Source organism: Psammomys obesus, unplaced genomic scaffold, assembly GCF_907164565.1.
Source record: "Psammomys obesus unplaced genomic scaffold, mPsaObe1.curated_primary_1811, whole genome shotgun sequence".
In the NCBI taxonomy this organism is placed as follows: Eukaryota; Metazoa; Chordata; class Mammalia; order Rodentia; family Muridae; genus Psammomys; species Psammomys obesus.
Window position 1 is genome coordinate 1747240 of NW_026596225.1, and position 68423 is coordinate 1815662.

The 68423-nt window shown below is 38.8% G+C and overlaps 1 protein-coding gene across 1 annotated transcript; it reads right to left on the reverse strand.

Moving 5' to 3' along the window:
* Positions 1–6780: 6780 nt before the first annotated feature.
* On the reverse strand, positions 6781–58336 carry Cwf19l2 (CWF19 like cell cycle control factor 2). The gene is made up of 18 exons (XM_055595868.1): positions 58244–58336; positions 56841–56951; positions 55519–55632; positions 51014–51127; positions 50184–50303; positions 48740–48830; positions 45227–45342; positions 43227–43867; positions 36607–36697; positions 35727–35819; positions 30179–30295; positions 28145–28282; positions 24812–25024; positions 21835–21951; positions 16537–16692; positions 15366–15446; positions 11948–12049; positions 6781–8089 (listed from the first exon to the last, which is right to left on the reverse strand). Exons 1-18 carry the CDS (start codon positions 58334–58336, stop codon positions 7946–7948), a joined length of 2652 nt encoding a protein of 883 aa, XP_055451843.1. The 3' UTR covers positions 6781–7945.
* Positions 58337–68423: the final 10087 nt, after the last annotated feature.

A 68423-nucleotide genomic window follows, 5' to 3' on the forward strand; every position in this document is an offset into this window, starting at 1 on the left:
TTGGAGAATCAGTCGCAGAAAAGACCCGAGCCCAGATTTTTTGATTCTGTTGTTCTCCTTGTGAAGCTCCCATCCTCTCCAGGTCTTTCTATAAGAATGCTGTGACATAAAGGCTTTTAAACATTCCAATCCACTTTTCTCTTTGGTTGGTATTTAGCAGGACAGAAAACTTCAAGTTTCTAGTTACACAGGGAAAGACAAGGAAAATACAGGTCTGATTCTGAAGTTTACATTTGTAGGGAAGTACTCTATATTTGAATGTTCCATGTACGCAGGGCTTTTGTGCTTCATTCAGTTTCCACTATAATTGTGTAGTGCAAAGAAGCATGTGGACTTCTGAGCCTTGGAACTCTACAGAGTGTGGGCACTTATGCAGTCAGGACTTGGAGATGATGGGAAAGTGAGGGGTTGGGAAAAGACTTGAGCTGGAACTACACAACAGCTGCTTATTTTGAGGAGGGAGCTTAGATGTGCACCTCTACTTCACTATTGAGGGGTTTCAGTTAGGAACAGCTGTTATTACATAAATGCCAAAACATCCCAATGTCCTTTATGGAGCAGACCTTGATGATTATTATGGTTGCCACTGGATGCTGATACTGATACCCTCTGTATTTCCTCTTTACTACTGTCTCCTCTCATTTTTCGATTACACTATTGATCTGCGTGGAAAGTCAGCTTTCCTTTTTTTCTCCCACTATGCTTGTGTAGATTCTTAAACAGATCCCTGAGCCATACGAGATCCTTCTGGTATCTACGGTGGTTATGATATACCCCACAGGCTCATGTATTTAACACTTGGCTCTCAGTTGGTAGTTCTATTTGAGGTGGTTATGGTGCCTTAGTGGAAGACACACATGGCCAAGAACAGGCTTTGAGGGCTTCTAAGTTGGTCCCTACTTCCTGCATTCATTCATATTCATCCCTCACCCCTGTATGTGGACAGGAACCACCAGCCTGCTTTCCGCTCTTGTGTTTCTGCTGTGCATTCCTTGCCATGATGTATTCTGCTGGAACCTAAATCAAAATATACTTTCTTTTCCTTAAGTTGCTTCTGAACGTGGCATTTTACCACAGCACCACAAAAGTAACTATACGGTGCCTATATTTGTTATTTCTGGCAGTGATCATGGATATTTCAGACCCCAACACCACTTCCAGGTATTTCTGAAAATACTGATACGCAGACTTAATGCAATCTCCATTATGTACTGATCCTGCTCTTTCTATCATTTTCAGATCCTATTCTTTTTTACAGGAAGTCCTAGGGAGACCACAAATGTTAAACACCCTGGGATGTCTCTTCAAAGAAAAAGATGTACAACCTGTTTTCTGCCCAGAAGTCGGGGAACAGAGGTGGTTAACACTGATAACTACACTATCTTCATGGCCAGGCCATACAGGCTCCCCAGACTCTTACATTAATCTCCAACAATCTACAGTATATCCTCCCTGAGATCCTCATCACAAGCATTGTTTACCTGGAGCCTGTTTTCCCAGTTAATCTACGGAACACATATTTACGGAAATGTATTTTACAGAAATTTCAATACAATGTCTTTAAGTTTTGTTGTACCCATTGTTTACCTAGAGCCTGTTTTCCCAGTTAATCTACAGAACATACATTTATGGAAATGTCACTTGTATTTTAAATGTCTTAAGCTTTGTTGTACACATGGGATTAATTATCACCAGACCCCCCCCCCCATTGTGTTATGCTTAAATATGTTTAAAATAAACTGCTCAGTGTCAGGCTCTCAACATTTGAACCAAAATAAACTACTGAGTCATACTGAACTTGAATTTGTCTTGCTTCCAACCAATAACACATAGTAGTGGTGACAGGATATATATGTGATCTTGCTCAAGTCTTGTTATTACCTTACTATATACATAAACCTTTGGTGACCATCTTAACAGATTCCTCTGATACCTTATTGGCTATGAAGAAGCAAGCAGCCACATTGGGAAACATGACATGGAGAACTTTCAATGTCATATAAAAGCTGGCCAACAGCCTGGAAAAGTAGATCTTTTCCCAGTGCAGCACAGTTGAAGAGCCTGTTCTGGCTGGCAATGACCACAACCTTCCCTAAGCATGCCTGACATCCTGGCACGGACGCTGTGAGATCAAAAAGCCACGTTGCTGCAAGCAGCTAGCTTTGTGGAAATTTGCTACCCAGCAACAGAAAGTTATTGCTGTATGAGGGTTAGATTTTTTTTTTTTCTATCTCTCCCATTTGTACTTTGCTTTTCTATTCTCCTTTCTATTTTTATCTCATCTTTTTGGCTATTTTTATTAATTTATTCTTTCATATATCACATCCAGACCACAGTCTCACTCCTGAATCAACTCCTGCTCCATTTCCCATCAGAAAAGCGCAGGCCTCGTGGGGATGTCAACCAAACACGGCATATCAAGCTGCAGTTAAGACCAGGCACCATCCTTCACATTAAGGTTGGACAAAGCAAACCAGCTGGACAAGGGTCCCCAAAGCAGGCAAAAGCACTGCTCCTTCTGTCAGGAGTCCCACAAAATCACCAGGCTCCACAACTATATACACAGAGGGCCTACGTTAGATCCACGAAGGCCTGATTGCTGGCTCGGTCTAAGTGAGCCTCACTGGGTCCAGGTTTGTTGATTCTGTGGGTTTTCCTGTGGTGTCCTTGACCCTTCTGGTGCCTACAATCCTTCTTCCCCTTCTTCCATAGGATTCACTGCACTCCATCTAATGTTTGGCTGTGGGCCTCTGCATCTGTTTCCATCAGTTGCTAGATGGAGCCTCTCTGATGGTGATTATGTCAGGCTCCTGGCTACATAGCAAAATATCATCAGGAATCATCTATTATTATTATTATTTTTGGTACATGCTGGTTCTACTCTAAGTCTCTGGCCCTCTAGGCAATGAGAGAGGTGGGCTCCCTCTCCTGGCAGGAGTCTCAACAGGGCCAGTCATCGGTTGGCCGCTCCCACCATTTCTGTACAACCTTTACCCCAGCACATCATGGAAAGACAAACTGTAGGTTGAAGGTTTTGTAGCTGGGTTATACCATCTTCTTTATTGGCTTTTTCAACTATCCTTTCCTTTTAATCTTAAGAACGTCTTTTGAAATTATATTTACGTATTTTTAACTTATCAAAGTCTACATTTAAGTTATTAACACCTCAAGAATAGAGCAGCAATCTTCTAACAGTACATACTTCCATTCCTCCCCTTTACACACCTTCACTTCTTTTTGTGATTGTACCTTTGGATGCTATAAACTCCTTGTTGTTGTTTAATCATTACAGTATCTTCTAAGAAAAGACATTTCTCTCTCTCTTTTTTTCCCAAGCAGTTGCAAGTAGGGTGCTAAGTATAGCTGTTTTTCATTTCATTGGATTTTAGACATTTCAATGTGTTCTAATAAAAATATTTTTTATGTTAATATTTTGAGCTTTGTTCTAGGCAGCAAAAAAGTTGCTTGGAAACAGTTTGACACCAATGACTCTTACTTCTAAGATCTGCTTCTCAAAACTAGATCAGTACTTAGACTGGAAGTAATAATTCTAAACTTCCAAACCTATTATTTTATGCTATGTGCTAACCCTGTCTCCACAATTCCCAGGAAATTATGACATTTTACATTCTAGCAAATAAGAAATGTTACTGGTAACTCTCTCAAGCATGTTAATCTTTAGCCAAAGAAAGCCTCATACATAGCCTGAAGGATGGCTCCCTGCAGATCTCTGTTCAGCAAACTCTCCTTAAGTAACTGCCTTATGGTCTAGGGCTGTGCTCAGACCTGCTTTTCTTCAGTGGAATAATGCAATAGGCTTTTCCTGTGTCCCCCACCTTGAACCAAAGCATGGATATACTCAAAGTGGAAGGACAGGGATTTCAAGAAATCATCTCACTTGTTTCCTGTTTCTCGGCAATCACTGAACTTTGTTCTATGATTCCGATTCTCTTTACCTGGAAATCATGGTTTGATTTACGTCATCTGGTGGTGGTTTTAGGCAGGTGGGAAATACAATCACAGTATCTTTCCTCAAAGCATAATTCTCTTTTCCCCCCGTTTATCTTATTCACTTTACATCCTTCTAGCCCCTTCCCTCATCCGCTCCCAGTCCCACCCTCTCTCCCTTCCTCTCTCCTCTTCCCATCCACCCCAGCTCATCAAGTTGCATCAGGACTAAACATGTCCTCTTCCCCTGTGGCTTGCCAAGGCAGTCCTGCCAGGGGAAAGTGATAAAAAAGCTGGTGAGTCCATGTCCAATGCAGTCCCTACTTCCCTTACTAAAATGCCCACTTGAAGCCTAAACTGCCAATCTGCTACATCTTTGTAAGGGTAGACATAATTCTTGAACAATTTCTTATGCATAAGGAAAGTCAACTCAGCTAATTAATTTAAGAGTAGAAAGAATAGAGGAAAGAGCTAGACTTTTCTTAAGAACAGACTGAGGCTCTAATACAGAAGACAGTAACATATGCCCAACTTAATTTTAGACTCACTTGAGAATATGGACTGACACATTTCTCCCAACTGCCTTCCTTCCTCTTCAAAGACTGTGCATACTGCACTGACATATGCTTCTCTCACTGCTGTAGGTTTAATGGCATATGTGCATGAGGAGATTTGCTTCTTCAAGTATACAGGTGTTCAGGTTGAATGGAAAAACACCTCAGTAGCTCTTTACCTCCGTCTTGCTTTAGGAGAGACCCTGAACCATAAGCATAAGCCTAAAACCTCCCTACAATGATGCTTTCTTAGGAGAATTTGAACACAGGAGGTTTTTGTTGTTTGTTTTTTAAACAGGAGAGAAATGTAAATTTGTACACAGAGAATTGCAAAAAACTAAAGAGTTTACATGATTACATATTTCTCCTACTATGACCCCCTCCTTTGTTTTTAATTAATTTATTCACCTTATATTCTAATCATAGTCCCCTCCCTCCTCTCCTTCCAGTCCCACCCTCATTTCCTCTCCTCCTCCCCATTTCTCAGAAAAAGGGATCCCCCCCCCCCAAACACACAGCTCATCAAGTTGCACAGGACTGAGCTCATTTTCTTCCCCTTGGCCTGGGGAGGCAGCTCTGCCAGGGGGAAGTAATCAAAAAGCAGGCAAAAGAGTCCACTATGGAGACAGCCCTGGCTCTCCTTACTAGGGCACCCATACGAAGCCGGTACTGCCCACTGACTACAGTTGTGTAGAATAGGAACAGTCTATGCACAGGTCCTTGGTTGGGTCTTCAGTCTCTGCAAGCCTCTATGGGCCCTTGGTTAGCTGTTTTTGTTGGTCTTCTTATGGAGCTCCTTTCACCTCCAAGTCTTTCTATTCTTCCCTTTTCCACAAAACTCCTTTTGCTTCCCCCAGTGTCTGGCTGTGAATCTCAGCAACTGTTTTGATCCACTGCTGGGTGGAGCCTCTCAGAGAACAGTTATGCTAAATCTTCTACCTGCAAGCATAGCAGAGGAACCTTAGTAGTGTCAGGGGTTGGCTCTCTCCCATGACGTGGGTCTCAAGTTGGGCCAGGAATTGGTTGGATATTCCTTCAATCTCTGCCTTACCTTTTTCTCTGCACATCTTGTAGGCAGGGTAAATTTTGAGTTGAAATTTTTGTGGGTGGGTTTGCGTTCTTCTCCCCCTCTGAATAGGAGTCTTGTCTAGTTAGAGGGTGTCCTCTTCAGTCTCCATGACCCCTGCTGGTCTCAGCTAGAACCTGCACCCCTCCCCAATATCCTCCCAGAAGCATTTTGTTTTGTTTGAGATTAGATCTCTATGTAGTCCTGGCTGACCTGGAATTGACTATGTAAACCAGCCTGGCCTTGAACTCACAGAGACCTGCCTGCCTCCCAAGTGTGGGAATTAAAGGCTTTGCAGCCATCCTTGAAGATACCTGATAAAACAGGGTCAAATGAAAGGGGAGGAGGTCCTCCCCTATCAGTGGACTTGGAAAGGGGCAAGGAGGAGACCAGGGAGGGAGCTGGGAAGGGGGAGGGAATGAGGGAGCGGGCTACAGCTGGGACACAGAGTTAACAAATTGTAACTAAAAAGAAAAAGAAAAATAAAAATAAATAAATAAATAAATAAATAAAACAAAAAGAAAAGAAAAAAAAACAAAAATATTTTTCACGTCTTCTTATAATTTTTATCCATTATATTTTATAATCCAAATATTTCATTGTGTAAGAAACTTTTTAAATAAAGACCAAATGTTAAAGAAGCAAAAAAAAAAAAAAAAAAAAAAAAAAAGGCTTGTACTAGCATACTCAACCCTCCCATCTTCTTAGATGTAGGCAGGCTTTAAGTTAAGTTTGGCAAACATGACACAGAAATATCAAGCTGTATCAGAATCTGGGCTCTGCCCTGGGGGGCTGGCACGTCCCACTTCTTAGAGCTTTCCTTTGGAATAGTTACTCTGGGGAGTTTAAGGAAGAGAGGAATTCCAACTATCTGAACATATGAGACCAGAAGATACCCAGCTGGTCCTCAGCCCAGACACTAGACAGGTAAGAGACAAAGCCACAGAGAATATTCCAGAACCAACATTTGCAGTATAAAGAACAGACGTCCTTCCACACACGAGTCCCGTCATCTCCAGATATTTTTGAACCACTTTAGCCAAGGGCCTAGACATCATAATGTAAAGGCAAATCATTAAAATCCCTAACTATAAGTTATAAGATAATAGCTACTATTATAAGCCATTGAGGTTTTGAGGAATTGATTGTACATCAAGAAGCAACTGGAACCAAGAGTTCAGTTGGGATAGACATGCTACAGATTCAGTAGAATTTGGGGCAGGAGTATTTATATTTTTTGAACTATCAACCTTAAATAGTACTCTATAATTAAATGTTTTAACTCACTGATTAAAAAATGAACATAAGACTCAATGCAAAGCTAACAGTGAAAAGACTCTGATACCAAATGTCTAGATATGTACATATACACACTTAGATGTAACTTATAATTATTGAAGATTAAAACCATTAAGCTTCAACATATTTGTAAAATTTGAAAAGAACAAAAATCAGTTGCCTTTGTGGTATACAAAGAACAAACATGGAAACAGTGACAAGCTGCCATTAAACATGAGGTACCCTGGAGCACACTTCCTACTGATTCTAAGTATTAGCATTTTATAACAAATGTCACATTTTAAAAACATGTTAAAGACTTACTACAATTCATAGTTTTCAAATACAAGGCTTTCTCAAAACCAAATGTTTAAAACAAGAAAACGTAAGTGCATTTAATCAAGTAGAAACACGAGAACAACCCGATACTTAACACCTTTAACATTTGAGACATTAATACCCGATGCAGTGATCTGGCTACAGACTTTAGCTTTACATGAACCCCAAACAACTGAGAATTACTTAAAATAATCACTTTTAAGATTACCAAAATTCAGACTATTTAAAAGTCCAAAAATGAAAAACGCATATTTTCATTATCATTTAATCCTTTAATCCTTTTTAGTGAAGATACTATAGTGATATATTATCACTATATGATATATGCTACTAGTAAAAAATAAAAAGAAACTTCTATAAAACCATGAAAATAAATTTCAATTAGTACTGCACACACCCAGTATTATTTTAAAGAGACCAGGTGACATACTCTACCTGGAAGCAGACCCAATTTCCCCTGAAGCCATGCTAGACCTCCAGAAACAACTCCTTCTCTAGAGTAAGCGAGTAATTTGGAACAGTCAGAAGTAGACACAGAAAGGAATGTGAGCCGATAATCTTGATATACTTGCTGTTACTCCACAATCACCCAAATCAAGTCCCTAGGAGTCAAGTTAAAAAACAACTTGACCCATGTGGATGTCATAATGAGAGTGCGCCACTGCTGTTGCTTTCCCTGGGGCCCAAGGCACAGTTATTTGTAGAAGTAACTGGCATAACGTGAATGGGCTCAGCAGAGGAAATGATGCATGACATACATTTAACAGCTTTTACTTTTGGTGACATCATACGGTTTCCACCACTGAGCAAACTGCAACGCTTTCTTCCTCTGGTCCTCAAAGCTTTCCTGAATCCCCTTCCTCCAGAGCCTGGGCTCTAGATCCAGCATACCACCAATGATTTCCTTTTAAAGAGTAAGAAAAATATGAACATTTACATTATAAAATACAATGCAATCAAGAATGGAACTATTCACATATTATCTAGTAAATACAATATTAAGTCGTTCTTTGTGACAATGTACAAATATTTCGTATTAGTTTCAAGTAAAATAAACCTTATTTCCAATCTTAACTGCAAACTCTGTGAGTCCCTGTAGTGTCTCCTATGAAGTAATTTGTTGGCTTGTTTGCTCATTAGCATATCTATCTAATGGTAGCAAAAGGAAGAAAGCAAACTTTCAATTCTTTGGTCATAAAGATAATATGTCAGTAAAGATGCAGTGAGAACCAAAATAATACATTGTCAGCTGTACAATGGGAAAGGGTACTGGTAAAGCAGACCATTAAGACACATAAGACAAACAAATAAACAAACATATGTCCTACTTGTGGATAAACAAAAAAGGGAACCACCTATCATTAAGAAAGTACACTGTAAATGGCCCCAGGAGAAACTGACAATTCAGATTTCATGAAAGTTTCCAGGCATCACTCCATCTAAACAGTATAGTATGAGAAAGTCTGTATCTGTTGAAAACTGTCTCTAGACCCTTGCATGTGTTATGGGACAGTACAAAATGGGTTCTCTTTCCTTTACTGCAAAGAGTCCATTTCTGAAACTTCCTCTTGTTCTCCAAGCACTTGCTTAGGCCACAAGACAAAGAAGGATCTAAACTTCTGAGACACATGGAAACCACATGTTCAATCTTAAAAATGCATGCCATAAACAATACATGAGTAATATTTCAAGGGGAGGCAATTCTCCCAGTGAAAATTTAAAAACTAAAACGATGGGTTAGTGATGTCCTTTTCTCTAGAAAAAAAAATTTAAAACTATGAATCCAGATCTAAAGAATGGTTAAAAGCCAGGTATGATGGTGCATGCCTGTAATACCAGTACTTGGAAGACACAGGCAGGTGGATCTCTGTTAGTTCAAGGCCAGTCTGGTTTACAAAGCAAGTCCAGGACAGCCAGGGATACACAGAGAAACCCTGCCTCGAAAAACAAAATAAACAACAACAATACAACAGTTAGAAATCATAGCGCTTCCTCAAGATCTAGCCATACCATTCCTAGGCATATATCCAAAAGAGGCTCAAGTACACAACAAGGACATTTGCTCAACCATGTTTGTAGCAGATTTATTTATAATAGCCAGAAGCTGGAAATAACCCAGATGCCCCTCAACTGAAGAATGGATACAGAAATTGTGGTACATCTACACAATGGAATTCTACTCAGCAATGAAAAATAAGGAAATCATGAAATTTGCAAATAAATGGTGGGAACTGGAAAGGATCATCCTGAGTGAGCTGTCCCAGAAGCAGAAAGACACACATGGTATATACTCACTCACATAGACATGTAATATAGGATAAACCTACTAAAATCTGCACATCTAAAGAAACTAATCAAGAGGGAGGACTCTGACTAAAATGCTCAATCCCGATCCTGAAAGGCAAAGAGGATGGACATCAGAAGTAGAAACCTCTAAGGAAATAATAATAGGTTTTTTCACAGGAGTGAAAACAAAGTTATTTTTTGTTTTGTTTTTGTTAACAAAGCAGGGAAAAAAAAAGTCTGTAAACATCTCAAACAGGGCTGGGGACACATCTCAGTGGAGTGCCAGAGTGTGAGCTTGATGTGCATGAAAGTGTGGATCTGATCCCCAAGGCTACATACAGATAGGTGTGATGGTACACTCCTAGAAACTCAGCAATCAGAAAGACATCTTCAGCAATGTGGTGAGTTCAAGGCCAGCCTGGGCTATGGGATAATTCAAAGATGTCTGTGATTTTGGAATCTGACTACCCATTAAAGACCATAGTAAGTTCTGGATCCAAATAAGAGCTCTCCTTCCTATCGGCACATCCTATTTATTGTAGACCATGACCTCAGGCAGATGAGAGCTACATCTAGAGGGAAGAAGGGTGGGCAATTGTGAACTCTCAGAAAAGTTCACTAAGGCACAGCAGAAAAGGTAGTACAAGAAGGCCTGAGCTAGACCCAGATTCATTTTGCCAATTTCAAATGTTGCATTAATTTCATTCTAGTTTATCAACATGAATCTATAGACATTTAGTAAGTAGACCTCTAATTTAAGGAATCTACTCTTAGGAAGCCATTTTATTTTCCTTCCCTGAAAGAAACTACTGACAATCAAATGACTGAGACTTTCCTTTTTATTTTTTCTTTTTTTAAAAATTTTTTGAAAAAATTTATTACAGTGTATTCACTTTGTATTCCAGATGTAGCCCCTTTCTTAATTCCCTCCCAATTCTGCCCTCCCTCATTCTTGTCTTCCCATGCCCCTTTCCTGGTCCACTGATAGGAAGGTCTTCCTGCCCTTCCCTCTGACCCTAGTCTATCAGGTCTCATCAGGACTGGCTGCATTGTCTTCCTCTGTGGCCTGGTAAGGCTGCTCCCCCATCAAGGGAAGGTGATCAAAGAGCCAGCCACTGACCCCCTTACTAGGAAGCCCATTTGGAGACTGAGCTGCCACAGGCTCTATCTGTGTAGGGGTTCTAGGTTATCTCCACGGTCCTTGGATGGAGTATAAGCAAAGGACACTGTAGTGAGAACAAAACAACAGCCTACAAATTGGGAAAGGATCTTCACCAACCTTATATCTAACAGAGGGCTAATATCCAAAATATATAAAGAACTCAAGAAGTTAAACAGCAACAAATCAAGTAATCCAATTAAAAAGTGGGGTACAGAGCTAAACAAAGAATTCTCAATAGAGGAATAACGAGTGGCAGAGAAACACTTAAAGAAATGCTCAATGTCCTTAGCCATCAGAGAGATGCAAATCAAAATGACCATGAGATATCACCTTACACTCATCAGAACAGTTAAGATCAAAAACTTAAGTGACAACACATGCTGGAGAGGATGTGGAGAAAGGGGAACCCTCCTCCATTGCTGGTGGGAATGTAAACTTATACAACCACTTTGGCGCTTTCTGGCAAAAGAAATCTGGCACTTTCTCAGACAGTTAGGAATAGTGCTACCCCAAGATCCAGCTATGCCACTCTTAGGCATATATCCAAAATATGCTCAAGTACACCAGGACATTTGCTCAACCATGTTCATAGCAGCTTTATTCATAATAGCCAGAACCTGGAAACAACCCAGATGTCCCTCAGTTGAGGAATGGATACAGAAATTGTACATTTACACAATGGAATACTACTCAGCAATGAAAAACAAGACTGAGACTTTCATATGTGCCCAGAACCTAACTGTGAAATTAGTCATTTATTTTTCCTGGTTTGTACCTTAAGTGTAAAGGAAGAGCTGAAGCCATTATGAAGCCATTACCCTCTGCACTCACCATAGGTTGTGGTGCCAGGCTCTCTCACTTAGCATATAACTCTAGGCAAGTTACACAGCCTGTCTGCAGTTTAGATTTTTTCTACCTGCATAACAAATGTTACACCAAAATCTAAACAACAGAGCTGCTGTGAGCACCGGATGACTGATTAGAACAGTAGAGAGGCACACTGTAAAGCCCTGAATAAATTTTAGCAACTGTCAGCACTTTTCAGGACAAAGTTGCCTGACTCCAAAGGAAAACAGTTACTAAATGCCCACTACCAAAAATGTCCGGTTACACAATGATATCTCTAACTCTGTCATGAATATTCTGATATTTTTATTGTTACTTCCTAACTTCTCTCTCTCTCTCTTTAAAGCTTATATAGAGAAGAACTCATCAATTTCTTGTACACTGTACCCGAACTTTTAATTTTCTTTCACAAGGGAAGTATTAACCAAACCACTAAAATTCAAGGTTTTATAAAATTTGTGAATATACCTTTCCAAAGTAATGAGGAAATTTGTGTTGATCTTCAATGACATGGGCAAATCCTCCTTGAAGGCCAAAGTCTACAGCAAAGTAAGGCAAGCCTCTGGGCACCTAGGTAAACAAACAAATCACACGTGAAATGGAAAAGCTGTGTGTACTTGTTGCTCTGATTCTCTGTCATCAGTGAACTAATCATGCATCCGAATAATCTACATGGCAAAATTCTGATGACCTAACTTTCCACAGAGTTCACTCTGATAGCCTTTCAGCAAGACAGATCTTCAAGTCTAGTCATTCACAATCAAAGCAAATACTTTCCTGTTCTTGGAGATAATAGAAAAAAAAGCATTAAAATATTCTTATGTAGCGAAGGGATATTTTTTCTATGATTACACAAATAAAGATATGGTTTCATATTTTACTTAGGAAGAGGAAGCTTGGTCATATATCTATGGATATGCTGGTAGGTGCATAAAATCTTTACTATGATAATACTTATCAAACATAAATAAGTTTATATTTTTATTTATCTCACTAACTGGTGAAGTAGATATAGCAATATTTAGTTTATCAAGTTAGTTTCACAGTATCTTTGGGATCAGCTCTCTATTATCCTTCTCTTTCTCCCTTTCTACAAACACACACATACAGTTTTAATCTCCATACTGATTGAAAGAGCTATAATTTCTTACTTCCCTATCATTAAATAGATTTTGTATCTCTGTAAGTTTTTCTTCTACGTTCCAACGTTTATCACTAGAAATTCTCCAGGTTGGTCACTATACAGTAAGCTTTCCCTCTAACACGACCACACAATCAGCATGACTCTTCTGCACACTGACCCAGTGTTCCTACTTAACTGCACACATTTGGTTTTGAGTACTTGGGAAGGCACAACTTTATAGAGTGTGTAGTGCTGTTTGGTAGGAACACAGAAGTCTTCTTGAAGCATTATAAATCAAATACAATTAAGGCCAACAGAAAGCACAAATTTAAAAAACAGTTTACAAATAGTATAAGCATAAAAATGGTACTTTATGTATTCATATTTTCTATAGTTCTCTATTTTTAAGGTAATAGTTATGCATGACCTTAACAATCAAAAAAAAAAAAAAAAAACAAAAAACAAAAAACACAGGACAACTAGATAAGGCTATAAGCACATCTCTGATTCTCGTGAGTATATAAAGCCAGACAGCTCTGCAACACTTGAGTCTCAGGACAAACATGCAACATTCTGAGATTTGCTGGGAACATCCAAGAGAATGAGGTATATGCAACTCCCAGGCTCAAATTTCAGAGAATAGGAGACAGTTACTTTCATTTCTATGTCCTGTGCAAAAATACTTTGTGCAAAGCTGTCCAAGGACCAAAGGAAAGACACGGCCACCCAATTAGACTCTCAGGCATGCAGCAGGCAATACTTTGAGAAATAACATGAAGAAGTGTATGGTATCAGCACTCTTTTTTTTTTCCTTTGTATTATATTCCGGGGGCCCTAAATATGTCAAAGCTCCGTGGGGGGCACATGTGCCACTGGGGAAACCAGCATGGAACTAGAGTCAGGTTGGGATGTGTCCAAACCTTGGAAATCTCAGTCTTGAGACCTGCAGGGATCAGGATGGCTCCCTCCCTGTTCTGAGCCAGCATGTTCTGGTACAGGCCGCCGCTATGACTCTCGGGGTAGGCATGTAGCTGAGCAACTTGAATTTCTCTCCATGCAAATAAAGCATCCCCAGCATTTCAGCCCCCGCCAATGATATACTCCCACCCTCAAAAATCCCTCCCCACCCCCCACGATTCAAACAGCTCTTATTCACCCCGAATAAAACACATAAGCTGTTTCACTGAACATCTACGAGAGCTGTAACACTAAATCCCTTGGAGAAAGCTAGGTGTGGCAGGGCAAGCCTTTAATCCCAGCATTCGGGGGAGGCAGAGTCAGGGAGATCACTCTGAGTTTGAGGCCAGTCTGGTCTACAAAGAGAGCCCAGGACAGCTAAGGCTACACAGAAACCCTGTCTTGAACAAAGCAGCCAACCAGCCAACCACCACCACCAAAAAACCTAAACCTTCACTAGTTCTACGAAATCTGCATGTTTGGACTGCACTATTAGTATGATAGAGCATGCTAACCATCCACGTGTTTAACATTAGATGTGAAAGGAAAATATACCAGTGACATCTACTTGAACAGCAGTGGCCATACATTTTCTGTAAAAAAGGGTTCATGCTGAAATGCTTTAGGGTTTGAAGGTCATCTGATCTCAGACTATTCAACCCTTAGCAGCATGAAAAGCCTCCATAGGTAATACATGGGCCAGTACATCTGTATTTAAATATAACAACAATAACAAACCACTCCATAGGGAAGACTGGGTTTAGCATATGGGCTGAATTGACAGCCTGCATTATAGTAAGCTCCATTTTCTCTGTTCTGGTCTACTACATAATAAGCATGCTTAGAACAGAGCTGATAAATGGCAGGCATGCAATAAAGACTTACTAAGTTATTTTTAAAAGTAAATTCAAAAGCAATCTATGTCTATCAAATATCTATTCAATTTAATTTCTAATTCTACAAAAGAATGGTCATTATAGAGGTAATTATTATATTGCATCAAAAACTGAACCTGCAAGTCAAAACTTACATATATCCCCCAAGAAGTGGTAAATACACACTCGAACTCAGCTACTACTTTCTAAGAATGTAGCAAGGAATGCCTATATAAAAAAGTAAGTTTGGGGCCAGGGAAATGGTTCAGCAGATCCTTGCTATAAAGTGGAAGGACCTGACGAATTGGGATCCCTAGAACCCAATCAACCTTGATGTAGTAGCGCACATCTATGCTCTCAGGATTGCTATGGCAAGACTGAATGCAGAGATAAGAGACCCTGGAGGCTTGTGTCAGTTAGCCTAGTGTATAAAGCAGCATATAAGAGACCCTGTCTCAAACACAGTAGGCGGCGAGGACGTGAGGACACACAGATTCATACACACACATTTTTTTTTTTCTTTTTAAATGGAGTGGGGAGAAAGGGAGATTGGGAAGGCAGAACATTACAAAAAACGAAAGTGTCCCAAACTCAAAATAACATCCATACGCAACTGTATCTTTTATTATAATACAGTGACAAGAATGTCTTCTCCTGAGATGCTGTCATGGCAGAGTGCAGTGGCCACCACATCTGATTATGGGGGTAAAATGGAGGGCTGAGGGCCAGGAAGGAGGGTTTGTCTGAACACACAAAATCCCCTACAAACAAATAAGCATTTTGCAAAGGAGAATGAATGAACACACTTTCTTCTTAGCTACTTCACCCTTACTCAGCCAAATAACCTAATTCTCAACCAAAACGTAGACTTTCACAAATATTCTCAACACAACAGTAATTTCTTATATTAGAAAATCTTAATACTACTCACAGACTTCCTAATATCTTTTGAAGACAAATCAATCAGCTTCTTATTCATGGACCATTCTTCATCAGATTCCATTATGGCTTTCTAAGAAAGAGGTAATTGAACAACAACAACAAAAATCAACAGAAGAGCCAACACAAAGACACTGGTTTTCGCTGTTTCTCTGTTTAGTTAATGCAGGCACAGTGCACATCACAGGCTACGGTTAAGGGGGGGCCTTAACAGAAGACCGAAAACTAGAACTACTGGACTTTTTGAAGCCTGACATTTACTCAGAGACAGTATTCTTTTTACTCATTTTTCATGAGTGGTAACCAGCTCCGCTTCATGTGACAAAAAGTGATCTTAGAGAACATCTGTGAATATACAATTTCACAAATTTCTTTTTTATTCTTAGAAATCTACTCATATAAATCCATTTAATTTTACTATTCTTCCAAACGTCAGAAGAGTGAATATGATTTGTGCCTACCAAACGTGATTTCATCCCATACAAACTAAAGTTTATGTTTTAAAAGCATGGATAAAAAAATAAAAAAATAAAAAAAAATGGAATTTTAAGATTTTCTAAGTAGTAGAGGTATTATTTACAAAATCTTTTTTTAGTGGTTACAATTAAGGAAATACATTTTAATGCGAAATTAACATTAAGCAAAATCACACATATACATATATATCATATAGGCTGTTATTCCCTATTTACAATTGAATGAGTTCATTTTTATAGAGTTATGACTTGGAAGTGCTTCATGGTAAAACACTGACTTCACTAAAACAAAAACAAAAACAAAAAAAAAAAACTAAAATAATTCAGTATTTTATAGCTCACTTACACTTTTATTGTTTGTTTTGTTTTTTTGAGACAGAGTTTCTCTGGGTAGCTTGGGCTGTCCAGGACTCGCTTTGCAGACCAGGCTTTGAACTCACAGAGACCTGCCTGCCCCTGCCCCCAAAGTGCTGGAATTACTTGCGTGTCCACTGCGCCAGGTTGCTTATTTACTTCTAAGCCTCCTTAAATAAAAAGCTCAAAATTCTTTACACAGAAATGTGCTTTGAATAGTTTATGCTTTACCTCACTTTTTATATAAAATTTGGAATGAATATATTACTACAAATACATCCCCCCAAAGTGAATATATAAACAAGAATCTATACAAAATCAGCTTTTAAATACCTTGAAATAGATGGGAGCCATATCACCCACTTCCTTTGGGAGAGGGATACACTCATAAACCATGTGGTACCGTTTCTTCATGCCCATATGAGTCTCTAGGAAGACACAATCCAATCCTTTATCTTCAAACATCTTCACCAATGATTTCCGAAACATCTAGAGAAAAGGGAAAAAAGCCAAAGCCATATATTCAAGAACTCCACATTTGCAAAAGTTTGTGTCTGAAAAACTCTGGGTTAGATGGGATAACTTGAGATGATCAACTGCATTAAAGAAAAAAAAATTCTGTGAGCACAACATAAAAAATAATACTATACCATTTGCATCTTTCTCATTTGCAATTTATAGTTACTCAAGTATGTTTGACGGAATTATCTTTACATTTTCTGCCAAATATAAGATCCAAGGTTAAATCCAGTGTTATTAGTAATAGTATGTAAAAACAAAATGACTGAAAAAGAACTTCTGCATTTTCAAACAATATTTTGTGTTAGGTCAAATCACTTTTCAAAACATATCTAATAAATGGATGCATAAATAGAGGGATAGTCACCAGAGTATAATTAATTTGAGTGTCACACAAATTTGGAAGTAAAAGAAAAACAAAACAAAACTGTGCTATTTCAGCCTCACTGGTATAAACATCTCTGCACTCACTTTTCAGCCCTGTGGAATGTCTAATGTTCTCCTTCCTTTCCCAAGAAGAACTATAATGCCATTACATTCATGAGCTCACTGTCGAGTGGACTGTTTTACTCACCTGAAAGCTTTTCACCACATATCTTAATTTCCCACAGAAATACACAACATACACACAAGATTCATGTAAGTGAATACTTTTTGCACTCTATTTTATCCCATTAAATCAGTTTTTCATAAAATTTTAAAAGCACGTCAGAACAGTCCTATAATAGTACCTAAAGACTAAATTCCCAAACTTTTTACTTTCTTTTAGAAAATATGTATTTTTTTCACATCAAAATTAATTTGTCTGCGTTCTTAGTTATGTTTGGCCTTTGAAACAACATAATTGACCCATGAGCTCTGGGAGTACCAACTTTAAAAAGCACAGAAATAGAAAACACTTCATAAAATGCAAGCAACGATGTCCTCTTTTGGAATCTTTACCCGTAGTCTGCCAAAGCAAGTATGTACTGTCTTCTTTTCTGAAGTCTTGCAATTCCACATTTTTCACCTGGGTGCTAGGTGACCTCTACAAGTAACAGCACTTAAAATAAGAATTTCCTTTCCTTCTTAAGCATTGTAAGGTTTTGAAATAGCTCAGCAACAATTTAACCCATTCTGTGGCTCTCAGTCTGTTAGAGCATCAGCCATAAAACTGTGTAACTGACTCACAGAACTGACTTCAGAGCCATGGAGGGCATGACATGCTATGAAGTGCACCCGGGTATGCTATGAAGGGAACAGATAAAACAGAAGCTGGTACGGGAGCACAATCACCATGGCAACAGGGGCAGCAGTGGCTGCTGCCTGGACACCTGACTCCACATCTTTTCATTCTCAGAAACTTTCTTCTTTGGCTACAATTTAATAAAAATGATAATCTCAAGCTGCAAAAAGCACTAATTAGAAACCCAATTGTCTTTTTTACTTTTTATTTTATTATACTTTACAATTTATTCACTTTGTATCCTGAATGTAGACTCCTCCCTTGTCTCCTCTCAGTCCCATCCTCCTTCCCTCTTCCCCCCCATTCCCCTTCCCTAGTCCACTGAAAAGGGGGAGTCTTTCCTCCCTACTATCTTACCCTAGCCTAATGTTACCCTAGGAGTAACAATGTTACCCTATCTTACCCTAGGAGATCATTAGCCCCTGGATCCTCTTCCTCTGTGGCCTGGTAAGGACACCCACCAGGAGGAAGTGATCAAAGACCAGGAAACTGAGTTCATGTCAGAGACTGCCCCTGCTCCCCATCTTAGAAGACTCACTTGGAGACTGAGCTGCCTATTGGCTACATCTAGGTCCTCTCCATGTATAGTCATTGGTTGATCATCAGTCTCTGCATACCCACAGGTCCAGATTTTTTTGGCTTTGTTGGTCTCCTTGTGGCACTTCCGTCCCCTCTGAGCCCTTTTATCCTTCTCTTCTTCAGTAAGACTCCCTACACTCTCACAAAATTGGGGTGTCAGTCTTCACAACTGCTTCGATCCCCCGCTGGGTGGAGTCTTTCAGAGGACATCTGTGGTGGGCTCCTGTCCTGCTCCTTCTCTTCAGCAACTTCCAGGGTCCATTCTCTCTGCCTTTCTGAAGGAGAATTATGCATCTTTCTAGGGTCCTCCGTGTAATTTAGCTTCTTTTGGTCTGCGTAGTTGATTATCCTCCATTATATGGCTAATATCCACTTATAAGTGAGTATATACCATACATGTCTTTCTGGTTTTGGGTTACCTCACTTAGGATAATCCTTTCTAGTTCCATCCATTTGCCTGAAAATTTCATGATTTCCTTGTTTTTAATAGCTAAGTAGCACACCATTGTGTAAATGTACCACAAATTTCTGTATCCATTCTTCTATTAAGGGATATCTAGGTTGTTTCCAGATTCTGTCTGTTACGAATAAAGCTGCTATGAGTATAGCTGAGCAAATGTCCTTGTATGGTGGTGCACATTTTGGGTCTATGTCCAGGAGTGGTATAGCTGGGTCTTGAGGTAGCACTATTCCTAATTTATTAAGTTACTCCTATTGATCCACGAGCATGGGAGATCTTTCTATATTCTGACATCTTGAAATTTCTTCAGAGACTTGAAGTTTTTGTCACACAACTCTTTCACTTGCTTGGTTAGAGTTACAGCAAGATACTTTATGTTTTTGTGGCTATTGTGAAGGGTGTTGTTTCCCTAATTTCTTTCTCAGCCCATTTTTCTTTTGTGTACAGGAGGACTACTGAGTTGTTTGTTTGTTTGTTTTTGTTTTTTGAGTTAATTTGTATCCAGCTACTTTGCTGAAGGTGTATAGCAGCTGAAGAAGTTCTCTGGTAACATTTTTGGGGCCACTCATGTATACTATCATATCATCTGCGAATAATGATACTTTGACTTCTTCCTTTCAGATTGTATCCTGTTGCTCTCCTTTATTTGTCTTAGTGCGCTAGCTAGGACTTCAAGTACTACAGTGAAGAAATATGGAGAAAGTGAGCAGCCTTGCCTTGTCTCTGATTTCAGTGGAATTGATCTACATTTCTCTCCGTTTAGTTTGATGTTGGGTATAGGCTTGCTATATCTTATCTTTACTATGTTTAGGTATGTGCCTTGTATCCCTGATGTCTCCAAGATTTTAAACATGAACGGGTGTTGGATTTTTGTCAAAAGCTTTTTTGACATCTAAGGAGGTAATCATAGGGTTTTGTGTGTGTGTGTAGGTTTTTTTTTTTATTTATTTATTCTCAGTTTGTTTATAAGGTGGATTACAATGAAGGATTTTCCTATGTTGAACCACGCTGGCATGCCTGGTATGAAGCTGACTTGGTCATGGTGGGTGGTATCTTTGATGTGTTCTTCGATTTGGTTTGTGAGTATTTTACTGAGCATTTTTGCATCAACATTTATAAGGGAAATTAGTCTGAAATATTCTTTCTTTGTTGGGACTTTGTATAGTCTGGGTATCAAGGTGACTGTGGCCTCATAGAATGAGTTTGGTAATGTTCTTTCTGTTTCTATTTTGTGGAACAGTTTGAAGAATATTGGTATTAGTATTGGTATCTAGTAGAATTCTGCACTGAAACCATCTGGCCCTGGGTTTTGTATGGATGGGAGAATTATGATGACAGCTTCTATTTCCTTAAGGGATATAGACTATTGATTTACCTGATCTTGATTCAACATTGGTAAGTGGAATCTATCAAGAAAATTGTCCATTTTATTTAGATTTTCAAATTTTGTGGCATATAGGCTTTTGAAGACAGACCTAATGATTCTTTGGATTTCCTCAGAGTCTGTCGTTATGTCCTCCTTTTCATTTCTGATTTTGTTGATTTGGATAGTGTCTCTCTGCCTTTTAGTTAGTTTGGCTAAGGGTTTATCTATCTTATTTTCTCAAAGAACCAGCTCTGGGTTTCATGGATTCTCTGAATTGTTTTGTTTCTAATTTATTGATTTCAGCCCTGAGTTTGATTCTTTCCAGCTGTCCACTCCTCCTGGGTGTATCTGCTTCTTTTTTTTTTTCTAGGGCTTTCAGGTGTACTGTTAAGTTGCTTGTATAAGATGTCTCAAATTTCTTTTTGAAGGCACTTAGTGCAATGAACTTTTCTCTTAGCAGTGATTTTGTTGTGTCCTATACGTTTAAGTGCCTTCATTTTCACTGAATTCTAGGAAGTCTTTAATTTCCTTATTTCTTCCCTGACTCAGTTGTTGCTGAGTAGAGGATTGTTTAGTTTCCGCATTGTATATGCTTTTTGTTATTTCTGTAATTGCTGAGGTCCAGCTTTAGACCATGGTGGTCTGATAGGATACAAGGGGTTATTTCAATCTTCTTGTATCTATTGAAGTTTTGTGCCTGACTATATGGTCAATTTTGGAGAAGGTTCTCTGGGGGCTGGGAAGAAGGTATATTCTTTTGTGTTTGGGTGAAAAGTTCTGTAGTCATCTATCAGGCCCATTTGATCCATGACCTCTGTAAGCTTCATTATTTCACTATTTAGCTTCTGTCCCTTGGTGAAAGTGGGGTGTTGAAGCCTCCCACTATTAATGTCTTAGGATTGATGTGTGGTTTCAGTTTTATTAATGTTTCTTTTACAAATGCAGGTGCCCTTGTATTTGAGGCATAGATGGTCAGGTTAGTGATGTCCTCATGGTGGATTTGGTTTTTTGTTTTGTTTTGTTTTGTTTTTATGAGAATGGTGTGTTGTTTCCCATTTCTTCTGATTAACTTTGGTTGAAAGTCTATTTTATTAGATATTAGGATGGCTCCTTCAACTTGCTTCCTGGTTCCATTTGCTTGGAAAACCTTTTCCAGCCCTTTACTCTGAGGCACTGTCTATCTTTCTGCTGAGGTGCGTTTCCTGAATGCAGCACAAGGTTGGTTCCTGTTTCTGCAACCATTCTGTTAGTCTGTGTCCTTTTTATTGGAGACCAATTGTCTTTTTTAAAGTAATTACTTTCAAAGTTTGTTTAATAAACAAAAGATTTCAAAATAGGAGAATGTGACAAAAATAAAAATAATGAGAAAGAAATATGATCTAGACACCTACAAATTGTCAAGTAAAAATATCAAACCTGTTTGAATTTATCATAATAATTTGCAAAACAAGTCTTGTAGACACTGAGCATTGAAGTACTAACCTGAATCTCCTCCCAGATATCTTCATCCAATACAGTGGCTGCTTGATGATGCTGCAGAGGAACGATGAGGCAGTGGCCCTCAGTGAGAGACCGACAATTGGGCAAACATAAATAAACCTAGAGGAAAATTCCAATGGTGATGTGTTATTATTTGGTCTTAGCTGTAACAGATGAGACTACAGTAGTGAAATCATGGGTACTTATTATGGCACACTTGTTTATAAAAACTATTTCTCTTTTAAATACTCTCAAAGATAGTTTTTACATTTAAAACATCGTGGAAATGGCTTCTAAAAAACTAGAAATTCAGAACACAAGTCTCAGTTTTCATAAAAGACATTAAAAACTAAGACTTCCCAAGAAAGAACAAGAACAAATGCCACTTGATCTTTTATCTGAAGTAACTGTATATTTACAAATGCTGAAAACAACATACTGTTTTGAAAAATAAAAAGACAACGTAAACCTTATGAATGGAAATTCCTGATGAGCTGCATCTTGTGCTGTTTAGAGCTAATGAACTGGCCAAAGCTCCAGTTGTTGTAGAGTCTAACATGCTGCAAATCCAGAGCCATGTTACCCTGACCACCTTTAACCTTTTGCCCCCTTAAAAGCCGTTTACTTCTCTCCTTTTTGTGTAACACTCCTGTGACCAATATGTAAAACTTCCAAAATATACAACAAAGCACTAACTTCTACCAATCAAAAGCTAAGAAGCCTCAGAATGATGAGATTTCCCAGCTGTTCTATAATAACTTGCCTACCTGGTGTTTTCAATAATACATACAAAGTGTCATGATTTTTTTTCTTTCTTTTTCCTTATTCTGTTATTCTAAGAGCATCAGTGAATTTTTAAGAGACTGGAACATGGAACTTAGGGTGACCTAAACTGAAGTTCCTGGACCACGGTCATTCATACTTAGCTCTTATTCCTTTGTGAGGAGAGTTGTTTTCTTTTTGTTTAAATTATGTGTATCAATAAGGCAATTTCTCTCATTATGGGAGAAAACTGAGTTAACCCAGCTGAGGGAAAGAAAACAAGACCAGGATAGCTTTACCTCTCTGGTAAAAATCTGTTTCTTTACATATATGATTACCTAACCTGAAGTTATTTACCTATTATATAGAAGGAGGTATGAATAAGTAGTATATGAATGATGAGAAATATAATAAATACAAAAATAATAAATAAATGATGAGAAATAAAATATTATATAATAAATAAATATAATAAATGCCCCCCAAACTATTAGTTCCTGAAGCTAGAACTCATTCATTCAGCCTCAGTCATCCATTCTCACAAATCCGTCCCAGTGGTTTTTACTTTATAAACAAATAAATAAACATACAAACAACAGCCACAACCATGCACACACAGCAAACACAAAAACCAAGGTTTCTCTGTGTAGCCGTGGCTGTCCTGGAGCTCTCTCTGTAGACTCTCAGTTCACTCAGGAACTGAGAGATTTGTCTGCCTCTGCCTCCCAAGTAATGGGATCAAAGGAGCGCCACCCAGCCTTCTTGGCTTTCTCTTCCCTGCCAAAGCTTCTCATTCACTGGTGCCTCAGAGATGACTTATAGGAAATCTTTCCAATATAAGGCCCCGCCATCATTTTATCCCTCACTTTATGACAATAGCCATTTGAATCAGGGTAATAATCAAACTTTATTTTATTACATTTTAATAGAAGAACACTTGCCTAGGTGGAGCCCTAGATTCAAATCCCAATATTGTGCTCTAAAAACAAAAACAAAAAGCCCTTTAAATGAACTAAAATAATTTTTTTTTCAATTTTCCTGATTCTTTACTTTTTCATGACAATTAAAATTTGGCACCTACCACATCCACAAACTAATATATACAATGTAAAAAACAGTCACCAACACACCATATTTATTGAAATAAGTGACACTGATATGTTACCGGATATTTAGTTATTATACAGAGAAAAGCTAATTGTTAGCAAAATATAAAGCCTAAATAGATACCGCATTTGTCAGATAGAGTTAGGTGTGTCCTGAAGAGATAGTTTGGTTATGCCACTAAAAGCCTTCATAGATAAGGGTGTTAAAGAATAGAAAGTTCCTGCCTATTTTAGGCCAAGTTGCTTATGAGAGGTCTTGTGGTCTTTGCTCTATGACCCAAGGCACAGTCAGCTGGGTGGCCTGGAGCTACCCCAAGTAAACATGAAATGGTTTAGCCCCTTCTGACCTGGTTTGGAGCTCCACACCATAACAGTGACATGCTCAGCCTGCCAAGGATGTAGGGGAGGGGCCAGAACTTCTTTGATAAGCAACTGGACCTTTGATAGAGCTCTCTTTGGGCTTGCAGGAATAATAAATCAGCAGCTGGCAAGTATCAGGTAAAACTAAGGAACTAGCAGTTTGGCTGTCGATCAGGCTTGTAAATGGATATTTTGTATATCATTCAGAAAGTAAAGTTACCTTGCTGAGCTAGCAAGTTTTTACCTCTTGAGGCTCCCATGTCTTTATTGCTATACGTATTAGATACTTTAAATGATTACAGTGATACATAAAGAAGATGAGATGCTTGGAATACAATGGTGAGCAAAGGTTCTCTCTACATTCATGAGTTCATGAGGAATGACCCAACCAACAAGACAATGTAACTTTAATAAAGTTTTCAAACTGTGACACAGTCTATAAGAAATCAAAGACATGCTATGAGGAGGTAAATTAAAAAAAAAAAAAAGGAAGCTGCTTTGGATTAAGACACTGAGGGGAGATTTTACCACTGAAATCAATTCAATCATTAGGTCATAAAGCTCAAAAACAGCAGAGCCAGAAGCTGATTCTAAACAGAACAGGATCATATACAGCATGGGCTAAAACAATGAAACACTGATGCTATCAAAAACCCTAAGAGCTATGTTAACTTAGACAGCAAAAGTATCTGAAGAAAAAGCGTATCTGAATATATGAAGTGACTTCATCTTGTCTGTGTTTTGTTTCTTACCTTCACACCAATTGCAACAATAAGGTGCTTAGGGAACTGGGCGCTGTCAAAACAGTACAAACATTTTGCCATTTGTGCAGCAAGACTCTGGTGCTCAGCTATTGCTCTTCTCCTCTGGTTCTCTTCCTCTTTACCAAGATGTTCCTTCTCAGCTGCTTTGGAGACAAACATGTCATCCAAAGTATAATAGTCTCCATCTGATTTTCCCATAAACTGAAAAACCCAAATAATAACAGTGGGTGATAGAAGTCAGTAGTTAATATTTTATTGAATAGTGGCATCCTAAAGTCCTATTTATAAGTACTATGACACAGCCTATAATTTTTTAAATGGTTAAAATTAAGCTTGAGCTAAAAAAAAAAAAAAAAAAAAAAAAGAAAGAAAGAAAAAGAAAATCAATCTATGTATCATTACTGAGGCCACCATCAACTTCATCACAGCTAAAGACACTGAATCTTTTCTAAGTACAAATTCATGTTTTGTACTATTATAATATGGAAACCATTATTATGTGCACTTGAGCTAAAAGGAAGCCAAAATGCAGAGGTTAAGCTACTTGAAAACACAGGACATACAAACATAAAAAGTAATTATTGTTCCATTTGATCTCTACTCCTCTGACATATGGACAAACAGAAAAAAAAACATATTTTATGTCTCTGCTTAACATCCTTAAAGAGTTCTATATAAGAACAAATACAAACTCTGCTATAGACTAGAAAATACTAGATACAAAAGGCTGTAGCAATTGGAAGCTTGATTGCACAGTCAAAATAAACAGAGTAAAATTCCATCTCCTCCCTATTTAACCCCGAGCTTGCTCTTTGCTCCCTCTGCACTCTCTCGATTCCGTACTTTACAACGATCACAAGGACACTGTCTGTCTGCTGGGGTTACCCTCACAACACACAGTTGATATAAGCAAAGACGCAGCACCAAAAGTGGCCACTGTCATAATCAAGAGTCAGTGACTCCTAACACATCTGGCCACACCTATTCACTCTCTATGTTCTAGCAAGCACATGTTAACTCTTCAAGGCACTGTTCCTTCCAGCTTGCACATGATCTATGACCAGGTCTCTCTACGCTGCCATTCTTCAGCTGTAGCTTTAGATTCAGTTGAAATTTCAATTACCCGTGTCCCTCAAAAGTATTCCCATCAGTCTCAGAAAGACAGCACTGTGTTCAGTGTTTGTAGGCTTGTTTTTCCTTTTTGACAGCATTATCTTCTGCTCAATCTATCCATACCTTCCTGATACTTTAAAAACAAAACAAAAACCTACCAAATACAAAGCAATACAAGATACTTTTATCTTAGCAGACCTTTAAAACAATTTAAAGATGGAGTAGCTCTACTTAAGCAAAAGGATATTTTTAATCAAGGATTGTGAAATAAAGAATGCTCCTGCTTTAATTCTGGCACATGGAAGGCAGAAGCAGGTGGGTCTCTATGAGTTCAAGGTTATCCTGGTCAACATAGTACATTTCAAGCCAACAAGGGCTACCTAGTGAGACCTTGTCTCTAAAACCAAAAAGAAAAAAAAAAAAAAAAAAAAAAAGAAGAAAGAAAGAAAAAAATGCACTTCAAAATCCAGCATTCCTAAATTTATGTGCCTAGTAACATAATTTCAAAATACATAATGCAAAAACTCAATGGTACTGCAGGAGAAATATAATCCACAATTCAGGGATTTAATCATCACTTTATAATTACTAGAATAAGAAGAGAGCCAAGAGAAATACTGAAGACTTTGATACAGAACCAGTTTGATCTAATTAACACTGAGAGAGGCCCACTTGGCAAGACAGTGAATGCTTTTCCAAGTGCAGAATGTTCACATAGACAGATGACATTGTGAGCTATAAAGAAATACCAACCACTTTAAAGAGTTTAGAATGTAACAAGAAATGTCTTTGGAACAACTGCCAAGTTCCAAGACTACATGGAACACATTTTTTGTTGGTTTTAATAGAGGTTCACTATGTAGCTCACGCTGGCCTTGAATTCTTGATCCTTTGGTCTGAGCCTCATGATTGCTCAGATCATAGGTGTGGCCACCACGTCAGCCACATTTGTCTGACCACTGAGCTGAAGGGGCCTGGCACATAAAGAACATTCTCTCCTTAAGAACCCAATCTCTAAAGCACGTGTCATTAACATACTGTAAATACATTCTATAGAACAAGAGAGAGAAGAAAACAAATGGATTTATTTTATCTACAGTATACTAAAACAACACAGTACATGCTTCCATTTATAAAATCATGGCCCTATTAGATATAACACAATGTTCCTATATCATTAAAGGAGATGTTTATGTTCTGTATATGAAAGACAGCACTTCCATATTTTATAAGCTTTCCAGATGCTGCCAATCTTCTCTTATTTATAGTGTCTGAACTGATTCTGGTATAGACTTGCCAACTAAGTGAGAATGATACCTAAACAGAACTGAAACATGGTTCCATTTACCTGAGAACAGCATAAATGGCCTCCTACACATCAATTGTCTGGACTTCGTCCCACTACCTTTTCTTTGGGGTATGCTCAAATGTTCTCAGCTTATCAGTCATATATAATTCTTCTGCAGCTTTAGGCCCACAATACTGTCATATCTGGTATCAATAAAAAGTCTTTTAACAGGTAGGAAATATTTTATACTTAAGGAAATCGGTACAAAACTCCAAGACGGTGGCACACTATGTTCATGGCGTCTGACAAGCACCAAGAAGGGAAATGGACATAAGGCCCCACCTTAACGCAGAGCAGTCTTCAAGCGCTAAATGCCAGCACGAAAAAACAATGGAGTCTCACTGAAAGGAGGCCCCAGTGCCCAGTAGTAGATGGCCAACACAGAAACCACTCAATGAAAGTTTGGAGACGTTCTGTCTCATAATGCCTTATTTTGCATCTTTAACATTGCTGGTCTTCTGCTTGTATATTATGGTTTTGAATTTTGTGTTTTGATTGTGTGTTTCTCATGCTTTTTTGTTGTTGTTTTTTCCTGTTTGTTTTGTTTTACTCTGGTTTGTTTTTTAATTTGTCTGTTTTCTAGAAAGAGAGAACATGGAGTTGGGTGGATGGGGAGGTGGGAAGAGCTGGGAAAAGGTGAAGGAGAACTGTTCTCAAAGTATATGAAAAAAAATTATTTTCACTTAAAATATTGGAAAAGTCACACAATATCTGCCCTAATCTTTTCCTGATGTACCATGTAAAAAGGTTCAATTTAATGAAATAAACTAAGATTAGAGACAACCAGATCTCTTTAATATGTATGATCAGACTGACAAATCAGTTTCTCAGAATGCAAAGGTTTGCTGGGAGTCTCTTACCTTAGATGCCATTCTCATGAAAAGTCTGTTTTGATTGGTATCTGTTCCCATCTTCTCATTCTTGACTAAATCTTTGAGACACAGATGATCATCATCAGGAAAGTATCGGATCCTTTCTTTACCCTCATGGGTTGGAACCTACAGCAAAGCGAACTAATGAAGTTTTTGCAGATGCTTTGAATGGACAGTCCATAAATCTCATAATAAAGGTACAAAATCCCACCAGGTATCACAACTGTTACTTCCATGTGAAACAAAGTCTGCATTACAATTCACGCTTCTTCCCTTTCCCTGTCTTCTCTCCCAGGAGGAAGTATCACACTAGTTGACTGCCAAGTTTGAAGAAAGATCACAACTGTCCTTTCCTCTCTCTCCTCTGCTTTTCTTGTGGTTAAAATTCCTTACTGTTATGTTGTGCAGGCAATTCAACTGGCCTGCCCTTAGGAACCTTTAGGGTCCTGACAACATCCTATGCCAGGGCCTGAATCATCTGGGCCAGGTACTTCAGGTGAACCAGTCTGCCACTCTCTTTCCCTCTCCCTCCTGCTTTCTTGCTCTCCTCTCTGCCCTCTCCCCTTTCTCTGTCAGGGCGCCCCCTCCCCTACCATGTCTCTCTCCTTCCCTCTCTCTTCCTACCTCCAAGCAAAAAACTCTTCCATATAATATCTATTGCGTGCATGTGGCATCATTTTTAAAATACTAACACTCAGTGCTATGGAAGGAAGACTGCCAGTATTCAAATAGGAAATAAGTATACAATAAACAGACATGAAGGACCACTGCTACAGGCCTAATGCTTGTATCCCTCCCTCAACTCACTTGGTGTCACAGTCCCAATATGATGGCACCAGGAGTCAGGACTTTGGAGAGGAAATCAGGATGATCACAGGTGGAGTCACCATGAATAAGATTAGTATCCTATCAGGACTTGACAGCACCTGTTCGGTCTCTGCTCTTTACTTTGTGAGAATAACATAAGAATGCTTCAATGTAAACCCAGATGTAACCCACCAGTGCCTTCATTTGACTTCCCAGCTTCCAGCACTGCAAGAGTTCATTTCTGCTAGCCAGGCCACCAATCTGACATACTGTTTTTGCTAGCCAGCCTGATAAAATAGTCACAATAATTTTGAAAATTTTTTTTTTGCCAACCTGAAACTCATTTGCTATGAGTTCCCTGGCCTACATACTTAATCTCTGGCCTATGCTCAAAATGCAAATCCCAGCCCTGAATGACTAAGTGTTTGACTTTAATCATTTATTGAGATTGTTCAGCAATATGCAATTCAAACTGGCATCTGACTGTGTTTATGGACTCCTAGTCAGTTTTGCCATTTTATATATGCAAACTTCTATTTTTCTCTATATCTTCCCCAGTCCTCCCATTACATTAGAAGTTTTGTTCTCATTTCTAATTATTCAAAAAATCAATTAGTAGCTATAGCAGGATAGGCACACAACAGGCAAACAGTATTTGACATAAAATTCCCTAACGAACAATTATTTGTATATTTAATTATCATACATGATCTTCAAATTTAAAATGAAAACGTAACTTAGGGGAAGTGAATGTGTTGCTTTTACCACCTCCCCAAATATTCAACATAGTGCTGAAAACTAATTGCCACAGATGAAAGACAGAAAAGAAATGGGGTGCTTAAAAACTCATAGGGCTTACATAATTAATTAAGATGGTGCTGAGTGAGAACACACTATTTTCAAGCCTCAAATTAGGTGTCAACAGGGCCAAGCTTTTCTATGTGCAAAATGGGAAACATGCAAAAGAAACTGAACACAACATCAAAGAAATATACATTAAATATTGTGGTAAGAGTTTCATGTTCAGACACAGAAGAAGACACAATTGAATTGTTTGCCATTTGTAAAAGGTAAAAAGATACAACTAAGAATAAAAGTGATACATTTTTACTTTCCATTGTTTTCATTTCAAAAAATTTCTAGTCTAATAAAAAAGAAACTCAAAAGAAAAAAACAGAATTGTGAATTAGCAAATGAAAGCATATGCTAACATACCCTTCCTCTGTTCGTTCTTTTTGCTTTCAGATCCAGGGTTTCTTTCGGGGTGTTCATAGGCCATACTCTTCCAGACTCATCTGTTTTAGTAAGGATCACTTCCTGTTCATCTTCATGCTATGGAGAGGTTTAGTTAGTGTTTGAGATGCTAAAGCAACGGTAAACTTCTCCACTTACCATCACAGAAAAGACTCTAGTAGCCATGCGCAACTGTGTGTAGTTTTAAGTCTCTTGGGTTTTTATCACCCACTACAAAGCGACCATAACAGGAGACGAGGGAAAGAGACCGCGTTTTACCAATTTAACTGCTAAGGCAACCTCCAAATACTTAATGCTACTGATTGTAATTGGACACACTGGGAGTTAAGCCATAGCCCTCATGTATAATACTAAGCAAACATCCCACCAAGGAGCTATATGCAACCCTCTTATTTACTTCTTAAAAAGATTCTGAGATATGGTATTACTGAACCAGTCAGTGGTCTTGAACTCACTGCTGAGGGCTGAGGTTGGGGAAGGACTCAGTTCTCTCTGAGAAACTGACCACTGGCCACTGCGAGTTTCACCTGCTCAAATGAGTTTAAGGGCAACATGAATTAGAGATGGTGTTCCCCCCCCCCCTTCCTTCCTTCCTTCTTCTTTTTCCAGAGAAGACATAAGGGTGAAGGAGGGTGGACCTGGAAAGATTAGAGAAGCAAGTGTGACCAAGCTGCGTTACGTAAAATTTCCAAATAAGCAATAAAAATGTTATGGTGGAAAATAAAAGGATGATGAAGTAGCAACAGTCTACCGGGACTTGTCTGAGAATAGCCATCTCTCATACAGTGGATAGCATACTTAATGGATGTTTCATGAACTTTTAACTTGGATTTGATTGTAACAAGGCAACCAATTGACAAAGCAGAGTTTTCAAAGTACCTACTGAAATGATATCAGCGTTTCCTTTGTCTTAACAGTTCAAATACCTTTCGCGTGTCTGGTTCTTCAGAAGTTATTACATTTTACATAGCTTAAAGACATTATTGTTACCAAAAAATTGTAGCCAAATATATTCCTGGCATAACATAAGATAAAAGTTTTCTATGATGCAAGCGGAATGTCATTAGTAATAATCAATAAGAGCATCAGGTGATATATTTATTAAAGAGCAATTGAAAACAAAGCCAATCAAATTATTCATGTTTCAATTTTCAAGGAGCAGTCCTATTAGGCCACAGAGGAGGACTTTGCAGCCAGCCCTGAAGATACCTGATAAAACAGGGTCAAATGAAAGGGGAGGAGGTCCTCCCCTATCAGTGGACTTGGAAAGGGGCAGGGAAGAGACCAGGGAGGGAGTGTGGGGTTGGGGAGGGAATGAGGGAGCGGGATACAGCTGGGACACAGAGTTAACAAAATGTAACTAATAAGAAAAATAAAATTAAAAAAAAAATCAATTCTACTTGCATTTAACAACTTCTGTGTTGAAGAAGTAAAATACAACCTTATTGGAATTTATTTTTCTGCAAATATTTAATATCCTAACTTTTCTCCCCTAGTTATTTTATGAGATGTTATATTTTAAAGCTTATTTGTTCCCTTGCTAGAAAATATAAAGATGAGCTGGGCATGATGGCACACAACTGTAATCCCAGCACTTGGGGAAGAGGAGGCAAATAGATCTCTGTGAGTTTTTGAGACCAGCCTAGTCTACAAAGTGAGTCCAGGACAACTAAGATTATCCAGAGAAACCTTGTCTTAAAAAAAAACAAAAAACAAACAAAAAAAAAACCACCACCACAACAACAAAAAACAAAGAAAATATAAAGATAGGAAAACAAAATAATATGGCTTCTAACTTCATCATATTGTGAAAACTGCAATTATTTTTTTTGAAAACTGCAATTATTAACTGTATAATTACATTCCTTGATTTCAAAGTATTTTATTACATTTATCACGTTCTCTAGCCTAAGATTCATTTTAATTTTGTGTGTGCTCACACTGGTGTTATGTGTATGCATGCATATGGAGACCAGAAGATGACCTTGGATGTGGTTCCCTGACCACCTGTTTTTCTGTTTTCCACACCGGGCTTCTTACTGCCTCAGGATGTACCAGGTTGGCTAGGCTGGTTAGGGAATAAAGCCCAGGAATCTACTTGTCTCCACTGTCTTAACACTGGGATTATCAGGCCTAGTACATGGATTCTGGGGATCCAACTCAAGTACTTTACTGAATGAGCCATCTATCAAGTTCTTCAACATTTTATGCCTTTCTTTAACTTATTCACTCAATCATCAAATATTAAAGTTACATCAGCACACATTTTCAATGCCTATAATTCTAAAAATAAAGTCCCTGACCTGAAAGTTATAGTTTTATGTGGGAATTACTCCCACATATTAATCAATGAAAGCCAGATTCACTTCCTGCTACATCTTAGAACTATCTATTGTATGCTGGAGATTCCAAGATTCACTGATTCCCCAGAAAGTCAACCTCACTGGCACTAACATTGCCCCAAACTCTAACATAACTTAATTGCGCTAGTCTTTACTTAACCTAGAGATTACATATAGGAGAATGACCTGGTGTGAAATATTTACTAATGCAATAAAAGACTAAGAAACTGAACATGCACAGATCTTTGAAGCCAGCACTCAGAAACCGTATATTGATTCAATCTAAATTAAAAATTGAGACATTCTGTAAACATAAATATTCCTGTATGTTTATTTTACATGCATGAGTGTTCTGCTGCACACATGTGCACTACATGTGATACTGGGCCCTGGGTGCTGGGGTTGGTCTGGTGCTATGTGTTCTGATGCTAATTACTGGCCCAAGATCTGCCACCCAGATGAGCACATTCTCTTTCTTTTCTTTCTTTCTTTCTTTTTCTTTTCTTTCTTTTTCTTTTCTAAGCTTTATTTATTCCAGAAGAAGGCACCAGATCTCAAGACAGATGGTTATGAGCCACCATGTAGTTGACTGGGAATTGAACTCAGCACCTTCGAAGAACAGGCAGTGTTCTTAACCTCTGAGCCATCTCTCCAGCCCTGAGCCCATTCTCATCCACACCTGTCTTTGCTGTGTAAACTGTGCTTTACCTAATTCAAAGTTAATCTGTTAACAATGTAGCTGAAGCCGGTGTGTAACTGGACAGAGAGAACTAGGCAGGGCGTAGGTTCCTGGGCTTGAGTTCTCCAAGGCTGGGAGGTGGAGAGAGAGGAAGTCATCTTGAAGCAGTACAGATCATAAGCACATGGCCATGATGCTGGCCAGATGGAACAGAAGCAGCCCAGGATAGAACAATTACGGAAAGTAATTGTTTGGGTGTGTGACTGGGAAATAGCAAAATAGCTTAGGGGGTTGATATCTGCTCAGTTATGGTGCTTTAAAGCTTTTATAAATCTCAAAGGTCTTTGTTTCAATTACTTGGGAACTAGATAGGGTAGAGAAGCCCTAGCTTCTCTAGTCAAATAACCATTCAAATATCTACAGAAGCTAGAAGAGGGCACCAGACTCCATGGAACTAAGTTATGCAAATATTTGTGAGTAGCCATGTGAATGCAGGGACCCAAACATACAGCAATTAACCACCCAGCCGTTTCTACAACCCCATTTCCTGTAATCTTATTTCATTTCCCATAATTCATGTGGATCATATTTTGTGACACGATCAGTCCAAGATGAACAACACACACACACACATACACACACACACACACACACACACACACACACACTTTATACATCTATAAACAACCTGAATGCTGTATGGAAGGCTAGAGGCACTACACTAAATAATGGAAAGGCCAAGAGTCTGCAAGGCCTTCCACTTCTGACCCTGTACTTTTTTCTAGTTCTTCATAAATCTGGTAAATTTACTGTATACTTTACTTCCATTACACAGAGAAAGTTACATTCTTGCTCAACAAGGAAACTAAGAATGTAATTACAGCCACCAGTCAGTTCCCAAGTAATTTTAAGAACTATTAGACTACTTATGATTTTCTGTCTTAACTGCCTTTTCCAGGCCAAGACAAAGGTAAATATTTTAAGTGTATATAAGACTTAGTTCATTGTCAAAGATTCCTCAATAAATGGTTCATAAATGGATTAACAGATGAGGGCCTCAAACAGATTGATATGATTTTACAACTAGCCCACTTCCTCCCATTGGGTGTCTCTATCCCACTTTGTCTTCTTTCATTTCCATAATGCTGCCAGTAAATAGGCCCTGACACCAACTCATTTCATGCACCTACAACAGAGAAGTCCATCCACAGAGAAAACACAAAAGCCTGGCATGGTAGCACAGATGTTTAATACCAGTACTTAGGAGGCAAAGACAGGTGGATCTCTGTGAATTCAAAGCCAGCCTGCTCTCCATAGTGAGTTCCAAGACAACTAGAGCTATATAACAGAGACTTCATCTCAAAAAACTAAAAAGGAAAATAGCAAACCATTATTAACAGCCATGTAATTTACTATTTTTTTTCTAGAATAAATGCAAACCAACTTTCTACTATAAACAGAAAGCATTTATAAATGCTTTTCATTTCCTAAAAATGTGAAACGCTTCTGAGTTTTAAATTATTCCCAACAATCACAGTTCAAACTGTACAGTTTTCAATTTTGTAAACACTGAAATGAAATGCTAAATTATAAACATTTTATGGGGATATTCTTATAAACAAATCTCAAAATGCTTTAGTCTTATCCATTCAGTACCTATAAAAAAGCCTATGGCTAGCAAAAATTGTGAATTCCTATTTTAAGAAGGGAAGAAGTAGGGTGTGGTGGTACACACCTATAATCCTAGCACTCAGGAAGGCAGAGGCAATGCCTCTTTCTATGACTTTGAGGCTAGTCTGATCTACAAAGAGAGTCCAGGACAGGCAAGGCTATACAGAGAAACCCTGTCTTGAAAAACAAAAACAAAACCCAAAAAAAAGGGAGAAAACAAAATACTTTTTATTAAGTCAACTTCGTGATATAGCTAAGAATGAACATCCCTACCAGTATCTAAAAATAGCTGTGGGAGAGCAAATACTATTCTCCCACAAATGTATTATCAATTTTATAGTAAGAAAGGTAACCACTGTCAGACACCCTCCCTCCCCCAAAAATGTATCTCCAAGTCTAGTAGTCTGTTTCCAGTCACCCAAAAGGGACTTTCTCACTCTTTCTGGCATAGCATGTATAACTTTCTGATCACGCCATCATTTAGACATTATTGTCCCTTTATTCGTACTCAAATGAAAAGTTCTAGGCAGGTAAGTGGTGTTGTTTCATGCAATACTAAGTAAATCAACAAACCTTAGACAAAATAATTCGCCCCATATGAAATGAATATCTCATTCAAGTCTCCTATTCTTCAACAGAAGAAGAATTTAAAGATACTAAGCCACAGAATTTAGAATAAAAGCAGATCTCCTAGGATGAGGCTTGCATCAGGCAATGCTAGTGAAATTTACACACAGACGCCTAGTATTGCAGTACCACTGCTGTACTCCAATATGAGAATAGATAATATGCATTCACACAAACTCTTACTACTTACCTCTACCCTTGATCCTTTTGCTGCTATCTGTGTAGCGGTTTCTTTAAATTTGTTTGCCTCTTCAAGTTGGGCTTTAAGATGTTCAGCTAATTCCTTCAAAAGGAAAATAAGAGAGGTAAGCTGGGAGGTTGAATTTTTCATCACAGAATACTTCAAAGTTATAAAACAGAAAACAGTGAATCAAAAGGCCCTACAGCTAGCAGCTAGCTTCAATAATCAATTCACACTAAATTTTAATGAGCACACCTCAGTTACAAATTGCTGGAGTACTGAGAGCATTTGTTTATGGCTTTAAGGTGAATAGTTTCAAGAAAGCATATTTTAAGAGACTCAAGAAAACAGAAGAAATATAAAGAATCACATATTTCCAATTTCTTAGGTATTACAAACTTCCAATACTAAAAATTTATTCATCATAGGAAGCAATTATAAAAAAACTTATTGTCTTCATTTCTGATGAAAAATTTTCATAAAAACTTTGGATATACTTCACTGTTCTCAGGACTTTGTAAATTTATATAAAACATGAAATAAACCACAAAATGATAAATTAAATAGATTAAGTGATAAATTAAATAGACAAAAAATAGCATGCTAATCTGCCATGTCTCCATGAAAAACAGAACACTTTTTAAAATTCTTATGAGTTAACCTACTAGGTGACCACTCAATTATTTTCATTGATTCCTCTGTGCTTTCAAATATTAAACTGTACTTTTTTCTATTATAATTATTTAATATTTACTACTCTAAAAAATAGAAATTAAGAAGCAATAATTATCTTCAAAGGATGCCACATCTAACTGATTAAAACTTCTCAAAATATCTGTGAAAGTTAACATTTCATTCTTCTCCAAGTGAACAGCACACGGCATCTTACCATATTCCCCATCATCTCTGCTTTGATAATCCTGGCCCCCAACTTGTTCTTTTCATCAATATTCAAGATATGGGTGAACTCTGCCCCTGGACTGCAGGTAAACAGCAAAGGGGAAGAACATAGTCATAAATCAACCTCATGCATTAACTGACTTCAGCAGAGACTGTATCACTAACAACACAGCAATAACACAGCTTAAGAATTAAGCTCAGCATTCGAGGGTGAATTAAACTCCAAGAGTCTGTTACAAAGCCAAGAATGGCCTATTACAGTTGTAATGATAACTGAAAAGAGTCCCAGTAACTATAAGATAAATAATATACAAATTAATGAATCTTCATTTTTTAAAAATACTCAGCCAGTAATCCCAACACTCAGGAGACCAAACTTGGGAGCTGCCATGAGCTAGAGGCCATCTTGAGCTACATGGTAAATTTGAGTCCAGTCTGGGCTATATCAAGAGACCCTGTCTCAGAAATAAATAATCAAACAAAATCTATACTCATTCTAAAAAGAAAATAAACAAAAGCACAAACATCAGCCCACAATTTTCTCTCTCTTAAGAAATGCTGTAATTCATATCACAAGTTATTGTTCTCTGAACTAGAACCTTGAGTATATTTAACTGCATTCAACAAATAAAAGCAACAATTGTGTGTTCTTTTGCAAAGTTGGCCCATAATTAATTAATCAACAAAAGTTATTTAAAATTGAGATCATGTGTCAAACTCACAGAAGCCTCACGTAAGAGAAAATTTCAGCCAACATCAGATAACCCAGCTTAACTATCTTAAGAATCAAGGCAACAAAAACAAGGTGAACCTATTAAGAGCAAATACTAATAACAGTTCCACAAGTTCAAGGTAGTCCCAGTTCAGAGTGCCAGAGAAGAGAAAGCTGTATGATGAGAGAAACCCTCAGGGCTGCCCTAAAGTATCTATCAAGGAAATACCTATTGTCAGGGAAACAACTCCCTAAATGGTTAAAATGTTCTGAGGAATTCTGGTAATGGTGTCTGATCCCATTAACCACACAGCAAACTTGCTCAAGTAAGAAAATACTGGGTAGAATGCTTAGGAAATAATGCCGTACACTAAAATGCTACTCAGAGCCAAAATACAAAATGTTAAAATGAAGTAGCAAATGGTTTCTCATTTACATCCCAAAACGAAATGCAAAAATATTTAAATGCATGACATATTTGAATGAAAGTGTTCTTACAGAACTGATCAATTCATACAATGAATGCATGTCAATAATAGGGGGAAACGCAGCATTCAACAAATAAATATCATGATATCTAGTACACAAATATTATCAGATATGTAAGCTTAAAACTCATAAGGACAAGAAAATTCTTATCAAAAGCCATCAGAACTGATAGATATAATAAACAAGCATTTTAAGTTATTAGTATAAAAGTACCCCATCTGGCTGTCTCTGACATGAACTCAGTGGCTGGCTCTTTCATGACCTCCCCCTTGGGGAGATGCAGCTTTGCCAGGCCACAGAGAAAGACAATGCAGCCAGCCCTGATGAGACCTGATGGGCTAGGGTCAGAGAGAAGGGGAGGGGGTCCTCCCCAGTGAACTAGGGAAGGGATCTAGGAGAGAAGAGGGAGGGAGGGTGGGACTGGGAGGAGATGAGGGAGGAGGTTACAGCCATGATACAAAATAAATAAATTGTAATAAATAAATGAAATTTAAAAATTAAATAAATAAATAAATAAATGAATGAATAGATAGATAAATAAATAAAGTTCCCCATCTGTTCATAAAGAAATAGTAAAGATATTAGGAAGCCCCCTAGCCAGACATGGTCGTGTGCATCTGTAGTTAGGAGGATAAACAAGAGGACAGAGTGTTCAAGGCTAATCTGGCCTACATCAACACAAGACCTTGTCTCCAAAGGCACAACAAAGATGCAAATTGAACTTCTACTTAGGAAAACTGAAATACAAGATTTTTAAAAAATCCACACTGAGTAAGATTTGTAAAAGATCAGATTACTAAAGGACCTGTATTAAAAGGCAGATTGTTACCTATGGACATTGTTAATTAACAAGGAAGTTCTGTAAGTATAAAGATATAAATGTACTATATGTAAAAAGGATGAAAGATACACCATGTCAACATTAGTCATGGGGAGGTTCAAGTATCTATGTTAATATGAGACAAGTTACTTACTGTCTAACACAAAGGGCCTATACTATCCTGGACAAAGAGGGTCATCTCATGAGAGCAATGGGCTGAGCTATCAAAGAATACAGGAATCCCTATGTCCATGTGCCTCAGAAGGAAGTCTCAAACAGCAAACACTAACAGTATTTCAGCAGACCAATCCACAATGAAAGCTATACATTTCAGCATTTCTCAACACTCCAGAAGATAAACAAACAGAAAAATCTGCAAGAATATGGAAGATGAATAACAACTAAGTGAGCTGATGATGATTTACAGAACATAACACTCAACATCTATGGGAGACACATTATTTCAAGAATAAAACTGTTTACCAAAATAGATCATATTCTGAGCCATAAAACTGGTTTTCTTAGGAAGCCTAAGAAAAATCAGGTCATGCAAAAAGTGTTTTCTGCTCAATGAAATTAAATTAGAAATCATTAATAAGAACTGCTGGAAGACCCTCCACAACCTGGACCAGCATTAAAAATCATGCCAACTACTGTCGACACAAGGCAACTCTGACCCCCAGCATAGAGTAACCAGTCAACCAGGACAGAGGGAACCTGGAAGGCATTCTGAATTGCAGAGAAATACACGTGCCTTATGTCTGAATTCGTGGGAGTCTGCTAGGGTGTGACCTTGGAGAACACAGGGAATTCACTACTTACTTAGAAATGACAGATACAAGCCTACAGATTTAAAAAGCAGAAAACAGAAAATCAGAAATAATTAAAAAGCAGAAATAAAACATAAAATCAAAAAATAGAAAAATTAAATAAAACTGAAGTTGCTTTTTGAATATGATCAATACGACAGGTTAAGAAAACAAGGAAACAAAAGAGAAATCATTACTAGATATTCTAAGCATTAACTAAAAAGACACAAAAGCCCTTGGAGAGAGGCTAAACATCTGTGGTTCTTAGGAGGTACAATGTAGCTCTGGGCTACAACTACTCACCAGGTTAAACAGCCTGCTCACTGCCAAGTGTTTGAACATAAACAGAAAGAGTAACGGTGCCATATTTTGTTGGTAGTGACATAAAATGACATGGCAATTCTAGGAACAGTCTCACATTTTCTTAACATTTAAAGTACAAGTACCATATGATTCAGTGATCTATCTGTGACCACATGCAGGTCTGACCACACGCAGGGGAGTGGGTAGGAGCTCCTGGAGGATCTGCTCCTGGCACTGAGGACTACACCACTCTCCTGCCAGGCCAGCAAAGAAGCAGCCTTGGCAAACTAGGACATCTGGGAAGTGGCCTGGGGCACAGCCACCTGCAACCATGCTACTGCAGTCCAGCTGCTCTCGGGACCACAGTCCCTCCCAGGACAGGAAGGACTACAGCAGGCACCCTGTCCTGCCGCTTCGTGAGCACTCCACAGCTGCCTCTTCTGCCCACTTGTCCCCATGGTATGAAGAGCTGAAGGAAGTTCTTGTGACTCAAAATTCTAAAATTTTCTGCCCTTTCTTTTTCTACACTTTTCGCTTGGGAAAGCATCAGCACTTCTGGTTTGTGGTTTTGGTTTTGAAGACAGGGAGTCTCTGCAGAGTCCTGGCTGTTATGGAACCAAGGGTCCCCAGCCCCTGTCCTTGATGCTTTAAAGCAGCCTTAATAAATTCTAATTGATGTGTATTAAAAAAGTTCTCATATCTTCATTTTTTAAAAAAATTAATTAACTTTTATAGTAACTTTAGCTTGCCTGTTCACCTTAGTTTGACATAGGTTCTCTCATTGAAAAGAGCTCACCAATTTGAAAGATGAGGCAACTGTTGAGTTCTGGGGGCGCCTCATCCCCATTTTCTCAGATCTGGGCCTGCACACAGACACAAAGTCTCCGGTACTAAGGTCAAGCTCAGGTCCCCAGGCTTTCACTGCAAGCAGGGCAAACGAACACACAACCCTCTCCTCAGGCCCACAGCAGCCCTTCTGTCTCTATCTCCTGAATACCATTTCTGTCTCTAATATTGCATGTGGAACCATACTTTAGACTACTGAAACCTGGCATCTGGCTGCTCTGTTTTAAGAAAAATACCTCGAGTGAAGTTGCAGAAGGCTTCTGCCAATGCTCACACAGGACTCTTGTTAGTACTTTTTTCACCCTGCTTTTTGTTGAAAAGCTTCCCTCTTCCCTCATGTCTCAGACCTAAGCTGAAAAACTCAGTCAAGAGAAGGTACTAAAAGAAACACTGAAGTCAACCTGAATCTTACAATTTTCAAGATAAACATAAAATAAACTCACCTTCTCTAACTATCTGCAACTCTGAGCAGACACTGAAAGAAACTCAACCATAATATCTGCCACTGTCCTATATGCAAGAAAGAAGTATAACAGAGTCTTATTTTTCTGGATTAGACATATTTCTGGAGTCTCCTTTATAATTAGTTTCTATAAAGAAAACCACATTTTACCATTAAAATGTGTATTTTTAATAACACCCCCCACAACTTCTCAGGAGGGAATAACTAAAGAGCCCAATCCACTAACATTGTATTATACTTCCATTTTTCCTTTTCCCACTGGCAGTGTTCACTGATCTCTGTAATTATTCTTTTCTCGCCACATAAGCTCATATTTTCACTACTGCCTAAGGATCTTACTCAGAGACTTAAGAGCCTGGCATCTTTTCCTTGCCCTTCTGAGCTGTAATACCAACATGGCGAGATGACACTTCAAGGTTATAATAGTATAGTAATGAGTCAGTTTCTGATTAAGTATGTGAACTCCAAATGACGACATAATATATCCTACTCATCTTAAGTACTGTTCTGTGTTTCAGGCTCCTAAAATTACTTAGCTAACATATTTTTTCCAACAAAAAAATATAGATACACATTTTATCTTTAAAAATAATAAGGTTAAAGCTTTAACTCACATGGACCACTATTAGATGGTGTCTTCCTACAAGATAATCAAGCTCAAAAAAGAATGAGAAATGATAAAGACGATCAAATAAAAGAAAGTGAAAGAATGGATGGAAAAGGAAAGTTACCAATGATGCAAATAAAAAGAAAGAAAAACCAACTACACAAAAGTACTAGTAACTACACTTACCATAAAAGAAACAAGTATTTTTTTAAAAATATATGTATCTGGTAAAAAATTTAATGGGCTATCTACTTGCCACATAAAATGTATAGATCCACTTGTGTATGTATATGTGTGTTTAAATCATAAATACATCTAACTACAACAAAATTACAATTTTTTTACTTAATAAATCAAGCAACCCTTGTTATATAATGAGAATTACAACCTCAATTCTCTCAGTTTTCACACCTGGAAAGTGCAGGGCTCAGATTTTGATCTGTTCTGGTTCTAAAATCAGAATAATAACCTTTTTATAGTTCTAGAGTCCACTGGCTTAAAACTTCCTAGAAAAAAAAAAAAAAAAAAAAGAAAATTTTCTAGAACCCAGCATTTGTTTAATAATCCAAAATATCTCATAATAACGTTCACACAAAAATCCTCCAGAAGTCCTTCACTGATGCTTTTTGGCATCCTTCAAGGCCTACCTTGCTCTCTTAACACTACTCCATCACTCAGAAGTATTTTTTCTTCTAAATATATGGAGATAATTCCTCAAACTTCTAGCATCATATTCTCTAATGCCAAAAAAAAAAAAAAAAAAAAAAAAAAAAAAAAAAAAATCAGGTCACAAGGGCTCTACTATATTCCTGTATCAAGATATAACTACCAGAAAAATACAGCTTCAGAAGACAGAACAGAAATGAAGCAATTCAATAATTAGATGGGAGACTAATAATGTATGGAAACTTCACCCACAAAGCTCACCTACATTCACAGAAAACAGGACAGCACATTGTGCTGAAATGCTAAGCCGGGGTCAATGACACCAGTAATTAGTGGCATCACCCCATTAGCAGTTGGGGACTAGAAATGACCCACCACCCGAGGCCCTCGGAATAAAGCCCAGGCAGTTTGTCTTCTAACCCTGCAACAGTAAGAGAATGTCCCCTTCGGTTGCGCATGGCAAGAGAGGTCAGTGGACAACCTTCAGTGTTGGTCCTGGCTTCCAGTGTTTCAAAGGAGGATCTCTCATTTTCGCTATTGTAGACATTAACTTTTCTAATCCCCGCCATGGTTATTCAGTCACCATAACAAAGTCCCCTTTCAGTTTCTAAAGGCTATCTGGCCCATGAGCGTCTGACGGATTTTCCGATTTCCACCTCTCATCTTTCTGCTGGAGCAATGGGGTTATATAACGTGCTATGAGCTAGCTCCCCAGACCTTTACCCTATTTTAATGATCATTTATGTGGAAGTTTGTCCTTACCTTTGAACAGATTTTTTTTTTTCTACCTCCAAGAGGGTCACATCTATGACAAAATCAAATTTTCCTCGGTTTGACCCCACTCAAGAAGCTATGTGAAAACATAAATGCACAGAATACCCAGATGCTGCTGACCTTGTGTCCTGCGGATGTCCTCTTCCTGAAGAGTCAGCCCTTGCGCTCTCAGCCTGAAGTTGTTCTCTCTTGTCTCCTGCAGAGTGCTGATCATCACTGCAACTCCAGGGTTCCGACGGCTTTTGATCTGAGTGCTTCCTGTCTCCTTCTCGCCTACCAGACAGGCTCCAGGATGTCAAACTTTCTTCACTGCTCTCTGGGGGTTTTCGAAAATCACGATGTAAAGGAGTCCGAGCCGCTAATGTAGAAGATAAAGTAGATGGTTCAAAATTTCTTCTCTTGCTGCGGGATGACAGTTCATCCTCATCAGAGGGTTTCAAGAATTTAGGTCTCAAATTTCCAGAATATTCTTGGCTTTTTCTTAGGGCAGATTCTCTTCTACAGGTTTCTAAAGACCCAGATCTCTTCCCCGTGTTAAGACCACGCAATGGACAGTTGCTGCCGCTGTGTGCAAGCTCTGTCTCGGAATGTCTGCCCTCTGCGCACTGTTCCAATGTCCCTAACTCCGGTGTGCCACCCACTTGACTACACTGTCCTCTGTCTGACAGCGCAGGCTTCCTCCACCGCTCCCATCCACAGTCTTCTCTTCTGTAGGCAATCTTTTCAGCTTCTTTTAACTTTGACTGGAATATTTCCATTGACTACAAGGGAGAACAATAATATATCTACAGTCAAGAAAGATTCAGTGTCTTGTCTCCCATGGCTCTGTGCCCTAATGCACTGTTAAATGGTACAATAAAAACACCCCACCAAAATAGACAGAAACATAAATACAATACACTAATAATGGTTTAAAAATACAAGTAGATAAAGAAAAATAATTAAATCAAATGAAAAGATTTCAAAGACACGCACTGAGCACAAATGCCTTGTATAAGTGTCACACAGACACGACAGACACAACTTCTAAAAAGTCATAATTAATACATACTGGTAACTTAAAGATTCAAGAGGCTACACTATGCTGCTAAAACTACGATCTTTGCGGGAAAAAAACTGTATAAAAATAAAAAAGACTAATGGGGAAAATGTTCAAGTATGTTGAATGAAATAAATTCTTAAAAAAATTAAATTGCCCAAGAAATTCTCTACAGTGGGAAACAGCAGTAACAGTAAGATGCATGTTTTAAGAGGAAAAAAAAGATACACGACCTTTGATTCTAGAGACCCTCATAACTATGTCGGTATCTCCAGACAAAAGGATGGGAGAAAAGTGTGGAGAAAAGGAGGATTTCTTGAACAGAAGGTTCGTTTTCAGCTGCTGGGGTGTGGTAGAAGATACCCAGTTTACTCAGATAAAAATCTTCCCAAAAACTGGACAAGGAAAGAAGCATGCAAGGGGAGTGCATTTACAGACAGGGCACGCAGCTAACACTTTGCCTGAAAAGAAAGAACACTAAAATGGCTTAAAACATATGCTGAAGCATAGTCACACTGCCAAAATGCTACAATAGATGAAACTCTGGAGTCTACCAAAATGCTAAAAGTCTTTATCTCTCCAGGTACACTACAGAGATTCTCCTGTATTATTTCAATTTTCTTCCAATGAGAAAAATGCTGCTATTACATCAAACATGCATTCATTTTAAGTTTTTCACACTTTGGTTTTACATTCATTATGTAAAACTTCAGAAGTTATAGGCAGGGCTGGCAAAATGTCTAAGTGGCTAAGGAGACTTGAGTTCACTTCCTAAGACCCACAAGGTAGAAGACACAACATGATGAAGGCCAGAGCTGACTCCCACAAGTTCTACCCTAAAATTTCACTCGGGCCTACTGCAAGTGCACATGACTGAGTGCACCCACACAAAAACGACTGTAGAATAATCCCTAAGGGGTATCCTTACACAATCAGAGCACGAAACTGTTTACAAGAAGATAAATCTACTACCAATTCAAATCTATATCTATTAACAATGTTTCATGTCTCAAAACAAAGACATTTAGTTTTTCAAATAACTATGAAAAAATGTATTTCTCTTTGAAATACAAATACTTACTCCATATTTTTCAGCTACAATATCTTCAAATTTTCTGTTTTCTTTTTGCGCTTGTTCCTTCATTCTTTGATAAGACTTTTTTAGCCAGCTTAATCCACCATCCTCTACTCCTGTAGCTAAATTTCAATAATAAGCATTAGTTATATTTCTTAGGTAGTTATTGTAAAATTATTATTTCCTATTTCTATCACGTCTAAAGTATAAAATTAAATACTTTCCTTGAATATTTATAAGTTATAACCACAATTAAAATTCACCGTATATTTAAAAGCCTACTTACAAAACCTACAAAGGCTTGTCATGATGAAAAAAAAGAGAAAGAAAACTACCTGTAAGTAAATACCAATTTAAAAGAACAAGTATTAAGGGAACAGGTGTAAACACATATAAAAACAGAAAGTTACAGAAGAATCAAAAAAGTTAAGGACTATTTACTTCTTGATATAAGGTCTTACTATGCAGCCCTAGATGGCCTGAACTCGCTTAGTAGACCAAGCTAGCCTTGAACTTACAGAGGTATGCCTGCCTCTGCCTCCTAAACCCTAAGATTAAAAATATGTGCCACTACGCTCAGTTTAAAAATTATTTTTAACTGGAAGGTCAGAAAAAATTTCATAGAATGAACTCAAAAATGAGTAGTATTTATTTGAAAAAAAAATAGGGGGATTAGCACTCTAGATATAAGGAATAAATGTGCACAGTGAAGAAAGATACCAAAGAAGCAACAGAAAGTGTAAGTAAGGAAGTTACAGAAGATAATGTCACTAAGTTAAACCTTAGCTGTTATTAGAAACTGTGAACATTTGAATGCCTTCAATAAATCTCTCTCCTGTGTGTGCTCGTGCATATGTTCATGTGTGTGTTGTATTTTTAATCTATACAAAGAAATATAATTGATTACTTAAATTAAAATGCCGTTCGTGATTTTCTCGCCCAATGAAGACCAATTTCAGATCCCGCCAGCTCTAGAGCGAAGAAACACACACAGGCTCTTGAAGACATGCACAGGAATCTTCATAACAGAACAGCCTATAGTAGCTCAAACATGGAAATGTCCATAACCAGATCATCCTCTTTTCTTAAATGGAATATTATACAACAAAGAGAATAAATGAGCTGCGGCTATTTACAACACCATGGAAGAACTCCAAATGTGGACCAAAAAAAAAAAAAAAAAAAAAAAAAAAAATCAAAGAGTCGAAAAGTATGACTCAGCTTTGATTATAAAATATAGGACAGTGGTTACCCCTCCAGGAACAGAGTTACTAAAAGGGGACAAGAACATTTCTAGGGTGTAGAAACTGTTGCTTCTCCAACTGTGTGCTGATTTTCATGACACTGTGACAATATTCGTCCTGCTTTGTATTTGTGGTGACTGTGGTAAGAAGATCACGGAGGGCTGGAGAGATGGCTCAAGACCATGCACTTTTCTAACAGCTGACTCAGAGCTCAGTTCCCATGCCACAGCAGTTGGCTCACAGGTGTCTGTAACTCTGGGTCCAGATCAGACAGACCTGGCCTGCATGGGCACCTGCACTCACATGCACATAATACCCTACTCCACGTGTACACAGAACTACAATAATTTTTAAGTGCAGGGAACCTTAAGAAAGAAGGGGAGATAGAAAGACCTGGAGGGGACAGGAGCTCCACAAGGAGAGCAACAGAGCCAAAAAGTCTGAGCACAGGGATCTTTTCTGAGACTGATACTCCAACCAAGGACCATGCATGGAGATAACCAAGAACCCCTGCACAGATGTAGCCCATGGCAGCTCAGTATCCAAATGGTATCCCAAGGAGAACAGGGGCTGTCTCTGACATGAACTCAGTGGCTGGCTTTTTGATCACCTCCCCCTGAGGGGAGGAGCCTTACCAAGCCACAGAGGAAGACAAAGAAGCCAGTCCTGATCAGACCTGATTGACTAGGGTCAGATGGAAGGGGAGGAGGACATCACCTATCAGTGGACTTGGGGGAGAGGTATGGGAGGAAAAGAGGGAGGGAGGGTAGGATTGGGAGGGGACTAGGGATGGGGCTACAGCTGGGATACAAAGTGAATAAAATGTAATTAATAAAAAATAAATAAATTTAAATAAAAAACAGCATGTATCCATACCAATATGCTCTTTGATCACCCTTCTCTTGCTTGAAATGATGGTAAGATTATTTAATGGTATAATAAACATACTAAAGAATGCTCAAAAAACTTGTTTTTAAGTTTAAAGACAAAACTAAAAGGAAGACAAATTTTTTACATTATATTCAAATTAACTGTACTGTTTTATTCAAATTTCAATATTTACTAAGTAATCTCTTCTAATATAATGTGGTCTTTCTTTACAGATCTAAAACACATTGATATTCAAGCCTAGATCTCTAATGATGCCACTTTTCATTCAAAAGGTTATTTTACTTTTGTCCTTTAAGTGTAAATTATATAGAGTAAGCACTCAAGGAACTTAGGCCAAATCTGCAGTCAGCATGGTGATAAGTGAAGAACCCAGAGCAATTAATGTCTTTATTAACGTCCCAGCTACATAATTAGATCAATGAGTCTATAGAACCATATTTGAAAGTAATCCAGTAACAACTATACATCGTGAAAATCTCAACTGTCACTAAGGTGTTAGCAATCCAAAGAGAAATACAGGAGAAAAAAAAAAAAAAAAAAGATTGCTTGCCCTAGGCTGCTGTGCAAAGGAAATGGGACAGGGAAAAAAAAAAATTCAGTCATAACTTAAATCCTAACTTTAAGAATATCTGTACATTACAAATTGTAATCGATAACATAAAACTAACAGTCCTACTAGTGTTACACTAGGGGATGGTTTTGTGCTCTGTGTATTCAATGCTTATTTCTGTGCCCAAATATTTGGCTGCAGTCCCCACATGGGCATTGTCATTATTATTAAAGAATCTCCTGTCTCAATGTTGTGTCCAACACCTCTGCCTGGTTAATAAAGGGCTGAACAGCCAATAGCTGGGCAGGAAAGAAAAGATAGGACTTGGAACCCCAGGAAAAGAGTCGCAAGAGAAGAGAAAGGAGAGAAGGTCACCATGAGAAAGTTGCCTTGAGGAAATCACCATGAGGACAAAGATGGAGCAGGAGCAGCCAGGGTGAGACTTAAGTTGGCAAGTAATGGGATCTGTGGCTGGAAAATAGCCGGACCAGCATAGTCAGGTTAGAACAGCTGAGAATCTGCCCAGCTATGCTGCTTAAAGCTTACTAGTAAGTTTAATAGGTCTCTATGTCATTATTTGGGAGCTAGAATGGGGGTAGAGAAACCCACACACTTTTTTTACACCATGCCTTTATTATTCGACCTCAAGTGGGACCTGCAATAGAAACAATAAACTACAAGAATATGGATTTATTAGTGTATATTAACTGTACAAAATAGTGACTTTCGTTGTGACATTTTCAAACATGTATATAATGTACTTGAATCATTTTACCCCTCTCATTACTAGAAACTGAGAAATGCCTATGAGACTACAAAAAAGTATAAAGATACCTTTAGTAACTGAGGGTATACAATTTTCTGATGGGAGACCTGTTCCACCGTCCTTCCAGTATGGATTCAGTTCTCTTTCTAGAAGTGTGGACTAGAACAAAATATTTTGAAAAGTTAGAGTGTAAAAGTCAACCCAGCATGAAGACGATTACTAAATAATTTGAGGTGCCTAACTGTCAGATATACAACCTTGACGAATCATTTAAAATTCTTAAGACATATTATGTAGGTAACATAATTTCTGACTCACATTCATGTGTCTTCACTGAATACCTACCTGTCTGAGAACCTTCAAGTCTAACTCAGACTTGGACAAGACATTCCAAAAATCTTGTCCTCTGAGGCTCCATATGAGTGGCAGCTTGGCTACAAACCAACACAACTACCATGCTTACTTTTAAAATTAGACTGGGAGAAAAAAGAAAAAACACTGACCATAGGACTCTCAAAATCATTTGGCCATAGTTTTCATTTGTTAATCTCTATTACATTCAAGATAAATTATAAAGGCAATTTCTGAAAGCCACAAGCTACAGCACTTCTATACTTTGTAGGTTTGTGTCTGTACCTCTTGGTTTATATCCCATCGTTTCTGGTCTCTAAGGATTTCCCATTGCTCTCTTGCCTTCACAGTGAAGGAATAACATAAACATGCTTGTTTAGTATTTCCTATGGAGTTGCTGTCTTGAAAGCATTCTTGTAACTAACTTAGGCTCAACTGTAATTCATGACAGTCATGTAACACACAACTGCTTAACTCCATTCACCTAGATTTACACATCTAGGTATATGCCTTTTACAAAATACATTCTATGTCTATGTGCCTATGTCTAAGTGCGTACATGTGAACAAGTGTACAGGTGCCTGCCCAGGCCAAAAGTATTGGCTCTCCTGAATTTGGGTTACAGGCAGCCCTGAACCACCCTCTGTGGGTTCTGAATGGGTCTAGGACATGATCTTAACTACTGAGCCATCTCTCCAGCCTGAATTTAGTACATACTTCTATAAAAATTACATACTCATTTTTATTTTAGGTGTACTTTATCTGTACGGTCTGCCTGTGTGTATGTCGTGTACCGCATGTGTATAGTGCCCACAGCGGCCAAGAAGACAGCAAAACCCTTGGAACTGGTTGTCAGCTGCCATGTAGGTGCTGGAAGCCCAATTTGAGACTCCCGGAAGAGCATCAAGGATTATTAGCTGCTGAGCTGTCTCTCAACCCCTAGTATCCTTTAAATAGCTTTCCTACAAGAAATTTATTTTTAAAGTATTTGTATCACATTTCTTAGTTCTCATTGTTAGCACACACCACTAGAAAAAGTATTTTAGAAATAAATTATCATTACAAATAATAAGGTATCTATAGGAATAAACAAACATAAAACAATGTATTAGTTTACTTAGGGCAAATTCAAAAATTAAAGCATTCAAACTGTTGTCTTACCTGCAGCAGCGCTTGGGCTTTCTCCTGCTCTATTTTCTGTAGTGTTTCCTTTTCAGCTTTGAGTGTTGATGAGGACACAGTTTTAACAGACATAAAATCAACAGTCATCCACTCATCCCGCTGTAAAAGAATGAAGCCATGTCAATCTATACTTACGAGGTGCTGTAAGGTCAGAGACTGCAGGCACCAGTCGAAAGTAGATGTTGCATGGCTAGCCACTCTTAAGTTTCTCATTTTTGCTGCACCTTAGTCTCTCCCTTCATAAAGTGGCCAGGAGGAAGTACTTATATTTCAAGTTTGTTTTAAAGAGTAAACAGAATAACAAGTATGAAGGGCAGCCAACATAGGGCTTGGTGTACACAATCAAAGACTAGCTCCTGTTCACCCTTTTTCCTTCATCTGTGGCTAAGTGGGTAATAAATTATATTCTTTCTTAGGTATATGAAACAGAACTCAAAATTTATTTGCTATTCAAGTATAAGCACTGACACACAAATTATGACATAAGGAGAAGAAAAAGAAAAGCTACAACTGACCTAGACAGATACAGGAGGTTCTGACAACGTAATAGTATTAGGTAAATCCCTTCAAAGAGGAAAACACCAACAACCATAGCTGACTAAGCTCTGAAGGGATGCAGCAAAGATGAGCATCTCCTTCTACAGCAGAAGAAGGCCTATCTGAATACCAGCAATTGGCATTTCTGTGGGAAGTGTTCATAAACTACTGCTAAAGTCTAATTCTTCTCCTGAAAAAGTTAAAATCACCAGTTTAACACCCATCTGTTCTTAGAAGCTACCATTTCTCTTTGACATCAGCTAGGTGCTCACCTGAATAACATGGCTGTCACATTCTTTTTCTGGCCTTTTGTCTTTCACTTTCCAGGTCTTTTCTTTGTCAGGTGTCTGGGAGGGTTGGGCCTCAACCCACTCAACTTCAGAGCTCTAAAAACATTTAGTGTATAAGTGACATTCAAAAATTTGCATACTTATATATAAAGTAACTACATTGTTAAGTGAAAATAATTCAGCTTCTTAAAAGAGATCTTTTAATTGGTTTCCCCTTTTAAAAAGTAACACTGGAGCTGGGTAGTGGTGGTGCACGCCTTTAATCCCAACACTCAGGAAGGCAGAGGCAGGCCTGTGAGTTCTAGGCCAAGGTCTACAGGAGTTCCAGAACAGCCAAGGCAATACAGAAAAACCCTGCCTCAAAAAACCAAATATAAATAAATTAAATAGACTGATAAATAGATACCTAGGTAGATAAATGTAGCACTGTAAAATCTTAAGAAATAACATAAAAATCCTATTCGGTTGAGCTCAAAAGACATAGCCAAATTTATTCTTCCTCTCATTTGTTATCCTCTCATGAGTTATACCAAAAATAAAATATAAACCTAGGAAAGGAAAGCAGCACAGCGAGGATCAATTTCTACCAACATTCTGATGCACTCAAAATTTGTCTTAGTAGCATTAGGGAAATGACACCCATGTAAAGGAGTTTGCTGTTTGCTCAAGTGTCAAATTTGGGGGATTTTCCTCAAGCTAAAACTGCAGAGCTCTCTAGTAACATCTAGGCTGGTTAGGCATTAAATACCACATTATTAGATAAACTATGACTTAGTCACAGTCCCTTATGCTCAACACTAGGCCAAATTTGGGAGTTTGTTTTCATGAAATATGTCAACCTATTCTCTATGTCAGCACAGTAATCAGTATCTTCACAACAATTATCATCCTGAATCCTACACCTAACTTTGTAAAGTGTAACTGTTTCATAGATAAAAAGCTTCCTAACATTAAGGAATTTTCCTGCATCACTTAATTTCCAACTGTGAGAATCAGCATGGGAATGTAGGTCTGTAAGGCTCTGAAATACTCTTCAGAGCTACTGAACTTGTATGAAATGCTAGGATTCACCTGTGTAAAATACCTTCTTGTGTACAGTTGGGAAACTCGGGCCAATGAGGGCATCAGAGCAAACACCAAAGCCAACCCTAGAACCTTTGCTGAGACAAAAATACTGGGCACATGTTTGTATGTGTGTTAAATGTGTAGTGCTTGTGAGTGGTTCAGATGCATGTGTGTGAGAGGGCACATGCCCATCAACATGAATGTAGAGGCCAGAAGAGGACACTGGCTTACCACTGCTCCACCACTCCTCACCTTATAATTCATGCTCATACCCTTGTAAGAGTATGAATGAACTAGGGAGTGGAAGGCAGCAAGCCCCAGAAAACCTCTGCTGTCACACAGTGCTTTAGTTAGGCTTGTGCAGTCATGCCAGCTTTTCACATGGGTGCTAGTGGTTGAGACTCAGGACTTTATGCTTGTACAGCAAACACCTTACCAACTGAGGAAAGTTCCTGAAAGAAACTTATGTTCTTCTAGTCCATAAAAGTCCTCAAGATTTCCTAAACATTTTTTAAAGATTTACTCGTCTGTGTGTGTGTGTGTGCGCGCGCGTGTACACGCATGCGTGCATGCGTGTAGAGAACACACACCACTTGTATATCCTGGAGTTGGACTATGGTTGGCTGTTGTAAGCCATCCAATGTGGGTGCTAAGAACAATGGGGCTGGAGCCCTCTGAAAGAGCAGCAAATGTTCTTCACTCCTGAGCTGTCTCTCCAGTCCCTTAAGACACAAGCATATCTGTCAAGTGACATAACCAGCACGTAAAATATATATAAAATAAAATAAAGTATCAACTGCCACCTGTTTCCCAAAGCAAAGCAGACTCTCCTCATTCATTCTTTTATACCTTAATCTGGATTTAAATGCCAGAAGTTATTCATACTTACATACATAAATTTTTTACAAATAATCTTAATATATATTATATATAATTATAATGTATAATATATTATATACATATAATTTCTGGCCTAATTCAAGTTTATACAGTCAATTTAGTACCTTGATCACGATTCTTTTTTTTTGATTAAATTTTTATTTTTTTAATATTAGTTACAGTTTATTAACTTTGTATCCTAGCTGTATTCTGCCCCCTCATTCCCTCCCAACCCCACCCTTCTTCCCTCATCTTCTCCCTACCCCTTTCCAAGTCCACTGATAGGGGAGGACCTCCTCCTCTTTCATCTGACCCTAGCTTATTCAGTATCTTCAGGACTGGCTGCAATGTCCTCCTCTGTGGCCTAGCAGGGCTGCTCCTCCCTTGGGTGGGTGGGGAGGTCAAAGAGGCAGCCATTGCGTTCATGTCAGAAATAGTTCCTGTTCCCCTTACCAGGGTCCCTACTTGGATACTGAGCTACCATGGGCTACGAGCAGGGATTCTAGGTTATATCCATACAAGGTCCTTGGTTGGAGATACAGTCTCCTTGTGGAGCTTCTGTCCTCTCCAGGTCATACTAACTCCTCCTTCTTTCATATGATTCCCTGCACTCTGCCAAAGGTTTGGTTATGAGTCTCCGTATCTGCTTTGATACACTGCTAGGTAGAATCTTTCAGAGACCCTCTGTGGTAGGCTCCTGTCCTGTTACTTGTTTTCTCCTACATCCAATGTCCATCCCATTTGTCTTTCTAAATGAGGATTGATCATCTTACCCCGGGTCCTCTTTCTTGTTTATCTTCTTTAGGTGTACAGAATTTAGTATGTTTATCCTATCTTATAGGTCTATATAAGTGAGTATATACCATGTGTGTCTTTCTCCTTCTGGGATACTTCAATCAGAATGATTTTTCTAGATCCCACCATTTGCCTGCAAATTTCATGATTTCCTTGTTTTTAATTGCTGAGTAAAATACCACAATTTCTATATCCATTCCTCCGTTGATGGACATCTGGGTTGTGTCCAGGTTCTGGCTATTACGAATAAAGCTGCTACAAAGACGGTTGAGCAAATGTCCTCGTGTACTTGAGCATATCTGGGTCTATGCCTGGGAGTGGTAGTGCCATGCACTAAAATGAGGATTTACAGCTTGAAACAGTTACAACTTTCTTTAGAAGACTGACAATTTTAGTCTACAATAAAGTAAAATATTTGAAGTTCCAGTTCCAGGGGTCCTGTCACAGGAATTCCATAATTAGAGTTTTTGTGTCTCATCATATGCTGACCAACCACTTGAGTTTATTAGTTTGAGCCACTGGGCACTCCATCAGCACAGTTCCAACCCAGACAATGGCAATCACCACCTGCAAACTTCAATTAAATAGAAATTAACGAAACCAGAATTCACCTTACTGATCCTTAGTTGGTTTAAGCAGTAAGTTCTATGACCACAGATGCCACAATCACTTTTGTCTATGCTAAGGAAAACTGAAAAGGCATTGTCAGGGTCCACCTTTTTATGAAAAGTGGAATTTACAACAAAACAAAATAAAACAAACAAATGCAAGACCAGGTAAGATTATAAAGCACTCACAATTCTAATTCCAACTGTTATTGATCAAGCTAATTCCTAGACCTAAATGTCTTATCACATGTTTGTATCTGAATGTTATGTCCCTCCCAATTTTTCATATGAGCTAAACTGTTTAGTTTCTATAACCTACAAGAAATTTTAACCAACACGTATCTCCCTTTCCATCCTTAAAACAGGGGTCTTAAATATGATCATCTTGTTACCTAGGACACCCATCTTTCCACTCCCCTTCCTTCCCCAATCTCTACCCACGGTACGTTTGGGTGCTACAGGAAAACCTGACCACAGCACTTATCTTTCACAGCTTCCTGTCACTATGATTTGGTCATCTCTCTTCCTTCCTGCTGACAGAACCCGATTTTGTCTGAGTAAGTAACCAACCCTAAACATTTCTAGGCCACCATTCTCGACACATAACCCTTCTTCTTGAAAATAGGTGTGAATATTTTGGCTTCCTTTCTTTCATCGGAGTCCTCGCAGGCGAGAGCTAGCTACACAACACTCTCTTCTTTTGGTCCAAAAGATAAATAAATAAAGAAATCCTACTTTGACAAATTGGATGCTAATTTCTATGAAGAAAACAGAAATATAAAAGAAAAACAGACCACAGTGTTTTAAAACTATTCTCCCTTTTTCTACAATACAGTCCTTCCCAACCATCTGCATGCACGTAGCTCTTCAACGCTGGTGTTCACCTTTCTGTTTCCCTGCACATCTTACTATCATCATGTCTCCAACCAACAGTGATGAGTAAACAGCATCCCATTTTCTGGACCCAACCATCAATCTCCAGAGGCAGTATTCCCCAAGGAACACCAAGCGTGTGACTTGTGGACATCTCCTATCTTGACCAGCAGTACTTTGAGGTCTCCTGCACCACCAGTCCTGCCCGCTGTCCCCTCAAGCCCACTGCTCTCCACAGCGGCAGGCCCCGTCCTGTGGCTCACTTACTGAGGAACTGTCAGTCGACTCACTCTGTTTTTCACATTTCTGTTTCTTGCTCTTCTTTTTCTTCTCTTTTTTTGAATGCTTGCCCTTTTTCTTCTTTTTCTTCACAGAATGTTCCTAATAATTTTAGTCAAGTGTAAAGAAAATTTAATTTTATCTAATTTTAACAGGAAAAATGCTGAATAAAAAGAAAAATCCATGCTCCAAAAAAGTTTACATCTTTCATGAAAAGAAGTGAAGATTATGACTCTATCTATACTTCAAGTATACGAAATTCTCTAAGAAACCTTAACATTATTTCTATAAGATAAGCAGTACTAATCAAAGGAGTAGCTCAGATTTCTTACCAGGAAAATTTGAGGAAAGTTTTCATTAAATTATTTGTATGTGACCAATATTATCAAATAAATATACAGATACATACATACAACTAGCTACTAACACATACTAAGCATTTAAAAATTTCTAAAACAAACAAACAAACAAACAAACAAATTTTTAATATTCTCACCAAAAAAGTGAGTGGATGATGTGCATATAAACTCCTATGTGTACACAGGTCAAAATATAACAGCGTATTATATAAATGTAAACAATTAACATTTGTCATAAAAATAAATTTTTAAAATCTCCACCAGTTGTGGGACAAATGACAGAAGGCAAGCTACTAAAAACTTGTAAAAAGAGAAAAGGCTTGATAGAAAACAAGCAAACATAAAACATGTACTTCCGGATCTAGAAGCCTCCTATAGACAGACCACAGATTTATAATTAGATCTACCAGCCCATATAAATAAAGTCTTCTCATACCATGATGAACTTGTGGTCAAAACAGACACTGTGCTGCCAGATCAAGTTCAACGGTGCCCACCACCTGATGGGAAGATGTTACTGACCACCTGAGTTCAGCCCCAGAACCCACAAGGTGGGTTGTTCTTGATGTGCACACATACCCATTCTCCTCCCTTTCTCTGCCTTCGTCCTCCCTCTCTTGCTCCCTCTCCCCAATTCTCTCTCTCTTACACACACACACACACACACACACACACACACACACACACACGAAGAAATAAATGTTAAAAAATGTTTCTCAATATTACCTTGAATAGTGTTTTTGTTCTTTGTTTTGTTTGTTTTAAGACGTAAGGCAGGCATAGTAGCACATACCTTGAATGCCTTTGATCCTAGCACTTGGAAAGCAAAGGCAGGCAGATCTGGCCTACATAACAGTTTCTGGACCAACGAAGCTACATAAAAACCCTTCCTCAAAAAACCAAAACCACAAAGTAAGTCATATTACATTAAGCATGTACGTTAATACTTACCTGTGAGAACTGCTCAATTCGCTCACTGACATCAGGCAGCATCCATGTGTCCTCACCTCGAAGTTGCTTCAGTTCTTTACGCCTTTGTTCTTTTTCAAAACTATCTTTGGCCTACAACAAAAGAATACAAAAGAGAAACTTATGCTTGATACAACTGCTTTTCTACTACAAAAAGAAAAATTGGTAGCACTTTCATATAAAGATTCCTAGTCAATGAATGACCTATTCTTACCAATAACTTTGCTTCTAGTAGCTGTAAAAAAGATTTTTTAAAAACCTATTAATAGCTTTCTTCAGGAATACCAATCTTTGGTAAATTTGGGTACAAATCACACACAGTATTCTGTCCAGGACTAGCCTATGACCTTCTTTCTCCCTGTCACTAATATGATTTGGAATCACTTTAAGCTCTATCATCCTTCTGGCTAGTTCTTTAAACTTTCACAAAAGTATGAAGCTAAACTTTTTTCCATGCCTTTAAAACAGGCAAAATCTTTACCCCAATACTTTGCCTGAGGGGGAAAAAAGTTATCCTCTTAAAAAGAAAGAATCATATTGGTAATTTCTAGTTATCAGTCAACAGCAAACAACGAAAGAAGTTTCTTCTGGTTCAATATCCACCTCTCACATTCCAAATCTGAGTGTGGTCCTTATCAAACTGTATGCATAGCCCTATAAAATCGTCACAGCTTACAAGGAGTTCCCTCCAAAAACTGCTTGAAATGCCAGACAACAGTGAGACCGGGAAATAATCCCAGCATGTACCTGTCCAAGAGCAGCTGCTCACTCACCCCGTTAAAATGAAACTGAAGTCATTACAAATTTTTCCTGCTGCTCTATCTTTTCTACTCTGCATATACATTTAGACTTACTACCTTTCAATTTTAAACAAAAGAAACCCCTCACCAACCACCCTGTTCTTCAATTCCAAAATTGCCATTCTCACTGCCACAATTAAGCAGCAATAACTTGTCAGTAAGGCAATGACTTACTTCTTCCACTTTTTATCAATTCCACACATTTCAATGTGAAAGGGAATTCTGTTTCCCAAACTTTGGGGTGGGCACATACTCTGAACCTCTGACGCTAAACCGTGTTTCCATTAGTAAGGGCTAGCCTAAGTGTGGGGTTGGAAAGAACAGTCAGGCAGAGGAGTCACCGACTCGGGGGTCCGCGCCGTCAGAGGTGCCGTGCACAGAGGCCGAGCAATCCGGGCGGCAGAAATGTCAGAATAAATGACCGAAAGGCTACGAGCAAGTGGGGCAGGCCACGGCACCGTGGGAAAAGCAGCCGCCTCCAGACGAGGCGAGACGCGGACGCGGCAGACGAGGCTGCCTGCAGACACCGCTTCTCCGGGAGTGGCCGCCGCGCGCGGGCGGCCCTCAGCACAAGCCCCGGCTTACCTGCCGCAACACCTCGGCCCGGGCCACCCGCGTCTGTTCCTTCCGCTCTTCGATACGGCTGGCGCTTTCAAACCTGACACCGAACGCCGCCATCGCTGCTGCCGTAAAGCGAGGAAGCCGTCAGGAAACCCCGGTCACGACGGTCGTGAGTCGGAGCACCCTTCCTCACCAGGACTCTTGAAAACGCCCAGCAAACCGCACGTTCCAGAAGTGTAGACCTCACGGTCTGTTGCCCGACTCCCTGTGAGCGTGCGCCAGGACGAAAGAAGCTGATCCGAAACTCAGAACGAAAAGACAAAGGGGGAAAATTGCTCTTAAAATTAACCTTCAGCCGGACGCGGTGGAACGCACCTGCAGTCCCAGCACCCGGAGGGGTAGAGGCAGGGGGATGTGTGAGTTCGAGGCCGGCCTGGTGTGCAAAGCGAGTCCAGGACAGCAAAGGCTACACAAAGAAACCCTGTCTCGAAGAAGAAAGAGAGAGAGAGAGAGAGAGAGAGAGAGAGAGAGAAAGAGATAGATTTTTAAAAAATATTCAGTGTTTTTCGTTGATTATTGTCTTTATATTTAAAATGGGGCTGACGAGTCGTAGGGTGCTCACTGCTTCCTGAAAAGGACCTAAGTTCGGAGAGGAACCCACATGGAGGGTCCCAACGAGCCCTTGCTCCATTTCCAGGAGCTCCTCCGCCCTCTTCTGGCCTCCACAGGCACTGCACCTGTGAGGCACTTCGGTACAGGCAGACAAAACACTAAAAAGACTTTTTAATTTCTATGGAGGTTGACACTTGGCGTTGCACAAGCCTAGGTACAGGAAGAGTCCTCATCACAGCGAGGAAAGATACCTTGGGTGTAAGATTATCTCTCATGAAGAAAACAGTGATTTCTTTGTGTATTTATTACATCTTGCATAAATAAACCTGTATCAAAAGACTAGTTATTATCTGTGCTTCATTTGATTGGCCCACAGGGATGGTAATAGGAAATTTGAGATAAGCCATTTCTGTTTCCTTTTATCTCTGGCAATTCAGCAAAATTTAAAATGCCATATTTCAATGTTTACAAACCCCTTCTTTCCCAAAAAGTGCTATTGTTTGGGAAGCAACACCTTGAATAGTTTGTGCATCTGAAGCAAGGGTAATCAGCCAACACAGAGTGCTCACCCATTACAAAGGCACTCAGAAGGCCATTCCATGAAGAGTCACAGGAAATAAAGATGTCAAGAAAATGAAAACTAGATCTTGACGCTTTCCTCCTTATTTCACCTGTTCGCCACCCCACATGCAATGGTGATGAGAGACCAGGTTGTATTGTTATCCAACACAGATCTGGTATCAGGCTCTGGCTAATAGAGGAAACTGTCTGTCGCCCCATTCACCCCACACCTGCCCTGATCCAACTGTGTAAGGAAAAACAGGTAAGGTGAAAGTCCTGCCAGATCTGCAGATGTTCTCTTGTGAGGACGGTCTAGGTTTACAGTGCTGAAGACTGACCGTCAGGTGAGCCTTGTATAGAAGCCACCCCGTGGCTAGGCTTTCACTGCCTCTTCTGCCTGGACATTCCGCCCTTCTCTCCACTCCCTCTCCCATCCCATTCTCTTCCCCTCCCTCCCTTCCTTAATTGTTGGGCCTTAGTAATAAGGGTCTTCCAGCTTTTATTCCCACCGAAAGCCTTAGTTTGTCATTCATTTTTCAGGTCAAAAATCCCTTTCCCTAATCACAAAATAATGTCCTGTTCTGGACACTACTCCCCAGATATTATCACATCATGATTTAATGCTATCGTAGCTCGCTTCGTTTCCGGGATAATCCCCTGTATACCTACCACATGTGAGTTCAAGAACTTTGGTGAATTTACATAGTAAAATACATTCATCTGCTTATAATTTTAAAACAGTCCCTTTCACATTTATAGAAAAAACTGTCCAAAAACTAAAAAGTTACCATACAGAACCTGTGCTCTAAAGTAAGTTTGGGGATGAAGAGATAGCTCCAAGTTAAACAGTGCAGCTCCCGTTACGTTCCCACTGTGGGTTCCCAGCACCTCCACGGCAGGCCACGGCCATCTGTAACTCCAGTTCTAGGGTTCCAGATGCCTTCTTCTGGTCTCTGTGGGCACTGTCTGCATGCAGCGTACTTAATAGAGTCAAAATATTCATGCACATAAAACAAATCAATCAAAAAAGTTTCAATGGGTTCTTAATCCTTACAATCTATTTGAAAATAATTATTTATATAAAATGACAATTTGGAGAGGGTAGGTTAAAGTCTATCATAATGGATAAGGCAACTATGAAAAACAATCAAGATTATCCACAAAATGCCAATAAAATAGAGATACATAGGTGTGTGAAAACAATCACACACAGTTGCATGCATAAATTAACACGCAATGTAGATAGGGACATGCAGTTGTGTCAGGAGATAGTCAGTCTTTGAGACTGCAACAAAACTCGTGAGGATGACCGATGTTACCCTAGCTATAACTCCCACAGACAGTCTAATTTGTATCTGTTTCCCTGACGGTTATTAAGAGCTCCTTAGCTTTCAAAAGGGTCACAGTTTACATAATAAATCATATGACCACCCTAACATTTATCCTACCTTAATTCCTCTCCAACATATAGGTGGCTGTCTTTAAGTGTAGCTCAAGAGCCAAGAACGACCAAGAGTCTTTTCTAACAATACGTTGTAGCTAGTAACAGAGATTTGAAAATCTGTTTCCCATCCATTAAGTCTGTGATAATTTCAGAAGTATTAGTGAGGTGTTAAGTGCACAGATCCTGAAGACAGATTTGGCAGATTAAATGACTCTGCCACTTATTTAGCCACTTTACATTATGCGCTTCATTTGGTTCCTTAACTGTAACGTGTAGCAACACTGTATCCTTAGCTTCTGGAAGAACTGAACTAACGCACCCACAGCTCCAACTGAATGCGAACCATAAATAAGGGCAACAATTTTCACACTTTGCTAATATATCCCAGTCAGTGACCTGACGCTGTGTGCCCTTGTCACCTCTGTCACCTTGATACAACCTAGAGTCATCTTAGAGAAAAGCCTTGACTGAGAGGTGTCTAGATCAGATTGGCCTGTGTTCATGGGTGTGGGGAGAGCTACCCTGGTTGTCAGTATGAGAGTTGATGTATGAGGGCCCATCCAATTGTGTTGACACCATTCCTCATCCAGGTGGTCTTCAACTATATAACAAGTATGAGCAAGTGAGCCACAGGGCAAACAAAGAACATTCCTCCATGTTTTCTGCTTCAAGTTCCTGCCCTAACTTTTCTCAATAATGGACTGTGACCTGGAAGTATAAAGCAGACATAACCTTTCCTCCACTACTTTGCTTTTGGTCATGGTCTTTGTCGCAGCACTAGAATAAAACTAGAACACCATGCTAAACTACCTTTGTTTCCTCTACATTCTTTATGGCATGAATGCCTTCTATATTTGTTCCATTCTTGTTACAAATAATCATGTCGAAAATAGGACAGTGTTTTTCAGTAGGTCTTCAGCATTGGAACACATCATTGATTCCCTCTGGTTGAGCATCAAATAGTTTGTATTCAGATGCTATCTTCTCTACAAATCACTACCACCATTTGTGGTTTCCATAGGGTAAGTAAAGTTTCCAGCTAAATTTTAAATGTAAAATGTGTCAAGGTAGAGATGTCATCATAATGAACATTTTCATTATCACTTATGAGTAGAACCATGGAAATATTCCCTTGTCTTCTGACACCCATAAACACTAAACTTCCCTGAGTTTAAGTTCATCCAAAATGTAAAGCAAGGTCTATAAATTCTTATACCACTTTGCCTCACCTACATAATCTCTAATAATCATAATAGTCAAGTATTTACTTGACTTTGCAATTATTTAAAGTAGTCTATAAATCGTTTTACCTTTTTTACTCACTGTATAATGAAGACTTCACATTCCCTACTTGAAAAAAATTATTATGCAGAGAATGTACGAAGTGTCTTTCCAGAGATCCAAGATGGTGGCGCCACTCATGCACCATATCTGAACAGCAGCTCGGCAGTAAGAGCAGAGCGACCCAACAAGCTGTACTCTGGACCCCAACACCCTGACATCTGTGCTTCTCAGGTGAGAGGAGAGCCCACAGGGAAATGCAAAGGTCCAACTTCAAGTCACCCGGCTAATCACAGGAAAAGTTCCCAGCTCCCACCTGGCATAGCAGCAGCCCTAGGCACCTGCCCAGTCCCACAGTGTGTGGATACCTTCCAGGTACAATCAGCTCATGGCTCCAACCTCGGGAGCCCACTCCCACTGTCCCCTGGATACCTTCTCGTACTGAGAAGGTGTGGCTCCAAACTTGGGTGCCCACTCTCACTGTCCTGGGCAAGCAGCTCCAAACTTGGGTCTCCTGATGCTCAGGACTCACAAAAGCAACCCAGGCACTGTTTCAAGGCTCAACCCATCTCCCTAAGGAGACCCACAGGACTTCCGAGATCATAGGTTCTCTAAAAAGAGAAAGCACAGTGTCTGAGCAGAGTGCCTGCGCTCACTCAGAGCAAGAAAGATATTGGTTCCAGGACTTCATTGGTAAAAGCACCTGAGGAATCCACTTGGTTCCCAGGATCATATACTTGAGGCGAGCCTCGGGAAAGTCCCTAAGAGCTACCTTCCAGTCTGAGATCATTCTCTCCAGTCTGAGAAGGGTTCCTGCAGAAACATCCAACTTCCTGCCTCAGGCTCTTCCCACATCCCCAAGAACTCCAGTAGGCAACAGGATTTAACAGCCAATGCCTGAGAAAACCAGATGCCTGAAAGAACAGTGTAAAAACACAATCAACAAAAGCCAGAACAACATGTCATCCCCAGAACCCAGTTATCCCAAGATAAGCAGCCCTGGATACTCTTAACACAACTGAAATACAAGAAAATAACCTTAAATCTATGCTTATAAATATAACTGAGAATATGAATAAAATCTGTAAAGAAATTCAAGGAGATACAGTCATACAGATTGCGGCCTTTAGAGAAAAAAAATAAAGAAATCACGGAAAGAAATACAGGTAAAGGAATTGAACAAATCATTTAGTGAAAGGCAAGAAAATACCAACAAACAGGTGAAGAAAATCAATGAAACAGTTCAAGATCTGAAGTTGGAAATGGAATCATTAAAGAAAGCACACACTGAAGAAATCTTGGAGAGGGAGAACTTAGAAAAGAAATCAAGAACTACAGAGGTAAGCATTACCAACAGAATACAAGAGATGGAGGAAAGAATCTCAGGTGTAGAGGACACAGTGGAAGAAATCGATGTATCCATCAAAGAAAATGTTAAATCCAAAAGGATTCCTGGCACAAAACATCCAAGAAATCAAGGACACAATGAAAAGACAAAAGCTAAAAATAATAGGAATAGAAGAAAGAAAATTCCCGGCTCCAAGTAGAAAAATATTTTCAACAAAAATTAGAGAAGAAAATTTCCCCAATCTTAAGAAAAAAGATGCCTATAAGCATACAAGAGGCACCAAATAGATTAGACCAGAAAAGAAAATTCTCCTGCCACATAATCAAAACACTAAATATACAGAACTAAGAAAAAATACTCAAGGGGAAAAGGCCAAGTAATATATACTGGCAAATCTATCAGAATCACACCTGAATTCTCAAAAGAGACTATAAAAGCCAGAAGGGCCTGGACAGACATCTTAAGAACTCTAAGAGACCACTGCCAGTTCAGACTACTATACCTAGCAAAACTTTCAATCACCACAAATGGTGTAAAGAAGATATTCCATGACAGAATCAAATTAAAAATATCTATGTACAATCCCAGCGCTACAGAAGATACTAGAAGGAAAACTTCCACCAGAGGAACTACACACACACACACACACACACACCACACACAACCCAAGCAAACAAACAAAACACCATAGGATATAAATAACTTCACTACAGCAAAACCAAAAGAAGACAAGTACATAAACACACTATCTCAACCAACATCAAACTAAAAGGAACTAACAGTCACTGGTCATTAATATCTCACATCATCAATGGACTCAACTCTCCAATAAAAAGACACAGACTAACAGAATGAATACACAAACAGGACCCAACATTCTGTTGCATAAAAGAAACATCTCAGCCACAAAGAGAGACATTACTTGAAATGAGAGGGCTGAAAAAAGGTTTTCCAAGCAAATGGACCCAAGAAGCAAGCTGGAGAGCCATTCTAATATCTAATAAAATAGACTTTCAACCAAAATTAATCAAAAGAGATAAGGACACTTCATACTCATCAAAGGAAAATTCCACCAAGATGACATCTGAATTCTGAACATCTATGCCCCAAATACAAGGGAACTCACATTAGTAAAGGAAACATAAAGCTCAAACCACACACTGATCACCATACATTAATAGTGGGTGACTTCAACACCCCACTCTCACCAAAGGACAGGTCAATGAAACAGGAACCAAACAGAGAAATAATGACACTGATGTCATGAATCAAATGGACCTAACAGACATCTACAGAACTTTTCACCCAAGCACAAAAGAATATACCTTCTTCTCAGCACCTCACAGAACCTTCTCCAAAATTGACCACATAGTTGGTCAGAAAGCAAGCCTCAACAGATACAAGAATATTGAAATAACCCCTTCTATATTATCAGAGGAAGAGGGCAGTTCATGCAGGCAGGCCTGATGAGACTTGATTGGCTGGAGTCAGGTGGTAGGGGAGGAGGTCTCCCCTCTCCAAGGATTTGGGGAGGGAGAGGAAGATAGGGGGGAAGAGTGAGGAAGGACAGGAATGGGAGGAGACAAAGGAGGGGGCTACAAGCTAGATATAAAGTGAATAAATTATAAATTATAAAAAAAATAATTACAAAGAAATACCAGCTTAGTCTTTTCATGAATATGCAGAATAAATGTATTCTACATTTTGGTTAAAAAAAAAAGAAAGAAAGAAAAGAAAAAAAGAGAAAAAGAAAAGAGAAAAAGAAAGCCTTTCCCTAAGCTCACACTATTGGTAAACTTTTTCCAAGCGTGGATCTCCTGACTTGTATAATGATGTTTGAGGTGATCTTTAGAAGAGAACAGGTTCAAATCCCCTTTCTCCATTAGAATACACACAAATCACCTAGGGAGCCTGTGAGATGAACATCAGTGTCCCAGCTGAAGATAGTCGAGCTCATCTATTTGGAAAGTCCTAAAAATGTGGATGTCAACTGGAGAGTGCCAGGTCCATTATTTGGGTACTAAGCAGCCACATTTTGAGAAACATCCCTCTGGGTGATAACACACTACATGGAGATTATAGGTAAAACTCCAAAGGGACATTTTATCCATATAAAACAATAATTCGAAAATAATTCATGAGTGAAAATGAATAAAGGGGAGATGTGTTTTGGTCCATACAGATCATAATCCTTGTGACCAAGAACATTTTCTCTGTAATGGAGACAGTCAGCTTTTCAGTTTCGCCTGCTGTTTCTGGAACAGCAGAGTGCTGACCAAGTGTCTGCTGTGTCAATGCAAAGCTCTTCCTTGCGAGACGAAACTGCTGTGCTATCTTTACACTTCTCATCCACGAAGAACAGACATCACTGGTAGCATCTCTCGCTTCAGATGGGCTTTCAAGGAACTCGTTTAGTTGAGATATTTCACACCAAGATTTTCTCATGATCCTGGCCTGACATTGTGCTGTCAAGTGCAATATTCTAAGACCACCTGAAAAGGGAATTCTATACCCAGTTAGAAAAGAACTACCCGCAACACATTCTTATTAGAAAAACCTCACAGATGGATAGATTATCTGGGGAGTTAGAAATTTTTCCACAAAATATTTTTAAAATTGTAGAGAAAAGGTTTTGGTGGCAGCTGCTCAGCCCTGCTAGTTCATGCCAGCAGCTGCAGGGTTCCGAGTGGAGAGACATAGTTAAATGCACTTTACTTGGATCTGCACACTAAGCTGCAGTGTTTATTTCTCCACAAGAGGGGGTGTCATGTGTCCCTGACTGGCCCTGAATTACATATAAGGGTGACGTTCTTCAACTTACGCTCCTCTATCAAGTCTCCACTCCCACGTAAATTATGGAAATGTACCGCCATGCCCATTTTTATGCTGTGCCGGGAGTAGAACCCATGGCTTCCATCATGCTAAGCAAGAACTTTACTGTTATTTTTAACAAAATTTCAATTGTTCAATTTTACCACTAAAGACTGGGTTGAAAGCCTGCTAGCTCAGAGAGGCAGAGAAAGCACTCAGCTGATGTTCCTCTTCAGCTGATGCCCTTCTTTCCCAAAAGGAAAATAAAACCTCCTTCCCAACTCCATCTCAAAAAAATTATCAAACTGAATGTCCCTCCCTTCTACCACCTGTGCGCCTCTTTATGTCTTTCTTTCTTCCTCTTATTCTGTTTTTTTTTTTTTTTTCTATGTTCACTCCCTGTCAACTGGCTGCTTGCTCTGCCTCTTGACCTATGGTTGGCATCACTTAATCCTGCTCAAGCAGAAAAGCTCTTAGACTGAAGTGTGTGCTAGGGCCATGCCACACTGCAACTAGTATTGGGTTTTTCCATTAAAGCACACAATCTCAGGGTTCTCAGTGTGATCAAACGTCCTGCCACACTTCACCAGCTGAGTTTTCCCAGCCCCGGGAGATGGTTTTTCTTATCTGAAGGTTTGGATGTCTGTATGTATGAATCATTTGCCACAGAAGTTTTAAAATGTGCCTATGTTTAAAAACCTGTGTTGAATACATTATGAAATGGTCAATAGGAAAAATATTTCTAAATCTACGTAATTTACATCTTTGTATATTGATAAAACTGTGGCCAGTTTTCAAATCCCTGTCTAAGAGTGATGGTAGTTCACTGAAACTTGCTACAAACACATTTCTCATCTTGTAACTTAAGAGTACAATTTATTGATTAACATCTGTTATAAAAGAGTGATTAATTAGACATGCTTACAGGTATGCACCTGTTTCATGTGATTAATGTAAAAAATCATGGAGGTTATCAACATTGCCATTTTAATACAATTTTTTAATTAAAAAAATCAGGTTCTGAAAAGATTTTTTAAATGTTACCTGGGTTATTTCTGTGCCTAAACTACTATTGTCTCCATATAATATTTATTTTATAACCTCTGCCTCTTGTTTGACTGTAATAAATCAATTTTATGGAGGATGTAACTTATTGGCTAAAGAATACAAATGCATTGATTTTATAAAGAATCGAGTCAGTCAATAAACTGTCCTATTGTTAGAGCCTCAAAAAAAAAATGTTGGGAAACAACATAACCAGTGTGCTTAGCTTATTAGGTAGAAAGATCTATGATGATGGAAAGATGTTGCAACAAAAATTTTTTTTTTTATGAATCTTCAAGGAGATATAATTAAAAGTTTTACCTTTTCTTGATTTTTTTTCCTCCTGATCACTCACATCTTAGCAGGTGACTAATTATGGTTTAAAATCTAATTGCTGATTGTAGGCCTTCTCAGTAAGAGACCATTGGGGCTCATGGCCTGGAGTGAGTTTCTGCTGATGTGACTGCTGAAGTAGTCAGGTGGAGGGTGCATGGCCTGACATTGGGGAGCCTGCCCAGAGACCAACAACCAAATGCAGGCTCTGAGATGGTGTGGAGGAACCTGATTGGTCACCTAAAGCTATTCAGTGCTCTCTCTTCCAGGAATAGGTCAGTCTGCAGCCACTCGCCCTCTGAATCCAGTTCCCAGTGTCCGTGTAATGACTCCACCTCTCAACCCCCTGTGTTCACCCACGGGCTGGACCCTTGGGAGGAGGACCAACAATAGCCTCTGTTTACTACCATATTATTCTAAGTGCAAGTGAACATATATGCTGCCTTGCTTGCAGTCTTTGACACAACAATACTGTCATTTGTAAACTTTCTTGTTCTAAAGGGAGCTATGCACTGTAAATAATAATTACGTAAATAAAAGCATTTAATATAAAAAATGACCCTTATATGCTCATATACTTGAATGTTTAGTCATCAGGGAGTGCAGCTGTTTGAAAAAAACTAGAAGGATTAGGAATGGCAAGTAGTGTGTCTTTGTTGAAGGAATTGTGTCACTGGGGATGGGATTGGAGGTTTCAACCAGCCCATGCCAGTTCTAGTTTCTCTCTGCCTGAAGATCAGGATGTAGCTATCAGCTACCGTTCCTGTGCC

Excerpts from the sequence above, each read along its gene's own strand:
- Cwf19l2 (XM_055595868.1), bottom strand. The coding sequence starts at position 58,336 with ATGGCGGCGTTCGGTGTCAGGTTTGAAAGCGCCAGCCGTATCGAAGAG. Across the intron at positions 48,831-50,183 it reads AAGCCCAAGCGCTGCTGCAG|TCCACACTTCTAGAAAGAGA; the intron begins GTAAGACAACAG and ends ATTTTGTTCTAG. Across the intron at positions 21,952-24,811 it reads TTGTTGCAATTGGTGTGAAG|GTTTATTTATGTTTGCCCAA; the intron begins GTAAGAAACAAA and ends ATTTTCCTCTAG.